This window comes from Pezoporus flaviventris, unplaced genomic scaffold, assembly GCF_033815535.1.
Source record: "Pezoporus flaviventris isolate CSIRO_AGI_PZ_B2104156 unplaced genomic scaffold, CSIRO_AGI_Pfla_v1 ptg000047l, whole genome shotgun sequence".
In the NCBI taxonomy this organism is placed as follows: Eukaryota; Metazoa; Chordata; class Aves; order Psittaciformes; family Psittacidae; genus Pezoporus; species Pezoporus flaviventris.
This window is the reverse complement of record NW_026892595.1, coordinates 7,389,544-7,461,632: the sequence shown is the minus strand read 5'-3', so window position 1 is coordinate 7,461,632 and position 72,089 is coordinate 7,389,544. Positions and strand designations below refer to the sequence as shown.

The 72,089-nt window shown below is 38.5% G+C and overlaps 1 protein-coding gene and 1 long non-coding RNA gene across 10 annotated transcripts in view; both read right to left on the bottom strand.

Moving 5' to 3' along the window:
- The window catches only part of LOC133276879 (uncharacterized), a 7,051-nt gene extending 496 nt beyond the window's left edge, over window positions 1–6,555 (bottom strand). The window contains exons 1-2 of the long non-coding RNA XR_009746045.1: window positions 5,432–6,555; window positions 1–216 (exon numbers count right to left, since the gene is read on the bottom strand). The exon at window positions 1–216 is cut by the window's left edge and continues 496 nt beyond it. This is a non-coding gene — a long non-coding RNA (uncharacterized LOC133276879). The remainder of the gene's footprint in view (window positions 217–5,431) is intronic.
- A 12,350-nt stretch (window positions 6,556–18,905) lies between these two features.
- Window positions 18,906–70,676, bottom strand: ZNF438 (zinc finger protein 438). 9 transcript variants are annotated; one of them, XM_061468092.1, is made up of 6 exons: window positions 70,589–70,676; window positions 67,813–67,866; window positions 39,738–39,794; window positions 29,070–29,174; window positions 22,841–24,704; window positions 18,906–21,188 (listed from the first exon to the last, which is right to left on the bottom strand). In XM_061468092.1, exons 3-6 carry the CDS (start codon window positions 39,763–39,765, stop codon window positions 20,576–20,578), a joined length of 2,610 nt encoding a protein of 869 aa, XP_061324076.1. In that variant the 5' UTR covers window positions 39,766–39,794; window positions 67,813–67,866; window positions 70,589–70,676; the 3' UTR covers window positions 18,906–20,575. The 9 variants fall into 9 exon arrangements, with proteins under 9 accessions (XP_061324076.1, XP_061324075.1, XP_061324080.1 ...); XM_061468091.1 differs by lacking the exons at window positions 67,813–67,866; window positions 70,589–70,676 and adding exons at window positions 36,231–36,430; window positions 45,314–45,380; XM_061468096.1 differs by lacking the exon at window positions 29,070–29,174 and having other exon boundaries at window positions 70,589–70,675.
- Between the last annotated feature and the right edge of the window lie 1,413 nt (window positions 70,677–72,089).

Here is a 72,089-nt window from a genome sequence, read left to right as displayed (position 1 = left end):
ATAGCAGCTTCATTACAGAAACACAAGGGAAAGCATCATTGCCAGATTTGCAGTATTTCCTCTTCTCACAGGCTGTGTATTTTACATAGCTGACAGTACATTTGTTACAACCCACCTGCAGATGCATGCCAGCAGGACACACTGGAAACTGTGCATCCAGACCAGGGGATTTCTAAAACACAGGCCTCTGACATCTGCAGCACACTTGTTGCATGGCTGGAACACAAACAGAGCTTTTAATTTTGCTCTTTGATTCTTGCATTCCTGTTTTTAAATGTTGTTTGTGTAATTTATGCCTTGCAAGCCCACAGAAGTTTGGTTGAAAGGAACCTCTTTATTTGAACTCTCTGAAGTGCAATGTTTCTCTTGGCTTCATCTTTCCCTCCTTCTAAGCTTATGTATTATTATCTGACAAACTGGATCTACTCTATTCCAGCACATTATTTGAACACTTACTTGTAGCTGCTTTTAAGAACAGTAAAGCTTTCAGGTAATTTCGTTGTTATTTTATGTACCAGATGTGGTTTGTTTTCCACAGCTGGAGTACTAGAAAAATGTTGCATAACATCCGTCTAATCTTTTTCAAATAGAAATTAAACCTTACAGATAAAAGATAAGTGAGGAACCCAATACTGCTTTATTTCACTTGTCTCTTTATGCTGAAGTGAGTTCAGGCTTGCAATCATCTCCCTACCAAAATACAAGCTGATTGCTGATCTTCCCTCTCCTTGGGCTTCCCCAGCCAGTCTGCTTCTCTGCATTTCATTGACTGCATTTGACTTAACATGTCCATTGACCAGGATTTGAAGCACCAGAAAAAAACCCTTCTTTATTCAAATCTTCAAAGCAAGTTCTGTAAGCCTTTTGATTACTCTCCGTTGGTTAGTGTCGACCACATTAGCAGATTTACTTTTGATATTTATAGTTTCATTAAAAGGTAAGAAGTGCTCTGAAGTTTATCCACACTCTGTGCAACCTCTTTTTACTTCTTTTCTTTGGGAGTTATAGCATACAGGGGTAGCTGGTGTCTCTAAGCTATCATTAAGTTTCCTGAATCTGGGGGCTGTGGGATAAACCCATGGAAGGAACCCCCTGGCTCAACACAGAGAAATGATAAGTTGCTGGACTCTCTGTCTTCAAAGGAGGTTAAATGCAAACAAACACAATTAGCTCACTGGGGATCGAGCAGGACAGCCAGCATATGCATCCAGCTGAGAGCTCTGTGAGGTCTGGGTGACACTGACTTTCTTCAAAGGAGAAGCCAGAAACAAACTGTTTTCATGAAGCCCATGAAAGCTGCTTTTGCAAATCACAACTAGAGAAATGAAGGTATCGGTCTGGCAGAAAGCTAGATTTACTCCCAAGCACCATGATAACAGCAACTCCTATTTCCTTGAGAATTGCTCATCCGTGTGTATCTGTGTACACCGCTTCAAATGTTCATGAGATGACATTTGTCGTTGTGTGTTCCTGTTGAAAAGCAACCTGCCTCACTGGGGTAGAGCACAGAGCAGAAAGGCTGCCATGGCCCATGTTTCAGTTGAGGCCAAGAGTAAATAGCCCAGTACAACACGCAAAGCCAGGCAGTACATAAGTTACTGATGTGCCAAATCAGCAGAAATCTACAAGGCAATGACCTTAAATCATTCTACGTATTTTAACATTGTAATTAAATATATGTTTTATGCATTCATGCTGTAAGTACTTCATGGTCACTGACTTTGCAGTGTTGGAGACTTAAAACCTCCAAGAGGTACAAAAGTGAGTACCCCACACGTGGGATTAGATGAGGCTTCCTCACGTGGCAGGACTCAATGTCTTTCTGTTTTATTTTTAATCTTATAGATAGAGGAGATCTGGAATTTGCAGACCAAGTCATTATGGCTTCAGAGGGTTTAGATGCCAGCCACTTTGGCATTAGAAAATATGTGAGTATATAAGCACCATTTTCTGGTTTTAGGGTGCCACAAATGTTACTTAACAAGTGAATCCTGCTTGCCTTAGCTAGCAAAATCCCTCTGTCAGTCTTGGACCTTCCTCCAAAAGCCAACAGCAAAGGCCTTTATCATAAGTAGCACTGGGCACAGATCATGTCTTGACTAACGGGATGTGATGCAATAAAAAGCTTTAGAGATAATGAAACCATCTCTTAAGAGTAATGCATCGAGAGGAGGCTGGACTCTGTTACATGTAACACCGTGCCTGTGCTCCCCACAGGCAGGACCTTCTAGGCAGCTCTCTCTTCACCCCACTGCAAACCCATCAGCCAGCACACTGCTGCTCACTGAAAAACTGTGTTGAATGGGCCAAAAGAGGTTTCACCACTCGGGCTCTCACCCCCCAGAGGGCAGGCTAGTATGGGTCTGCAGGGTGGGAGTGGAAAGCCATATGTGTTACTAATTTCATTTACACAGGGATATAAAGGTATGAAGTGTTTCACAGCCCAGTGCCATACGTGGTCCTTCCTCAGGGAATGTGCAAGCCTGGACAGTTCATGGATGCAGCTGTCATGAGAGTGAGTTCTCAGCAGAAAAGGAAAGAGGTGTTTTAACAAAGCAGTTTTAATATATTTTAGCTTGTTTGGGCAATGTTCAAACATTATGGAGCCAAGGTTCCTGGGTTTCTAAACTGTATTTCATCCAGGAATTTGGAGGTAGCCCATAGGGACAACAAAGCAGAGGAATGATGTCTTGAAAAGGAAAGAGAGCTGCAAGTCTCTTTATTCATTGAAGATATTCGTGGTGGCAACGTTACGAAAGTGCCAGAAGGAATGGGCAGCACAAGGATGTGGGTATCACGTAAAAGCAAGAGAGCTCTGACAAGGAGGTTGGAAGGCACAGTCTGTGACTATACAGAACTCAAAAGAGAGGCTGGTAGCTGCAGACTTAGGAAGGTACATGACAAAGAATAGAGGAAAATTGTTTTAGTTTGGGTAAGACAGGATTGGCAGACTCAAGGTGAGGCAGAGAAGAAAGAGGATGCAGAAACAGGTTGCATTAAACTGGATCACTGGTAACATGCCATAGGAAATTATTCTGGTTGTGCATTTCTTTATATCTCCGTTACAGTTCTATGCCAACATGCCATATAAGTAAATCTTAACCTTGCTGGGGGTGAGAGCTTATTTTCCTGGTTATTTCTATTGGCTCTGCATCACTATAGTTAAAGGGTTCTGCTCTTTTCACAGCATGAGCTCAATACCAAGTGCGAATTGTTAAAGACTAACCAATGTGCAAGCACATGCCAGGGAGACCTGACAACTCGTGGTGCAGCTCAGCCACTGGCACCACACCAGCAGTCAGCTGAGCAGCGAGTATGCAAGCCTTTCCTCTGATTATATTAGCTCTTTAAAATAGAAATGTCTCTAGAAGAAAAGCATTAGTGCGGCGCTGACGGGACATTTTTACCCCTGATCTCAAAGCACACCCTACAGGTGATGGCATCTAGTCACACTTGGAACCGGAGGCTGAGAAATTCAAGTGTCTGTGCACCCAGATCTGGATCACTGCAAACTTTTCAGGATTGTTAGCTGGGAAGAGGAGGAGATCACTAATGCTCATAGCATCTGCCAACCAATGTGCTTCTTGCATCAGCCTCCCATTTGAGAAACCACATTATCACCTCAATTCTGCCTCATTGCATTGTGCAAAGCATTTCTAAGATTTAATTTCACACATTATCCAGATTCATATCAGTAACCCGCAGCTGTGCTGGTGAATAAGTTCTTTGGTTCTGATGTTAACTTTCCAATATCCCACTAATTGACTCTCAAGAGAACCAGTTAGTGCTCACTTTAGTGGAGCACTGCAGAACTGCAGCTATTGCAGTCTTTTAAAATCAAGATCACTTTTAAAAATAAAGTGTTTTTAAGGAGCTGAGATAAAGCACAGGATTAAAAGGACAGACGAACAATATTATTATAAGCAGCATCTCTGTTTTCATTCTGACCAGTACTTTCCGATCAAACACGACACCTTGCATGTTAGGACTAACATTTGTTTTAAAGCTCCACTGGGCAGGTAAGAACTACACTGAATTAAAAGGTACCTTTTTGTTTCCTATAAAAATTAAAATGAATAACCTAGGGAAAATAATTGCCTGACTGCTGAGAAATGATACATAAAGCACAGCCATAAACACGCGGTATAATCTGTGTGCGTATTTAAATGTTCCCTAGTTCCCCCTGATTACAGCTTGCCACATCAACAAAACATCTGGTCTGGTATTATTCTTACATTGGAACCTCTTGGCCAAGCAGGAATTTTTATCTTGAAAGCAGCTGAAGCCTTTGTTTACCACCTCATAGGACATGCTGTTAGGCTCTTGTGCTGAAGATCTTCTTTAATGACGTGCTTGATAGGACTGAACGGTGTATGTTCACCAGCTTTCACCTTCACTATTAATAACAGCACAGTTCCTATCTGAAATGTCTTCTCTAACTGTGTAATTACACACCTCATTTATCCAATTGTTAAGCCAAGAGTCTGATTAAATATTAACAACTCCTTGGTTCTCCTAGTGTCATTAGTTGGAAAGCAATCCTGTAATCTCAGGTAACACATGATGGTAATTATCCTTCACAGTCCCCCTTAGCCGAAAACCCAGAGTAATCAGAGCAGATAAGGTTGCCCAGCAGAAAATACATTTCCTCTCTGTTCCTTAATGCTGCCCAAGCCACGCTCCATGTGTGTGGACTATTCACAACAAGAAAAGCAAACAGGTACAGAGTACTGCAGAGGAGGGCACTGGCTGGGTTTGCTCCTCTAATCCCACGCTGCATGTTAAGAAACTGCAGCCTGGCTTCTAAAGTTGCAGGTCAGTTTTTACTTCGAGTAAAAGGTCAGTTTGGTTTTGCCAATCATTCGTTCCCATAGAAAGCAAGGGACAGAGCAGAGCAGCTTGGCTTGCGACCAGCAACATGAGAGCTGAAAACAATGCTCTTGTGTCTGGCCTTGCATCAGAGGGGAGCGTGCTCTGTGAACTTCACAAGTTATTAGGCAACCTTAGCTGAAATGCATAAACCAGGAGCAAGCTGCACTTCTGTTGCACTCTGCATGGGAGTATCACCAGCCTGCTTAAAATAAAATGTTGCAGAAGAGAGCATTGAACTGCCATAAGTGACCCAAAGCGATGGTAAACAGATGTTTTGTTCAGCCTTCTGAGGAGTGCTGTGCGCTGCTGCCCACAGCCCTCACTGAAGACCTTGGGATCCTGAGCTGTCCCTGTCTCAGGGACCAGGACCATGCCAGGGGATGTGTGAACTGGAGTTTCTGAGCCACAGGCGGGGGGATACATAGGGGTGGGCATTGTGGAAACTGATCCAGCGGATGCCCCTTTCCCAGCTGCTGAGGCAGCATTAATAGAGGACTGCCTGGAGCAGCGGGGCTTTTCCCCATTAACATCTTATTACGATGAAAGGAGCAGTTTATACCTCCCAGAGTTATTGCTTCCAGGCTGTCTGTAAACTCAGGTGAAACCGTGCATCTGGTTCAGGTTTTCAGGATTTCCGTTGCAGTGGAGAGGACAGGACCGTAATTTGTGTGTGAAGAAAGAGAGGCTGGAGGTGGCCTGGGACAGGGCCTTGCCACCCGCTGAGCTGGGGCCACCAAGCCTGATGCTGTCTGTGCACAGCTCCTGTCTCCCCTCTTCTACATTGCAGTGCAGCACGGTGCCGCCAGTGCTGGCACTCCAAGGTGCTGGGCACAGCCATGCATGGGGCTACGGGAGGGGAAGGGGTCAGGGTTTGATCCGAGACCTCGCAGAGCATCAGGGTGGGCTGCTCCAGAACAGGGGCTTTGCAGCTGGTGGCACTAGAAAGCCCACAGGAGAGCTCTCCCATCCATAACACACTGCAGTGAAGCTCAGGCTCCCAGCACGGCCCTGGCAGGTGATGAATTTGAAATAAGATTTGCAAGATCAGAGAGAGAAATCAATAAACTCCATCAGCCAGGATCTAGCAGCTGTCTGAAACAAGAGGCTACAGCAGCTGATGAATACTCTAAGGTGGGGGAAATGAATTAAAAATAAGACCAAAATATGATCAGAAAGGATGCTCTCCAGCTGCTACCCGTGTAGGAGAGCAAAACTCAGGAGAAATAACTACATTCAGGTATAACCCTTAAAACACAGGTAGAGCAGCCTCTTCGAGGATGGGTAATACCTTTGTATGGTGGGCAAGTTATGTGACAAGTTACCAAATAGCCCCTTGTTCAAGTTGTAGCTGCCTGGCTTGCAGTTCATAAAACTGAATTATGAATTCCTGTATTCTTTCTGAAATCCACTTTAAACAACCCTCATCCACGCCTCTGCATAAGCTTTCCATGATACTCACGCCAGTTGTGTAAATAACAGCTTCAGTGAAATACTATCGATACTCAGGACTCTCAGCTCCAGCAGGGATTTTTTGAAAGCTGAGTAAATGCTTGGGCTTGCCTCAGCATCATACATCTTGCAGGTGGGACAGGCAAGAGGACATGCTCTGGCCTGGGAAGCATTGGGGAACCCCCACGCTGTCTCTAGCATATCAGCATGTGGCAGAGGCCTCCCTCTCCATCATTTTCCTTTCCAGCCAAAGCCGTAAGAAATGGGATTTAAGCCAAAAGATGTTAAATAAGGGTAAGAAAGTCAGCAGGACACCAACGTGTCTGGGAGGCAGGGGCGGCCACTGAGGCAAGCCTGGGGAAATGGGAGGAGTTTCCCAACTTCAGCACCGCAGCTGGGACACAGCACTGGGACCTGCTGCTGCCAAGCCAGGCTGCGTGGGGAAACCACAGACCTTGCTGTCACTGGAAGCGTTGGCTCAAAGCCTGCGAGGGGGAGACCCAGGAGTCTGTGAGAAGAACTGATTTGTCCTGAACTTGTGCCACCAGCCAGGTACCCGTGTGGCTGCATCCCTCCCCACACTGCCCAGGTCACCCATGGGAAAAGAACCCTGCAGTCACCAGTGGACAGCAAGCCCGGAGCTGCAAACTTGTGTGCTTACCAGTCATAGAGTGAATCAGGGTGTATGAAGCTTTTGTGTCAATGGATGAAAGGCATACGACATGTTACCCAGGACACCTGTTTCCAGCTGTGTTCAACAGCTTTAGTGGGCTCCTAATGAACTAGAAAGATAATCTCAGGGAAGGAGGCACTGACATGACCACTGCTCCTGGAGATGTTTCTGGCTCATTACAGTCTTTGTGCATTACGCTAAATAAACCACCCAAAATGATGTTGTTGCTATTTAAAAGTATTATAACAATTGACCATGAGAAAGGATCTAATAGACCTCTGGTGAAAAGTCTAAGTAAACCTGGATTTCTGCAGCACATCACACTATCTTCTGTATTGTTGCAAGGCATCTCACTGAAAAATAAAACCACCTGAAGGAATAAATCTGTTCAGTTAAGGCTGAATACAAGGCTTTTTCCTTCTGAACAGACATTTTAAAAACAAATCTTTTTTTTGTTTTAATTTTGTTTTACAAAACAGTATCTCCATCCTCACTGATTACTGATACTGATGCTACACGTCAGGAGCCTGCCCGTCCTCCTGGTGATGCAGAGGATCCAAGAACACAATCACTGCTCTGCAGCAAAATTGCCCATTTCCCCAGAAAGAGCCGTTCAGAAAGCCAAAGCAGCACCAGTTCCAGCAACAAGGCGGTCCCAGCAAACGGAGACATATGATCTCAGGGAGCCACCTGCAAAAGCCCACACAAAAGTGCTCCCCAGAAAGCTTCCGGCCTCGTAAACCTCTCACAAGCCCCCAAAGGCCATAAATTCCGCACAGCCTCTCACAACTGTTTCAGAACACTTAATGTTTTCCTTCTGCTCTGCGGTTCCCTGCCCACAGTGGAGATGTCTGCACCCACCTGAAACTGAGCCTGGCCAAGCACTGGTCCATATGCCAAAACTGCCATGGAACTGAGCTGAATTGTCTTTGCTGTTGTCTGTCAAGGTAAAACATTGATGCCCTTCCTTATGACTTGATTCATTTTAAATGAAAAAAGGGGGAAAATACCCAACTGATGTAAGTATTTGAGTCAGATTTTCAATTTCTAATGTCACGCTCTAAGAAATCAGTGAAACAGGTTAGTGACATCAGCTGAACCGAAGAATTCGAGTGTGGGACAAGCACAACATTTCTCATAAAAATGTTATTCAAAAACCAGCATCCCAAACAAGGAGAAAAACCTTGTAAAGAAGATGCCTTATCCTGTCACTGCAGAGAGGGTAGCAGGAGCGAGCACTGAATGAGTTACTTAAAACTGATCAGCAAAGAAAAATTAACTCTTGAAGATATAGGAAGGTATAGGGATGTGGACAAACACAGTTAGACCCTGCAAAAGAAATTAAACAAGAATGTGAATGTAAAACTAGAAGTGCCCTTATCCCACCTGAGAAAGACTGTTGCACAGAAACTAGGAGTGGTGAGCCTGTCTCGCTGCAAAACATCCACCAAACAAAGAGCATCATTAGGTGAGCCTAAAATATATCATGAAGAGGAAACAAAAAGCTATCTCAACAATTGTAACCCTTTTAGTCCACCCTTCACATTGAACTATAACTTGGAAACATTTATGAAGCCAAAAGATAATGAAAGACATGAAGGTCTGTATAGACTCCCCAGATTATCTACTGTCAACCTTATGTCCTACCATTCTTCAGTAAGATGAGCAACCTTTTGCACTGTGGAATGCATTGGGTGTAAGCTACCAGCACCTCAGCAAAGAGGTGCCATGTAGAAACCAGTTATTTAGCAAAGTATTTTTGTCATGGTCAGAAGCTGGCCAAGAGGAAGACGACTGTGGGCTGTGCCAAGATGGGAGCCATCAGGTAAAGATGGGCACCACCATTTTTGAAGGCTCAGCATTTTAAGTTATTTTATTTGTTTTTATTAACCAGGTAAGAGAATCTGAATGAAATCTGTAGATCTGCCAGCAGTTGGTATTGTGAAGGTGATAGCAATTCCAAAATATTATGTATGAGACTTAGATGACTTTGTAGGTTGGAATATTAGAAATGGATTAAATTTGATTGTGCCAACTCCATATCATGCACCTGGAGACACCAAAGTGTAGCTGTAGATTTCACATGGGGACTTATTTGGCTTCCACAGCTGAAGAGCAGGACTATTAGCTCACAAAATGATTCCGAGCTACCAGAGCAATGAGGCAGTAAGGAAGGAGATCAAACTTTATGACCTGAGGAGCTCATTCCTATTGCTCTCACACAGCCTCACCCACAGTCACTCCGGCTTTTTTCCACAAGGCACTGAAACAGCCCCGTTTTTCCCTGCTGCCTGCAGCGCCCATGGGAGCTGCTGTAACTGCCACCATCCCCCCCAGTCCAGCAGAAGCACAGCTCTCAGTGCTGTTTGCAGGGGCCTAATGCAGAGAGACCACAAAACAAAGCCATAAGAGCCTCATGTCTCCGAAGCTTGGCTGAGTCTGGAAGCCATCCTTGCGGCTGAGCAGTGAAAGCGATGTTGCTCTTCCCACCTGCCACCATCTCCAGTATCCTGTCCCCATGAAGGGACAAAGGAGAGGGCTGCATGCTCCCCACTCTCACTCATTGACCAAAGCACTGAGTGTTGAACTATCAAAGCCCATCAAACCAAACTTTACGTTGGTTATTTTAACATGCAGCCTGTACCAGATTTCACCAGCAAAGCGTTTCATAAGGGATAAAAAGTATTCTGTTCCCAGCAACAAGTCCTATCTTTCACTCAGACAGTGATGGAGCCTGTAAACAGCTCCCATGGTGGTAACAACGTGCCTGGAAAGGGAAAGGCTGAAATAATAGTGATAGGGTGTGCTTGAACCTCTCCTCTTCCCTGGACACACGTCTCCCCAGAGGAAAAGGGATTCTAATATGTATTTATGGGGGAGAACGTCAGTCAACTCTCATGCTCAATTTTACCACATAGTAAGACACCGCTCAGGTTTTGTTTGTTTATTTCTAATATTTTTTGGAAGTTTCTTACACATTGAATGCGTAAAAGGGATTTTGCTGGAAAGGCCTGATGCACACACACAGCTAGGGCAACAGAAAATACTGTTTGCCATGGCACACCTGAAAACCAAACTGCTATTACATTTTCATGGCTGCTTTTTACGTTTTCAATAAAACATCGATCAATAACCAAGGCTACAGGCAGGAAAACTCTGGTTGAGGGAGAAAAATCTAAAGCAAACCATGTGCTTTGTAAGTCTACGAGAATCACTCTGTGGCCACCCATGGCCAATCATGCATCAGTCAGTAATTTCTCTTTGTATTGCCACTCTTTGCAGAGACTACCTGCATTTTTTTACAGTTACAGTAAAGAAAATTACAATGAGGGCAAATATTCTTTCCTTTTAATCCCTTGCAGCGACTTTTGCAGCTATATAAAAAAACCCAACAAATCTTTTCAGCTATCTTTATTCACCTTCATTCCTACCAAATCTCCAGCTCTGAAAGTCCTTTTGCATTTCTTCAACTCCTCTCCATCTTTTATTGCTCTGGACCGGTACTTTCTGCAAACTGCAATTTGGCGGGTGACTTTAGGCCAGTTTAATCCAACTTGTATTGTAACTAATAGAGCAATTAACGTCTTTGCAACTAGCTAAGTAAAAATACTCCTTGGTTTTATTCTGTCTCAGTTTACTGTTCTTCACTCCTCATCCATACAAACACTCACAGGATAATAACCTATCAGTGTGTACATTCACTGAGGTCCAAGTAAGGTCCTTGTGCTGAGATTTCTTGTCTTGTTCAGATCACTGTAATCAGCACAAGGAACAGGATTTTTCTTGTTACACACTCAATTTTCTCATTAATTAATTAGAAGAGGTAAGATATGCTGCTTTGTAATTCAAATTAATTCTGCCTTCTTATCATATGCTCGTGAACACTTGCCCAGTGCCACGCTGTTGGATAATGAGCAACTACCACATGCCAGAAGAGGCTGGTTGCCACAGATGTCACATCACGGACATCAGTCCTGCCAAGGTTTGCAATGAGTACTACGAACCGCCACAGAAACACTCAGAGCATCCAAAAATGAAGTCTCTGCAGGATCTGCTCTAGTTGCCTGACAGGCACCTGCAGCAGTGCGTCCCTCCATTGGCAGCTCCTCCTGGAGGGTCCCCTGGCTGGATGCAGCAACCACAGCTTCTGCCGGTCCTGCAACCCAGCACCGTCTAGACAGCAGAGTAAAAGGGGTCCTGAGCAGGTAGAGCGCTCTGTTGTCGGGGACACACAGAGCCTGGCACAGGGGACACAAAGCACAGGACTCGACACTCCTGACTCTGCACTTGGCTTAGCTGGGAGCAGGTGAGCCCAGATGCACGGCAACCTTGGCCCCTCCTGACCGAATCTCGCTCCTGAGACGCATTAGCCTTTTGCGGTCTATGAGAATGTTTCCAATATATAATATTGATATTCCACCAGTTGAAATATGGAGCAGCTCAAAGTTCTCCCACCCAATTACAATTCTGGCCATTAGTACAGCAAGCTATTAAAACCAAGTTAAAGAAGGAAGGTGGCTGCATTTACCATGCTGCTTTATTTCTCAGAGGCTTGGCATTTAGAAATAAACTAATCACTTCCATTTGACAGTGAGCAAAGCACTATTTGCTGTGATGTCTGAAAGCCTTGGGAAGGATTTGGATACATTTAAAGGTTTTATTAGAACAGCGATGGGGTTTGCCTGTACAGAGCAAGAATTCTGACTGGCTGTGCTGAATTGATACTGACGTACATTAAATCTAACAGTGATATAATGAGGGGCAGGAAACTTGAAAGGTGAAAAGGTGAATGGCAAGAGAGTTAAGGCTTCATTATAACGGCTCTTTTCATTATTATTATTTTTTAAACTGGAGTCTGTCACTGAAGATTCAACTGCTTTGCAGACTTAGCAATGATTAAAGTTCCAGCATCTATTCTCCATAGCAAAGCCACTATTATGGCATTACAGCAAAGAAAAAGAATATTGCAAATAAACGCTGCACAGAGAACTGAGCAAGGATTCCAAGTGGCTAACTTTGTACCTGCACCTCTTCCCAACGTCAGGGAGAACTTCTCAGTCCTCCAAAGCTGAATGTTCTGTTATCTTTGGTTCAAAAGTTCTTCTTCATTATATTGCAGTTTCACCAGAGCAGTTGCACACAGAGTTATTCTACCATGAATTCTGTCCAAAAGAAGGTAGTTACACACAGATAGCCTGCACGTGTTGTGGACATATTGTTGGTTTTGTTTCAGGCTTCATTACACTGTGTTTACAGTTCACTCTCTTTTTGCCTTTTCATCTTATTCAGCTTGGTGTATTCCAAAACCACCGCCACATTTTAGGTACTCTGAAGAGACCTTGGCTAACAAACCTCTGAATTTTCTTTTAAGAATGAATCCTAACTAATCCAGAAAGCTTTAAAACAAAGAATGCTTTCCCATGCCTCGCAGCAGCCGTATCTCCTAGAACAAAACCTCATTCAATGCTGAGTAAACATTAATGCACTTCCCCCCCTCTTAAATCTAACTTGTGGATTTATCATCTTACTTTCCTTGGACACAACAGCAAAAGGGGAATTATTTTTCACGGCTGACAGTGGGAATGTGGAGCCCAGGAGGCAGAGAGCCCCGGAGACCTGACAGTCTGCTTGAACTGTGCCTGAAAAATGCAATTCATCTGAACGCTGCAGAGAGAAGGGGTGGGGGGGAAGGATGAGCTTAATTGGTTCTGACTATAAAAGTCAGATCTTGGTTTTCTCTGGAGATGCGCATTGCAGAAAACACTGTCAGTGAACCTGGATCCCTTCTAAAAGGGCTAATTTAATCAAGCGTTACAATAATTTAGGAATGTGACATTTAGGAAAGTGTGAGGAAATTCATATATAATCCTCAACAGTCAAACTTATCAAATGTTTGTCATTAAGCAACACTGAATGAATCGCTCGGAAGAAAGAGGATATGTACCAGCGGTAGCCAAAGGGAGTGGTCTCGCATACAATGAAGTTTCAGCATGGACAATTTGTGGAGCATTCATTCAAAGCCGGATCCTGTCTCTTATGCACAAAATGAAAACGTGAGACAAAACCTTGAAGAATTAAGGATGCCTACCATGAAGATACAGGAACGATTTATTATTAATTGACAGATGAAATGAGTTTGGTGTCAGAACAGCCTCTTGGGCTGCACAGGATGCTAAATGTGAACTCTTGGCAGCAATGAGGAGCTTTTGTGGAGCTGTGTTCCCAGGATGGCTGGCCGTGGTGCTCCCACCATGCTTGAGGCACACAGGTACAGGAACAGCATAAGATTTACCCCGCGTTCCTCTGCCTGCGTGTGGAACTTTCAGATGTATCCTCCTAGGTCTTCGGGCTCCTCATTTTTTTCAATCTCTCACCTTACATAAGCACTTCATTTATCAGAAAGCAAGGAGAAAAAAATCCATTCTGTGCTGAAATAGACTGCCACCTGCATCGCTCCCTAATGTAAGCAAATCCCAGAGGAAAGGTTTAGCACCAGAGTTTTCTGCCAGCCCAATAAATCATTCTCAGAAATATCATTTAAAACCTACATGTGCTGTTAACCAGTAAGAGTAGCACATTTTTCGAAATAAATTCCAACAATTCAACAATTAATCCAATTTCCTGGAAGAACTCAGGCTGGCCACTGTGCATTTCACGGTTCCTATCAGCCACATATATATTAGCAATATAATAATGAAACTGTTACTGCATTTTAACAGAAGTAAGTGGAACACACTGTACAGTGTGACACTAACACACAAGCTAAGAATGTTCCAGAGACTTAATCCTTTTACAATTGTGTATGTGATCGTGCACGCATGCATGTATAAAGACACTAGAAAAGCTGCTCTTGAAAGACACGAGGCTATTAACCTGTGCAGACATCGCAGTTGTCTCCTGGAGTGCCAGGATCCCATCCATTTATCAGCCCAGCTGTCTCACAAGGTAAAAATAAAACAGTGCTTTAACAGGCTGCAATCGACTTAGGAAGCACGGCTGGGCTCTGCTGTGCTGTACTCGGGAGAGCCTGAAAAGTGGATTAGGAATGCAGCACACAAACCAGCACAACACTCCAAATCCTTCCCTGGAAAAGCTCCTCTCCAATTGTTCATAAAAGAGAATAAAAGTAAGTGAGCTTTCAAACAGTCTGTACCACTTCTCTGTTTTATAGCTCGCTGCAATTTCCTTTAATTAACTTGCACAACTTAAATGGCCTGAACTGTAGAGCCAGTTCCCTTTAAAAAATGTCGTCTTGTAAACTTTGATTAGCTCCAGAGAAGAGACGGCAGATGACTTTAAATGGCACAAAGGTGGATTTATTGGCAAGAGTGTCAGGTTTGCACTTAGCAAGGAATTGGCAGATAGTAGAAAATGGCTGCACAGGATTTAAACTCCAAGGACTCAGAGCTGAGAAAGGATTTATTTGAACAGCAAAGTACAGCAGTGTATTTACGCCAGTTAAAATTAATAAAAGCTTTTAACTAAAACCATGAAGAAATTAAACTTCCAGTGGAAAGCGACTCCATTGCTTCAAAGCTACGGTCACAGGGGTATTTATTGCTTTCCTCCCTCACCGTGTCATTTATTGTTTCCAGCAATAGGAAGGTTTATTGATTGGGTGTATGTTCAGAAGTCACATTAAACCTGAAGCTGCGCAAAATTAGTTAGCATGCAGGAAATAAAATGCTTTATTTTTGTCCTAAATCAACTGTAGAAAAAAATATATTCACTGCATGCGAAAGGCACAGAGCCTGAAGTCCCGGAAAAAGCAGAGTAGTCAAAGAAGTGTAAGTTGCTTCCTGTAAGAAGACAAGAGGCTTAGTCGTGGTCTGCAACAACAGAAACAAAAGGGCTTTAAGCCAAAAGAAGTTCTCACTACTGAAGAATCACTGCTTGAAGCCATAACTTGATTTGGGTCAAGGGGGACTTTTCTGTCCCAGGTTTTGTGCTTTCTTTACAAGTATCATAAAATTGCTTATGATGGTGCTTGAGTATCAGCTACCACACTGAAGCCTTGTTTACACTCGTGACTCCACCACTGGCGACAGACCAGTGGGAACAGCAATAGAAGTAGTTTCCACAAAGCCAAATAGTGCTCTGCTCCAGGCTGGGTGCTCAGTCCTTAAGTCCTGCTTCGGGCGGGAGGCTGGCCCAGCTGACACCAGGCGTCCCCAACAATTTAGTGAAACATTCTGCAAAAGGGCATTCACAATTACTTGATCCCAGGCTTTTAGCTTGTAGTGAAGATGCCAGACATGATGCTAACTGTTGAATCACATTTACAAATTGCATTCAGCCACAGCAGTTCATAGAGGGTGCTGAAAAGGTAGGGTGGCCATTTTCTTACTTTTCTAAGTACAGAGGCAGCATTTGATTTCACTTTTATGGACTAAAGCTAAAAGATGCTTTCCTCAGAAAACTGAAAACCACATACTTTTCAAGTCTGACAGCAGGTTCTTTCAGCAGACATCATGTAGCTCACCTAACTACAAGTGTGTAACTGAGACACCGAAGAGGAGGACATTCACAGCGTCAGCTATGCCATCTGGAAAAGCTCATGCACAAGGAAGCTGAAGGAGCTTCAGACTAACATGCCTCAGGTGGGAGCAGACTGGAACCCTGTAACCACAGGGAGTGGGAAAAGTTCAGATTAAGGCTACAGGACACTTCCACATACACATCAAAAGCTAGTCATACTGACCTTATATTCGATGCATTGTGCCCACCTTCATCATCACTACTTCCTTCACGTATTTCTTTCCCTTTCCTTCCCTGAATTATGTTGTAAGTCCTCTAGAAAGTGTCTGAGTATCTACATACCTTGGACCATGATCTAGACTGGCACAACAGTAGAAATATTTAACAAAATTCAAGCAAAAAAGAAGGCATGATCAGTTTTTAACTCTTACTTCCCTTGGTCACTCTAAGTAACTGTGAATAAGAACAAACTAGTAGAAGACCTATGATTTATAAATTTCACCTACAGCAGCGTAATTGCGCACAGAAATCCACACACGGGACAGTTTGCTTATGTATCTCTTTCCAGTAGAATTTCCTTTTCACTGATTTCATCTGCTATACTAGATTAAAATTGGAAATTTCCGCAAAATAACTTCATAATAATGTTTCTGGATTTGTCAGCAGCAGAAATCATAATTCACCCCATCACTGCTAACGCTTACATGGAAAAGTCAATAAAAAGCAAAACAAAAAAAAGAAAAAGCTTCCTTTGTACTCGACAGCACCAGACCTATCATATTTTAGAATGCTACTGGTACTACTACATCAAAAAAAAACAGTCACAAAAAGCACAAGTAGAGAAGCATGCTATTGTCATCTTAGGATTTCTTGAAGGTCTGCCAGTAAGGTATTAAGAGATTCACTGGAGTCTGAAAAGCAAGTTACTTTTACATTTAAATTTGCAGTTTCTACTTTGGAACTGCAGAACCGTCAGCCTCATAAAGTCATACACTGAAGTCCAAATCTTGCACGTTGCCTCACATTGTGCATGTATTTGTATGGCCACCAAGACTATTTTGATTTCATGGACATGTCTGTCTGTACAGAGAAAGGCAGTAAACACATTTTTTCCTCAAATTGCTTGCGGGCTCAGGTCTTCTTCAGTATTCCTAACCAAGAAATATTATGGCAATTTAATAAAACATGAAGAAAATCCTACAATGTGACAGATCAGCTATGAAAGAACACACTGAAATGAGGACAACAGTTAAGCTATCAGAATTTTCTTCATGAGACCAGATTTCTTCTGTGTCATACTTAGCACGCAGAGATTTTCATTTTTCAGAGCTATAAGGAATTTGACAAGTAAACCTACTACAGCTAATAGCATTTTAATCTTTATGCATAATAATCACAAAGTCACATTGTACAGGTTTGATAATAACTGACAGCTGAATTTGAAGTATATATTTCATTCCAAAACAGATGCGCATGTAGGTGGATGTGTTGTAGAAATATAATAAACTACATGGCTGAGCCTAGATAAGCTGCTGATTCTCAAACGTCAGCTTCATCTGCACAAAGTTAGGGTTGAAATCTGCTCCCTTAAATACCTGTTCATCCTTCTTATGACACCATCTCTAAAGAGCTCAGCGAATAGTAGATAAAAGAAGTATCTAATGAGGTATGACAGAAACTCTGATGGAGCTGAACACCAGAGATCTAAATTCTAATAAATAAATGAAGTAAAACATTTACTGCCAGAAACTATGTCAAGTTAGCCATAGGAAACTGTAGCTCTGCAGCTGGAGAAGGGCAATACTCTGCAAGCCAGAGAAGCAATGGAATTCCTCCAGCTTTGATTATTTATGGTGTGATGATGAAGGAACAACTTTCCATGTGAGGAACAGCTTTAAAGTTGAACAGTGAAGCTGGAACACAGATTTAATGAAAAATCAGAGGTGTACAAAACTACAGCTAGAAAAACAATAACATTCATTTCAACAATTTAAAAATAAAATTTATGTGCAAAACCAGATGTTAACTTGTCCAGCTTCAAGGTAAACAGCAAGCTGTATTCATAACAACCCTTCCGCTGAACAGCAAACACGCAGTATTTAATGCTGCTGTAAATAAGGTTCACTTCATACCTCCAAATGTTATCAAAATGAACACAAATGCAAACCCAATACATTTTAAACAAAGAACACATCTGCATTTAATGCAAAGCTATTTTCAAAAATCCCAACCTTTCATAATCCACCATAATCATAATAGCCTGAAACATAAGAATGCTTTCAGGCTCAGAAAAAAGGCTTCTAATTTTAAACATTTACGAGGACACTGAGAAGTGGCTTAGAACCGTGCTTTAAAACATGTTTTCAGGCTTTAAACTGCTGAAAGCTGAGATCCCGTTACCCATTTGGCCTGGACTACAAAAAGGGAGAGAAGTACAGAAATATGATGAAAAGACTGTACGTGAAAATTTCCATTAAAGAAAAAAATGCAACCCACTCCCTTGTGCCAAACCTCCTTCCTCCCCTCATCACCTCACCTTCCCCTCCTTTTACACAAAGTGGGACTGCCTCTTCTTGCCTGAGAACCACCACCAAACAACTCACCTACACCACTGGCTCTGATGCACCACCACCTTTAACAAATACTTCTACAAAGTAATTTCGAAGAACAACTCTGCCATCATTGGTGCTGTTCCTGAACAGGAGGGACTCTGTCTTGGAGCTGCATTCATTGCAGCTCATTTTAAACTATACCAAGGGATGGGGGATTTTGCAAGAGAGGTGATGTGGTGTTGGTTATAAATAATGACCATAACATCAACAAACATTTCTAATGTTTTTTGCCAAACTCTTAAAATGAATGCTTTATGCAAGGAATAAACTTCCCTTTGATGTATTATAACTACGTGAGGAAGGGACTGTTCTCACATTCCTGTTTCAGGGAAAAACACCAAGCTGTTTGATTTTGAAAGTTAAAGGATTAACTCAGAGGGAAAAACCACTTCTACGTGCAAACACACTTTACTAAGTTAAATATAGTCTCAGTTTGATATGAAACACTGACTTTAAAATTAGCTATTCCTTTCCAAATATGCCATGTGCTCTCCTCCATCTCCGCAGTGAAAGAAATACGAATATACTATAGGCATTAAAAGATGGGTGTGTCAAGAATAAGAACAAGTAGTAATTTTAAAGTAGTTCAGCATACAAAAGTAGTATATGAAAGCAAAGAAACAACCACAAATACATATTTATGGCAACAGATAGCAGGAGGTTCGTTCTGAATTTCCACAGGGATTCTTCCACCTTACTAAGCACCTGTGCAGTTCTATAAGCATTTTCCTTTTTTGCTTTCATTTTCCTTGGTTCCAGTCTTAAAGTTCATATCCAGGGCAAAACACCATACAACAAGAAATTACATTCAACACTATTAGCTCATCAAAATTGCCTTTACTGTTTAGAAACAAAACACATACACAAACTATTGCAACAGCTTATGGAACCGCACTCAGAAATCCCAACATTCTAAGATCTCTTCTCATGTTCTCATCGCCACGATTTGCGCAAAACAGTGAGAGGTGAACCAGGACGTTTTAGGGATGGCTCTTTTATCATTGCAATCCCTCAATTACAGTTTGACCACGAGGATAAATGACTACAGTAGTACTGTCTTGACAGTATTGCTGTATTTTTCATTTTGCCCTCTGATGTCCTCTGACTTATGTTGAACAGTGGCATAGTGATTTCTTATGCTGTTTCCACCGTTGCTCCCAAAATAATTCAGATGTACATAAGGCTTTAAATAACAGCAGTTTAAATACCAGTTTAAAACTAGACTCAAGGCTTCACTAATCGTCTCATCAAAGCTCTAGAACTCCATTTCCTCACAGCCTGAACTGCCTTGCCTCCCGGAGATGTGTTGAAATGGTCATTTACCATGCCTGCTCAGTAGCAGGGGGACACAGAATGCACTATTCCTGCACTGTGGGCTGCTACAGCTTTGCATCCTGGTAAGGTAACTGCTACCGGCTCCTGATACTGGAAGGTTAAGGTGCTGCATGCAGTTCCTCTGGTTGCAAATCTGGCAACACAAGTGAAAACCAACTCATTACCTGCACTATAGACTCAGAAGTGAAAGAACAATTTCCCTTTAAAGTACAGACTGGGTCAACTGCACAGGTACAAAAGCTACATGCCAAGAGTGCTAACGCAGAGAGCTAACAGCGTTGGCAACAGTAGGGCTGCTGTCACAGAAGGTATACGAAATATGCTGAAAGTTCACCATGAAACATGCAGTCTATTGCAGAATGTCAAACTTCCCAGGACTAACCAACTCAGCTGACTATTTTTAAAACTTTTATTTTTTTCATAAAGCAGTCAAGCTTTGAGGGTTTCCTCTTCAGAGGTGACAACTAACTTATCTTCAACCCAAACAGCTACAGGCAAAGAAATACATGTAGATTTTTCACTTTAAAGTGAAATCCAAGAGATCTTTGCTATTCCCAGGACAGAATGTAACACCTAAAAGACTTGTCAATAACAAACCTGAAAGCAATGAACATGGCTGATGATACTAAAATCAAAAAACATGAATAAAAAGCTTTTAAATTATAGATTATAAAGCTCTTGAATGCTGGCTGCATGTAGGCACATTCAAATGATCCAGAGAATTGCATGGAAATATTCACATATTTACCATAAAATCTGGAAGCACAGAAATTGCACTTCCAGTCTGATTTGTCATTTCATTCAAGACTGAGATTACTTTATATAAACTGATTTATTTCTGTGTGCATAGTATAATTTAACTGGAAAATATTTTTTCCTTGATGTTAACCATTAGTACCTACTATGAGCTGCTGCTAAGTTCCTTAACCAAGAATTTTAAGTACAGTGCTTCACAAAAGGCTTGCAGTTACCCATCGGGAATGATCCTGGATAAATACATTTTTGATTTAACAAAATAAAGGTTAAAATCCCAACAAACCCACCAAACAAACCTCTGAAGTGATACATCTCTTGAATTAGTTTAGCAACACATCAAGAAACAGTCAACAGTTCGGTAAGGCAGTTGATGTTTTCCTTAGCATTGTAGAATTGAGCTTCAGTATCCACCACTGTTAGAAAGTTCAATAATTCCTTGTTTTGATAACAAACTAAAAATTGCCCATAAAGTGGAAGGGTCTTCACAGTTATGATGACTCTGCCAATGATTACAAAGATCCTCTTTTCTTCCAAATAACTGTTTGCATAAAATGCAGTTATAGCTCACTTTAGAAGAGATTTCTGCTTTTCTGCTAGGTGTACCAAAACCTACATTTTGCATCTCCTTGGCTGCTTCACCACTTCCTGACTGAGTCAGTTCACTTTTAGATGATACATCAACATTATTTTGATGGTGCAAGTAGATCTGTCTTTTCAGTTTTGGAAAAGTATAAACATCCTCCTCATGGGCACTGCATTTTGCTAAATGTCTTCTCTCATTGTGCTGTTTCCAGAAGTGGGTTGCATGTTTAATCAGTTCCCCCTTCACTCCTCTATTTCCTTGCAAACCCCCTTCCTTTACTCTTCCCTGGATCTCTTGTCCATGAGAGCACAGTAAGTGAAACTTCATTTCACCAAAAGACTGCGCAATAAACTGGCATCGACCACATCTGACCTGTAATTTCACTTCTCCTGGGTTATGGAATAAGTCCTCAAAATTGCATTTATTTCCCCTGTTAAAAAAAAAAAGGAAATATGAGCTATTTCAGTATTAGCTATGCACAGAACAGGGATGGCAATGTCTGTCTTCGTAAGTTCCAAGAAGAGATGACATTCATAAAACATTCATTTAATTAAAACCAGGCACTGTGCTATAGCAATTAAATTATTTTGAGAAGAAAAAAAGGAGAAATAATGTAATAATAAGGGTGATTAGGAAAACACTGAAACCAAATGTTATTCAACACTGCTGAGTTTAAGAATAGTCTCCAAAATTAGCCTTGGTATAAATAATCTTTTAGCAACACCAAGATTTTAATAAAAGGTTAAAAATGCTTTTTAAAGTTCCTGATTTAGCGAGGTCAATGCAAATACTTCTAATTCTGAGCTAGAAAAATGAAAATAAGTATTACCTGTAGCGTACTGCTAAGAGATCTAACGTGTTTACACTGCGTGATCTAAGGTCAGCTTAAGGCAAAACCACATACTCCACCTCCTACTTCAAGATGGAAATAATGAAACTTGAAAGCTGCTTTTTTTTTTTTTTCTTCCTAAAAGTCTGTAACACTTTAGTTTAAAAAGTCTGGTTTTAAAACTTTAAATACCTAACTTACAACTGGACAGCCCCTCTCACTGATTTAGGACAACTATGCGGTACGAAGGAAGCAGCTACACACAGAGCTAGTAAATCCCTGGTTTAAGCTAAGCTAATCAAATTAAGATCTCCACAGAAACCAACTCACAATGTCTATGAAAAGGACCACATTATACTGTGTGTTTCTACATATTAGACAGATTATCCAACGAGATAAGTAAACTGAATGATTCATTGTACAATGCTAGTAAGGCTGTAAGAAAAGCACTAGTATTTTGTAGGTTCAATACCTGAAAAATTGCTGATGCCCCACAAAGTGGAGCTATGCAAAGCAAAATGTCTAAAACTGAATGGTAGTGTCATAGTGAGGTATCAGGTTGAAGCCCTGAGCTTAATAAGGCATACCTTCATGAAAGTAAATGCACAATGGAACAAACAAAGAAGCCAACATTTACATTGTGTGAAGAAATTTCACCTCAAAATCGTAAGGCAGAGATAAATGTTCTATTCATCTTAATATGGTAAATGTTAACTTTTCTACTTGGCTAAGTGATTGATAAAGCAGCAGTAATAAGCACAGAGCACAGGTTAGTTCACAGCATTCCAGAGAAGGAAATGGGATAATGTATTTAATATGATAAACAAACTACAAGATAATACTGAAATATGAATTGCTTTTCACTTGTTGCACTTGGTTCTCTCATCTTCTGGGGAAAACCCCAAAACTGGTAGGACACAGAAGAGAGCATAGATAAACAGAAAAAGTGTTAGCTATGAGAAATCAACTGATCAAAATAGCTCAACTGGCAGTATATTGCATAGTACTAGAATATATGCAAAATTACTTTGGTTATTCAAGAGTCAGTAATACTTTATAGTCAATAAATCAGCTAAAATATACCAGATGGTCTAATGGATTGAATAGATTTCGTAACAAAATATTTAAACCTTTAGGAATCTCACTGACTGGAGGAAAAAAGCGACAGTTTTCATAAGGGTGATTATTTATGAATCTCGACTGGCAACTTGAAATCCTGTTTTCATTCACATTTAATTAGTGAAAATACTCACCTCTCTGTTGCTTCTTCCGCCTCTTTTATATTTGTGTCTCTCTTCTTCAAAGCATCTTGCAGCTGTTGCTCACTAGTAGAGGGCTCTGTGCTGATAACAACCCTGTGGACTTCTCTGAGGTGTCCAAAATACACTTTTGCATGGCCAAAAACTTTAGCACAGAATTCACAGCACACGAGCTTTTGGGGTTTGCCTTCATTGTGATGAAGTTTCATATGCGTGCTCAGGCTTCCAGAATGAATATACGCTTTGCGGCAAATTCGACAGCTGTAGGGCCGTTTGTTTGTGTGGGTGTTCATATGGTCCTGAAGATGGTGTTTAAACTGGAAGATGTGGTTACAAACATGACATTTATGCAACTGCTTAGGTACGTCTGAACATGCATTTCTACTTAAATCACTTGATTTAGCTGATGTAGCATCACTATGCTTATAACTTGTATGTTTTTTGGGAAGTGATCTATTTAAAAAAGTTCCTTGGTCTAAGCGGTCAGGAGATGGTGTCTCTACTGTTGCTGCAGAAGTCAGAGGTGCAAAAGTCTGCACAACTAACACTGGTTTTGGTCTAATACTACGGTATTTTTTCACTGCCTCTGCTTTTTTGCCATCAGGTGGCTGAAGATCAACTTTCGCCCTCTCTCTTCCTTCTTTAAACTTATTAATGATGCATTTCCTTCGCTTGGTCTGAAAAGCCAACAGATCATCTGGGGCTCTTCTTTTCCTGCCTCTTCTTTTAGAGGCTGCACTGTTCTTTTTTTTAAGACTGTCAATATCCACTTTATTGGATGGAGAGAAGGTACGTTCTCGAATGGTTTGTTTGGGGACTTGTGTAAATGACACAGCTAACCGCTTATCAGATGCTTTAGCAGGAACATGAAAGGTTTTTGCCAAAGTTGGTGTCTTTTCACATTCAGAACTTGGTGAAGGACCAGATGCATCTGTAACATTAGTATTCTCCTTAGATTTACAGAACACTGAATTTTTTACCCTTGAGTAAGGCAAAATAGGAAGTTTTCCTTTTGGTGCTGATGGAGTCATCTGTATTGTACTGCCAAAAAATGCTGGTGACAGGACAGCAACAGAATTTGCGGAATTTGTGGGTTTTTCCTTTAGTTTCTCAGATGTTATGAATGACTCTCTTGTGGTTTCAGATGCTCTCTTCACAGAGCGTAGACTTGTTTTCTTGGGATTAATTGCACTTGCCAGCTTGGATAGAGAGTCTTTAACTACAGATGGTCCAGAAACATTATTATTGGCACTTTCAGGTTTGTTCTCTAAAAGAGATCCAGATTCCACACAATTGCTTTTATTTACTAATGTGGCAACGGTAATTTCAGCTGAGTCACGGTCTGTTAGCATTGCTTGCTCAGTTGAATCTGAACTAGAATGAGTTTCAGGACAGTCTTCACTTAAAGCAGTCACGAGGGAAGCCTGTGATGAGATCGATGCTTTGGTAGGAACCTTGTTATGTGCACCCAAACCAGAGATCTGTGCCATTTTTTTGTCACTCAGCATTTTATTTCTTACAGATTGGTACCTAGGGATAGGCAGCTTTGGGTTTTTAGAAGGGCCCACATTTGACTGCTGGACTTGCTGTGTTAGGCCAGGGGCAACGTATGGCAAGGCCAACAAGGAGAAAGTTCCCTCATGACCAGGCACCTGCATAAGAGCATAGTTTTGAGTTGGTACCACCAGTGGTTTAGAACCTGCAACTGAAATTGGTGGCTTTTGATCAGGCGAAGATGACTGAAGACAAGAAACCACTGAAGATGTTAAAATTTTTGGTACCAGTTTTGGAGCAATGGTCCTAAACTGATTTTTCTTCTGAAAACTTCGTATTATATCTGAAGGGGATTTGTGTTTATCTGTAATAACAACATAAGAAAGATGCAATATAATACAGTATTTCTTTTTAAAAAAAATACAGTATTGAAAATAAAACTACTTACAACAGATACTATTATACACAAATTTATTAAAAATAATAAGGTATTTAAATGACCACTAAATTAAGTTTAGAATTACACATGTTTCATGGACAAGAATATTCCCTGAAGCAATGTGCTTGAATACAGATATGCAAAAAAAAAACCTCTTAATCTCATCTTAAATGAATGCTTCATTTAGCTTAGAAACTACATGGCATTTCAGAACAAATGCACTTAAAAGCCTCTTCTGCCCTGGAAAAGCTGACTAGCACGTTGGAAATATTCAGCTGGAAGGACAGGATTGAAATCCTATGATGCAGAACTTTTCTGAACACCCGTTCTGATTGTATCTCTCAACCAAAGTCAATGCTATCTTTTAGAGTTTCTGCAGAATTTAGAATTTGTGGGTTTTATCAGCAACAGACCAAAGCTTACCTGATAGAAGTGTTAAAAAAAATTACTGATATAAAACTTGCAAATAGTGTAATGAGAGAAGACGCACCACTGTTAAATACTCAATCACACACGTTGCCTATGTGCCTTTAATACACAGGACTACTGTAGTTAAGTTATTCAAATATTTTCTCGAAAGATGCAATTTATCAAGGTTTTATCACGGTTCCTTCTTATTTCTGCTTGTATTGGTTAGTGTTGCAAACATTTTTAGTAAAGAAGAATGTGTGGATAATTAAATAAATATAAGGAAAAAGGTAAAATGTGGAAGATAATCTGCACTGAGCAGCAGAGATGTATGCTGACCTTTTCAGGCACTCCATACAATAGGATTTGCTGTATAGCTCATTGTACCACTACCATTTCATATAACAGCCCCATTCAACTACTGGTGCTTCCAGTACTTAAAAAAATGGGATAGGTTTCCTGTGGGGAGGAAAAAAAAAAAAAAAAAAAAATTCCCAGCAATCTCAACCACAGAAAATTCAACTACAAAGATCCTAAGCAGGAAGGCAATTTGGGAAGGCAACAATGTAAGAAAAATTTATCTAGAGAGGAATCACGTTTGAATAGAACATGTAATAGTAAATGCTGGGACCTTCAAATATTGCAGTAAGATAATTCCATAGGGATTTTTCCATTCCTTACTATTTTAAAGCCTGGTATTACAAATGCCATACATGGTTATGGACTTATAGAGGTAAGTGTGATTTATTACCAATGCTGGAAAGTCCAGTAAGTTTATCTTAATCCTGGATGTTCTTCTCACACGTGACACACTTAGCAAAGTACACTGTAAGTTACAGATCCATCAAATTTCATGACCAAAACTTCTGGACTGATATATGCACATACTCATGGTATGCACATGTGCAGTAAATCCACTGCCTTCAGGACATGCCAGTTTCACTGAGCAATCACATGTAAATTGTTTGGTTCATACATAGTTAGTCTGATGCTTCTCAAAACCCTTTGACCTACACAAGGTTAGAGAGTAATAACTATGCAGGGAATAAACCTTTGATCCATTTATTGCCATCTGTAGCATCAAACATGAAGTCTATTATGCACCTTCTTGATCCTCCAATTAAGTGAAACTACTGGGCACAACCATAACTTTCTTTCTGCTCAATGTCTGTAGAGATGTCCAGAATTTCTAGATACTCTGTGTGGACTGGACTACTAGATAAGGAAATTTTGTGTAGACTGGACTACTATATACGGAAATCCTGCACAAACAGAGAGATCCCTGGGGTAAGTCCAGACCTACAGAGTTTGTGCAACCTGGAAAAAGCAGAAACATCCTAAATTTAAAGTTCTGTTTCCCTACAGTCCTTTTTACTCTCCGAAAGCAAAAAGCATATACTATTTCTCACTTAAGAACTTAATTTTTGACAATCTACAACCACCAAATACATAGAAACCTTTATGTTTTCAACTACAAAAATTGCTAGTAATACTCAGATTATTTTTTGTTTCCTGCCGGATATCCTCTTGCTGCTGCTTTTAATTTGCATAAACTTTTTAGGAAAACCAGCACTTCAGCAGACTGCTACCTGTGCTACTTTACACTTCAAGTTATAAGGCGCCTGCTCTCTACTAATGGCAACAAATTATTTGAGTTCAGGAAGAGACCGAAGTTTTGCTCCAGACACACTACCCTTACAAAAATGTAGAAATGGCAGCTAATGCACCACAAAAGAAAGGTTAATTTGAGGGTAGAAGGCAGTATTTGTAGAAATTACACTTGACACTACCTTTAAAAGTAAGCATATGCTTCCCAAATACGCTGACTTGCCTACTGCAAAATTAGGCAATAAAATCACTTCTCTTTAACGAAAGAATCTCCACATATTTTCTCAGCATTCCACAAGAAAGTATCCTTCTAGAAGCCAAGACCTTCATAAATATCAACCACAAAATGCTCTTTGAAACAAGGTCCATTTAGACCAATATTCTTCTTATGCAGTTAACACAATACTAAGCATTGATAGAACTGCTTGAGAAGGGATTTTTACACAAACGCTCTTATTCCAGCAAGCGCAATTTTATCATAAATACATCTTCCAGGCAAGCTATGTTTGGAATCAGCCTTCAGTGAAGCTTTTTTTTTTCCTTGCCCCACCCCAATTTTATATTAGAATCTAGTGCAGAAATATTCATTGCAGTGCTTCTGGTAAGCAACAGATACTCAACTCTAATTCCCTCTCATCCAACACAGCTGCTGTAGTTAAGCAGCTTAGCCAGTGTCTAAATATAGAGACAGGCTAGATGCAGACTAGCTGTCTGACGATCCTCCACACTCAGTTAAAGTTTTGCTTATGGACTGGAAAAGCTAATTGGAAGAACTGGTGGAAGATTATGTAGCATCTTGCATGAAGAAAAAGCAGTCAGTCAATTCACAGACTGGAGGTCCTGCTGACCCTACCCAGAACGTGCAAGTATCATCAGTGACCCAAACTATTTTTTCCATTTATACTTGGCAAAAAGCTCCAACAATTTCCTTTGCACACAGAGATCGTTCCAGTAATTTCTGTTCACCACCCTGGCACTGAATGACTCGACTACGTTCTGGCTCTCTGGCTACAATAAGACCATTTGGAAACTTAATATGCACTTCTAGGGACATTCCACTTCTATTCCACACTTTCTGCCAAACTATTTCTCTCTGATTCAAAAGACTCATTCTGACTTGTCAGTTGTGACCTGAGGAAAAGCCTTCAATGCTTTTGGAATGAAGTCTTCCATCTAAGAAAGGGAATTTTCAGTTAAGGTAGGTTCTGCAATGGCATTTTTGAGGATGGCCCTTTGTTTTAGACAACTTTCTTTCTACACATCAGTCTACAGGTTCTTCACTAGAAGCCAAAAATTTTTACACTTCCTCTAAAATTATTAACAATAATGAAGTTAACAAAACCTTAGATTTAATACCTAAATGATGTGATGCCCATTTTTAACTTTCATGTTCTAAGTCTTTCAAATAGGCATAGAACTGGGGCAACAGGTAGACACTTTAATTAAGCACAATGTTAAATCAAATGCAGTTCAATTCATATACTTTAAAAGTCTCTGTTAAAACATTAAGGGTTACCATGCTAGCACCTGCAATATCAAACCACTGAGAAACTTGCAGGATGTCATAAGCTCTTGTCTCACCCATTCTAAATAACCTTAAAATTGTATAGGACCGGATAGTGATACACAAATTTTAAAAAAAATAAACAACAATGCATCAAAGTCTTTGACAATAGCCATGCTGGGAAGAATCCTCTGGAGGAAACAAAGTCTTCCACAGGGCTCCTCTTCATTCATGGTTCCCCTTCCTTCCCAAGTTATTCACGTCTGGTCTACTCCAATCTGTCCTGCCTTCTCTTTGTACCTCCTTCAGTTTGTTCTCTATGTAATGCATGTAACATTGCTAACTCAGACACTGTAGAAAACTTGAGAAGAAATTAAATTTTCCCCACTAATCTGGTCTATTTTGAATATTAGAATAAACCACTAATACACCAGAAACTACTGCATAATAATGTTAATTTTTTTTTAATAATCCTTTTAGGACCACTTCACTTGCATAAGAATGTATTTAAATTGTTATGACTGGAGAAGTGACAGAAAATAACACAAACACAAAAAAGGATTATCTTGTTTTGAAGGGAAATGCAGAACACATATGAAAAAGAATAATGAAATATTTTATTCAATGGGTGTTTGTTGTCTTTTGCTGAATGTGAAAAGAAGAATATCTTTTCTATGGGAAAGAAGAAAATGCACAACTTTCTACCAGATTTTTTTCTGTCAATGATAGTTAATTATTCATTTTGCCAAATCTCCATACACACTAAATACCTGTGGATACTGTCTTTCCAGCACAAGTTTCTTGTTTTTGCTGACCCAGCATACTTTGTTGGACACAATGTTTCACTGCAGGATTAGCATGCAAAAAAACACCACCTGCAAAAGTGCTTCAATCAGTTATAAATAGATCTCAGGACAAAAAACCACCCCAAACCACCCCCAAACCCAATGAAAAACAGAAAAAGACAGTATAAAATGACAACATAAAACATTAACTTCCAGTTAATGCATTAAGAAAGCTACTGCAACTTGCTTTTTGCCATTTTTCTTGCCTCAAAAAATATTTTAAATCTAACCTGTTACATGCCAAATGCAAGGTGATAGCTTAAGAATTGAGTAATGCTGGTTAATGTGGTAAACAGATGGGATGCTTTAGCTTCAATGTCATGTAAGACAGTCAACTGCACCAAAAAAAGAGCTCAGAAAAATGAAGATTCAGTAGCTTTAGTAAGGTTTTTAACCAGGGGGGCTAAATAATATACTACTTTTCACTTCCTGTAATTCCACATAAAACACTGGAACCGCAGATATTCTTGAAAATAGAGTATCTTCCTTCTCTATTCAAAATCGGGATTGCCACATACCTATGCAAAGTACAGCTGGTAGTAAAACTTACAAATCAGGAGTGCCAAACTCTGTATATTACAACAATTGATTTCCAAATGTTTCTATTTGTGCCTAATAATAACTGTTTGGGTGGAATGTCCTGGTCTGGCTGTTTGCCCCAGATAATCTTCTAAAATCAATTTCAACAGAAAATGCCAGCCATACCCAGGTATAAAAAAAAAAAAAAAAAAAAGAAAAAACAAGAAAAGAAAAGAAAAGAATCCAGTATGTGTGCCTTAGACAAAGACCTTGATATTCAACACAGCAATGTCTCTTTTGTCTGTGAAAAGCCGCCCAAATTTGGCAAAGTTGTAAGCTATTGGCATGTGTTCAATAGATACTTTAAGCAGCTAATTCTTCCAGTGCTTGCGATCTATTGAATGTGCTCCTGCTTCAGGCTGGGCTGGATTTTTCCTAAAACTACAGCTTAGGACCAAACACCCACATTGGAACAAGGAAATGGCCTCTCCTAACTGCTAGGCTGACAGCATGGAAGAGGATATTAGGATTTACACAGGGCAAACGGGAAAAGGACAAGAGAACCAGAAATGAGACTTGGAAAGAGTTTAGGCCACAGAGTCAGGACATGGGAATGAAACACAGACTTTAGATGGGTAACAAACATTACTATTAAATGTATAAGAAAAAGCATTTAAACCACATGCATAACCTTGTGTCTTGCTTTTCACCACATGCATAACTTTGTATCTTGCATTTATTACTTTTTAGTACTTTTTTTTTTTGAAGAATAATATGTTTACATGAGTCCTTTTGTGCGATTTAAAATTGATTAGAAAAATCACAGAATCATAGAATAGTTAGGGTTGGAAATGGACCTTAAGATCATCTAGTTCCACCCCTCCTGCTATGGGCAGGGACACCTCACACTAAACCGTGCCACCCAAGGCTCTGTCCAACCTGGCCTTGAACACTGCCAGGGATGGAGCATTCACAACCTCCCTGGGCAACCCATTCCAGTGCCTCACCACCCTTACAGTAAAGAACTTCCTCCTTACATCCAATCTAAACTTCCCCTGTTTAAGTTTTAACCCGTTACCCCTTGTCCTGTCACTACAGTCCCTAATGAAGACTCCCTCTCCAGCACCCTTATAGGCCCCCTTTCAGACACTGGAAGGCTGCTATGAGGTCTCCATGCAGCCTTCTCCAGGATGAACAACCCCAACTTTCTCAGCCTGTTTTCACACAGGAGGTGCTCAAGTCCCCTGATCGTCCTCGTGGCCCTCCTCTGGACTTGTTCCAACAGTTCCATGTTCTTTTTATGTTGAGGACACCAGAACTGCACACAATACTCCAGGTGAGGTCTCACAAGAGCAGAGTAGAGGGGCAGGATCACTTCCTTTGACCTGCTGGTCACGCTCCTTTTGATGCAGCCCAGGATACGGCTGGCTTTCTGGGCTGCAAGCGCACACTGCCAGCTCATGTTAAGTTTCTCGTTGACCAACACCACCAAGTCCTTCTTATATTCTTCTTATATTGCAACAAACAATATAAGTACTCTAATGTAAGACTGGAAAATCATAGGGCATCATTCACAAAAACACAGTGTATAAATACACTTTGAAAACATGCTCTGGTATACCACAGGAGGACAAAATTAAAATAGTTTACTAAAATTGTAAAGGGGAATATTAGACTTTTTAAAGCTACATATAATTAATTCTGATTTGAGCATCAATGTGATTTGCTAGTTGTGCAATAAGCATTTTATCATTTAGAAAAGTCTTCTTTGAAGTCCATGCAAGTTTATTTTATGAGATTAAGATTACAGTGCATTTCAAGAAATTCTGTGAGCAGTGGGAGGCTTCCTGAATTCCTTGAATATTCTCCAAAAGACTTTTCTTAGCAGAAGAAAGCATTAAAACAGCAAAGTTATACAATTAAAATGGTGGGGGTTTATATTAACTGGACTCTATTAAAGCAGATGTTCAAACTTCAAATTTCTAGCAACATTTTTCAGTGCGGGAATAAGTTAAAACTATTTTTTGGCATAAACAGTCATTTTGGAGATATAACTCAAACAGTAATCCAAGATCATGGGCACACAGTTCATATTTAGGGAAGTTCTTCAGTTTCCGGTCTAATTCAGTCTTTTTTTCTCCCCTGAAACATCTTTATTGCACTATGAACCATATAGAGACATATGCCAAAGTTTATAGAGATCTACTTTTCAGAAAATTCATATCTAACACAACTTATATTAAAAAAAATATGTATATAAAAAAGAACAATCTCTATTGTTAAGTAATTCCACTTTCTCAATTTCCAGAATTGCTTTTCTCTGTTGTTTGAGAGTATACATACGAGCTGCTTCATTATCATGCTGCCATTGATGTTGACTTCTGTAAGGCCTTTGACATTGTCCCGCACAACATCCTTCTCTCTAAACTGGATACAGATTTGATAGATGGGCTGTTCGGTGGGTAAGGAATTGACTGACTTATTGCAACCAGACAGTAGTGGTAAACAGCTTAATATCCAGATGGAAGTCAGTGACAAGTAGTGTCCCTCAGGGGTCCCTACTGGTACCACTACTGTTTAGTATCTTCATCAATGACACAGACGGTGGGACTGAGTGCACCCTTAGCTAATTTGCAGATGACACCAAGCTGAGTGGTGCAGTAGACACACCTGAGGGACAGGATGCCATCCAGAGGGACCTGAACAAGTTTAAGAAGTGGGCCTGTATGAACATCAACAAGGCCAAGTGCAAGGTCCTACACGTGGCTGGGGCAGCCCTTGATATCAAACAGGCTAGGGGGACAAAGGGATTGAGAGCAGCCCTGCAGAGAAGGACCTGGGGGTACTGGTGGATGAACACCTCGACATGAGCCAACAATGTGCACCCAACAGTCCAGAAAGCCAACTGTATTCTGAACTGCATCAAAAGAAGGGAGGGAGGTGATTCTGCTGGTCAAAGAAGGTGATTCTGCCCCTCTACTCTGCTCTGCTGAGACCTCATCTGGAGCACTGCACAAAGTTCTGGAGTCCTCAGTACAACAAAGACATGGACCTGTTGGAGTGAGTCCAGACGAGGGCCACAAAAATAATCAGAGGGCTGGAGCACCTCTTCTATGAAAACAAGCTGAGGGTGTTGGGCTTGTTCAGCCTGCAGAGCAGGCTCCAGGGAGACCTTAATACTTTCAAAACTTAAGGGCCTTTCAATACTTAAAGGGGGCCTATAAGAAAAATGTGGGCAGACTTTTTAGCAAGGCCTGTAGCAATAGGTCAAGGCATAATGGTTTTAAACTCAAGTGAGGGTAGATTTGGACTAGATTTAAGGAAGAATTTTTTTATAATGTGGGTTGTGAAGCACTGGCACAGGTTGCTCAGAGAGGTGGAAGATGTCCTATCCCTGGAAACTTTCAAAGCCAAGCTGGATGTGGTTCTGAGCAATCTGATCTAGTTGAAGATATTCCTGCTCATTGCAGAAAGGGTTGAACTAGATGACCTTTGAAGGTCCCTTCCAACACAAACCATTCTATGATTCTAATTAAGGTTTGTTTCTGCAATTAAGGCTTCTTTTTGCCAATACAATCTCACCAGCATCTTGGCTCTAGTGACTCTGTTCTCAGAGAAAAGTGCAACATAAAACAATACCTATGCAAAAGCTGATCAAAAGTTAACGAATCAAGAAATCAATGCATTTTGATACTATATTATCAGCATTAGACCACAATAATAATCTAAGACATCATTTTGGATTTCTCACAGATTTAGATTTCACATACCACTATATTTTCCCAACACAAGTAACTTTTAAAATATGTATGAAATCCTGTTTCTATGGATAATAAATTAACAACAGCTTTGAGGTAACCTGAGTTTTTATATCAAATCTATTAGCCACATGTGGGTAAATCAATATTCAAAAGCAACATCTTACATAAAATATGGGCAACCAAGGCTTAATACAACCTCCTATAAAGAGAAGCCATTTTTGTGCTACTGTATAGAGGAAAAAAGTCTTGGAAGTCTTACCTAAAATTCAGCACATATATCTATATGAGAGATAAGAAGAACGTATATATGGAAGAGATTTTTAAACACTCTTCTGCAATGAATTTAAAATCTATTTATTAGCAGACCCACCTGTTCTCTTAACACCTCTCATGTGGTGTTCTGAACTTTAAAAGCTTCCCATTTTTTGAAGGCACGGCCTTTCAAGTTATGAGTTACTCATTTATATTAATGGTAACGTAATAAATTTTAAGCAGATCAAAATATTTTCACATCAAGCAATGAAAACTGACATAAAGAGAGCGACACATAAAGCATCTGTAATTTTTAATAACTTTTTTCACCTTTACAGTTGAAGAAATCACACAGATTTATGGCATGAAGAGAACTTAGGAATAAGGTTTATGCAGCTAAATCTTTGGGCTCAAGGTGCTGCTTGGCCTCTGCAACCACACAAATCACTACTGAAGATGAAAACACTGGTTCCTGTGTAAGCACGGAACTTCTGTCTGAGAGAGACTGTTAGATGCATCATCAAGGCCTGTGTTTCAGCTTCTATATGCCTCTACCAGCTTCAGCAATCAACCAAATCAATCAAATTTCAGGTGGGCATTATCTAGAAATGCTGCTGCTACAACAGGACTCAACTGAGTAGAATGAAAACTATTTTGGTATCACTACAAATCCAGTGGTTTATCTTTGTTGGTTTTGCCCAGTCACTCTGTTCCATAGAGGGTACCATCCCTGGAGATTTGTGAAGTGAGGCTTCAGTGCCACAGCCACTTGGCGGAACAAATTGTTTAGAAAGTAGCTGATGGGAGGTGATGGAAGCACTGGCCATAAACTCATAATTCATAAACCTTCAATGGCATTACAGATACAAATTAGGTACTTTGGAAGGTGGGGATAAACAAAAAATTCAAAGAAAAGGTTGCAATCAGAATTTTAAAAATGATTTTCTGGGAAAACAGCCAGTTGAAATTTCTTCTAGCAAGCTTCAAGTAAGATATGGACCTAAACAGTAATTCATTCACTGAAAAGTCAGTATCAATGTAAAGTCCTTTTTAAAAGGCCCATCAAGATCAAGTCAACCTGGACAAAATCATGATATGCCTAATATATGTGGGAATTAATATACTTTTTTTCCTTAAGTGCAGGAAACAATAATTATCAAGTCTGCTACAAAAACGAAGGCAGAATTCCTCAGAAACTATGCAGCACAAAAAGGTCAAGTAGAAACATTTTATGAAAAAATAATGAAATATTTTCTGACTAGACTCTTGCTCCCCCTTCAAACAAGCTAAGAATAGAATCTATCTTTGTCTTACTCCGAGTTTAACCCTCCTTCCTGCCCTCTGTGGGACAGCAAACATTCACGTCTGATTGCAGTAAGGCAACTATGCCTCTTGCAAAATTTATTTTTTCAAATACTGATGCGCAAACAGAGCACAACAGAAGATCAAGCTTGTTATTCCTTTTATAAAGTATCACATTTTGGGAAAATTAAAGCACTTCCTTAGAAGAGAGCCTGTGTGCAGGAGAAAACAGTTAATTCACCCCTTTGGCTCAATAGAGCAAATATATTTTACTTAAGGCATTAAAAGCATCTGTATGGTAACTTCTGTGCTACAAACCTCAGAGAGTGTTCCCTCATTAAAGATGAACAGAGGATCAGAAGATTGTCAGTCTTGGCCTGGCCTGTTCTGAATCTTCCAGTATGAACTATACACAGGGTTTATCATTCCTCAAAGAAAGGGCCAGAACACAGAACAGATTGTTAACTTGGATGACAGTTGGAAAGTATTTTCCATAGGACTTTGTAAATAGCTCATTTTCTTTAAAAATTACCTAAGTGATCTAACTTTTGAACAGGGAAACTCTATCCAGGCATTTTATCTGCTCTAGGTGTCCCCCCTTTTTGTTCTTCATGACCCAAATTTCTTCAGAAAAAGACTTTACAGTTCTAGTTGAGATATGCCAAACATCACCACCTGTAATCAATTCCACTACGGAGTAAAACAAAAATAAAGATTAGACGATCTCCTCAGTACTTCAACTAGATACGTATATTTTTTCAAAGACAGACACAGCTCTGTATAGCATAGGAAAACTAAAGCATCTCCAGAAAGGCTACAGTCCTCACTAGGAAGATATTAGTCTTCAGAACATACAAAACTATTACCTGCTGCTGAACCTGAATACAGCTAGATCTTTCTGGCAGCAGGATGTAGCAGAAAACAATTTAAATTACAGTATCTGAATGGTTTTCCTCCCCCTATGCATAATTGCAATTATTTGCAATGCTTATTGGCATTGCTAAGCACACCCATACTAGCCACTGTCTTGTTTAAAGGCAGCACCAGTTCTCAAAAGAAGGTACTGGATGTGCTGTAAAGGAATTGTTTGAATACATCGCTGCTAAGTGATAATATATCACTAAACACTTGTAAAGGGTGCCAGCATGCGAGGGAATGAAAACAGGAATGCAGTCAACAGGAATGTAGGCCAAAGATGATATCCTTAACTTGCCATGTGCTGAACTATCAGTACATTTCTAATTAAACTCACGTGTATCTGGCTGTGCGGGCAGACAAAGGAGCCCCTGAGTGCAGAGTCCAGCAGGGGGAGTCGGGCGGCCGTCACCGTTGCCTCTGGCCACCACCGGAGCCAGGCAAGCCTTGCTGGGGCCGGGAAGGCTGCACAGGGCACTTTCTGTTCCTTCATGTAAGTGCCAGCTCAGTTTAGATCTGCCACTCACGTCAATTACCCTACAGTAATTTTCAAACAACAGAAAAGCTAAACTATTTGTCTAATAACTTTGGAATGCTAAATACAGTTTCTATTGAAAAATCCCCAAAGTCACGAAATCTTCTACAGCACCACGCACAGCCTTTAGAGTTATGTTATTATTCAAAATTATTCTAATTTTGCCAACTTTTCAGTCAATTCAATGTTTTGTATGAACTTGAGAACAGACTGAAGCAAAGCAGTTGAAACTTCCTGTTAAAAGTAATCACTTTTATTAAACTAGTTAGTATCTTCTGTAGCTGCAGTACAATTTTTGTATGAGAGAGTTAAAAATAAAAAAAAAACAAACCTTCACAGATTTTGTGTTAATCTAGCTAATGTCAAAAAACCCACATGCATGTTACTAAAAACATCAGTATTTATAACAGATGTCCTTCTCTTGGTAGACATCTGAAAATGAAGCACTGTTACCAACATATTTTCCTATCCCAAGCAATACCCTGAAATCTTTGTCAAACTTTCTCACTTTCATCATTGCTCAGCTCATCACACAAACCATCTGCATAAACAAAGATGTAAGCATCTGCTGTATGGCAAATGGTCTCAAGGGCAGATGTTTTTATCCTTGCATTCATGTCACTGGCTTGGATACATTATTTGAACAGATGTACACAATCTGAAAGTGTCGTGTCCCACAGCGAAATGTCTCCAACTGCTTTCTATCAAAGTACATAAATGCTATTTGCACCTGCATTTATGTTAATGATATAAAGGCAGCAGGGGTTCCAGCAAAGTGAGAGCTGATTCTAAGAAACACATTTACACAGCTAATGAAGTTTGAGATCTCCCAGCACCAAATGACCCTACTAACATGGACACAAAATGTACTAAACTATACAATGACTTTTTAAAAACTACATGATTTTGTAAAAAAAAATAAAATAAATACACTCAAAACCATGATTTCAGGCTGTGAGCTACTTTTCCAATGTATATTTTAAAGACAAAAAGGTACTAAATAAATTCCTGGGTAAACCAGGACAGCCTTGTATTTTGCATAATAACTGTATAAGATGCATAATTCTTTCATGTTAGAGTGACTTAACAAAAACGTTTTATAAATCTGACAATGCCAAAAGTGTTTCAGTTCTTTAAGGCATGCTGATATTTTATGTCATCATGGAGCACTGTAAAAACACCTGCGCACTTGCTCAATAACAAATATTAACATGAATGTAAATAACAAGATATAATGCTTCAATGATAACTTCATAATTCCTAAAAAATGTTAAAATCTTGGAAATTAAATATTTATCATTATTCAGAAAAGTACATCTGTTTGAACATGGAGTTACATTGTTCAATTGCTTGTTGTGCAAATGATAATCAGCTTTCTTATAAACTATTTTAAATTGAGAAAAATACAGATGCCCTGAAGCAGTACACATCATATTACAGAACTCCTGCTATTACATGACAAATGGTAGAAAGTGATGGGTTTATGCTGTCACTCAAAGAACCTGCACTAACCTTAATCTCCATACTTAACTGAAAAATAACAAGCATTTTTGAAGTACAGAAAGACAGGAAAAATGGTATACTGAATGTAACTGATGGATAGGGTCTACTTCCAATACCGTTTATTTTCAAACCTTTTATCTGTAAGAAATGTACCAATGTTATAGTTGTACATAAATCTTTATAAATTGCTAACAGCATCAACATTTTTGAAGGGCCATAACACATTTACGTAAGAAAAGTGATGCGTGATATAAGGATAAAAAAGAGTGACAGTAAAAGAATACAAAAACAAATATACTGAGACTAGTATGACTAAGCCTAGACCATGACTTCACACTAATACAGCTCCTGGCCAGGATCTGGGTATGATTTCTAACATGAACCCTCACCTTCAAAGCTTACGACATGGCTCCTATAATTCACTCTGGTGCAAGCTGATAACAGGATACTGACTGGAATGGATTTTTGTTTAGGAAAAAAAAAATAAGTAAAAAAAAAAGTCTCAAAAGTGAATGATTAATCAGTTTCAAGTTTGGAAACAGCTTCACAATCTATATTCTCCTCTTGCTATTCAGAATTACTTCAACGTAAAGATAACTCGTTCCATTCAACTATAACAGTGGTCAAATTCCTGTTATTTAAAGGAAGAATTAAATTAAGGCTTTTAAGTATTCAAATTAAGTATTTCACTCTTAAGTATATGGATGAAGAACACACTGCATGGTAGATAGCTTTACACAACAGTAAGTACCATCTCTCTTGAAAGAATAGTCCCATTAGACACAGAACTCGTCAACTAAGATCGATTTGCGTGACATCCTTCTGGAATAGCTTCCTCAGAATAATTACAGTATCATTAAAATACTCAGTCTTCACAAAACAGGTAAAGTATAAACTTAAACGACAGCAAAAGCTCAAGGCTTCAAGTTAAGTAATATATAGTACTTTTCTTAATTAACATAAGTATTAACAATGGAAATTTAACTGACAACCTGCAATGGTTCTGAAAGGTCCATTAGTGCTTATGTCATATCCATCAAACGTTCACTCACATTTAAGAAATATCATTAAAAATGACATTCAAGTTCAAAATCATACTTAAACATTAGCATTGTGACACAGATCAAAAGGGAAAGGAAATTAAAGTTATGGCTACACATTTAGAGGCTTGGGAACACACAGCTGAAGCACAGATATCCTTATTAATAGCAGAGGGAAAAATCCAAGACACCAACCCTACTGAAAAAATAAATTACCAAAAAATGATGTTTGAAGAAACAAAACATAGAAGAAATACAGTTAAGCACAAATAATGTTAGTAAGGGTAGGAATGATTGAGAAATGGCACTTAAAATCTAAAAATCTAAGTTTATATTTAGAAAACATTTTCTTGTTTGTGCTAGTCCTGTAGCACAACTTGCAAATAGATATGACCCCAAATTATATCGGGGTCAAATATGACAACGATTTTCAAATGTATGAGATGAAAAAAACTGTAATAAACCCTGAACACTTAATTCTACTGAATCAAGCAAAAAGTAGATGAATATATTTCAAGCTTCGACTACAGTTTGTAACAGTAATTAGCAATGTCCTACAGAAGAAAACAATTTTAGCTATTGTAATCATTTAAAGTGATAAATTCTGCAGTATAATGGCTTTTTAAAAAACACATATTAGGGTAGAATAGCAGACAGGAGTTATACAGTGACTTATTAATGATGATGACATTTCTTCCACGCTTTGAATCACAAGCATCTAATTTCTAAAAAAAAAAAAAAAATAAATAGGAAATATATACTATACCTGCAGAAAAAGTTAAAGGATTCTGCATTATGCCCTTCAAAAGTTACGACAAAGTTCCTGGAAAGAAGAAATACAGATACTTAGAAGCTGATAATTTTTCAGAAACAAACAAAAAGAATAGGAAAATGGCAATAGTTTTCAAAAACTGTATTCCAGAAAGGATCCCAGTATGCCCATACCTCATGCGAAAACACCACCAGAGTTTTAAACCAAGTGTTTCTCTGGATCACACATACCCTTATACGCACTCTCTGTATTTCAACAGTGGGTACAACTAACTTAGGCTTCTTATAATTGAAAACCCCTTTTAAAGAAAGAAAAGGGGGCACGTCGTGAATTCCAGTGTGACAATGCATTCTGAAGAATCACAGCCAACGTAGGCTTAAACAATCATTTTTCTTCAAACATCTGACTGCATGGATCCCATATAACTGACTGACAAGCAGAATCTTCCATGGATGCTACAATTAATATATTAGCTTGCATTTGTGAAGCAAACATTACACTGCCACCTCTCCTGAATTTAACCACTAAATTTGATACATAATGTTTGACATAAAATAGCATTACATCAAGTAAACCACCCAGTAACTTAACAGCTGGCTATTTCTTCCCAGTGTGGTCAGTGTCGCACAAGCTTCCATCAAGTGACATTCTAAAGTCAAGTAAAAAAACCCTAGTATTATACAAAGACAGTATAATATTGTGTTGTTATCCGCTGAGAGATTTTCTTTAACGTAAAATGGTCTAGCTTTTGGAATGGCTGTGGAATAGTCTGGTTCATGTTAGAAATCAGGGTATAAAACTCTCTCTCTTGTGATGCAGCTGGAGGCTTTGGGAAGGTAACCAGCAAGTATATTGACCTACACAAATTGAACTTTAACTGTTTCAGGGTTTACTTGGATCTAGGCTTTCATACCAGTGCATATCTATAACACTTCCCATGAGCAGAGGAGTTGTGTGGATGTGAAGTTTGCTTACTTTCCTGGCTAATCTAACAGCAAGTAGAATCTTACATAAAGAACATTCCAGACATGCACTCAAGAGCTCCCTTCTGAGCACATGAAGTACCAACGGATTGGTTTGGGGTATATACAAAAATAGTTAGGACAAATTCTGATGCAATTACTAAACACATAAGGAAGTCTTGAATATGTTTCTTTATTGTCATGCAATTGACTTTCAAAAAGCAGTGGTGGGGTTCCAGGAAGGAGATGGTTCTGTGGGCAGCAGTAAAGTATGAAAGAGGCAAAACCAATTCCATTTCCAGGAAGTTCAATACTAAAGCATAAAGGAAAATTAACTGTGTCTGCTGTGACGAGACCTCACACACAGCAAACAGGTGAGGCTCTTTGGTACACATATCTCTTGTGCTGAGCCATATGTAATAAGAAGCTCGTGTACCTAAACCATCACCTCCTGGTAGAGGTTTGCCAATGCGTAACAGCAGATCCCAGGCTGCCTCAAAGAGCCTCTGTCCGTGGTACTTAAGCAGTCAACATCTCATCTGTCAGACCCAGTACACAAACGTATGTCAGCTCATCTAGGGGTAGTTTTACATCGTGGTAACATACAGACAACTCTACTAAACTGCAAGAATGAGCAGACTACACTGATGTAAGTTTAGACTGTACAGCTGCCTATACCTACTCTCAGTGGATTTTTTTTTTTTTTTTTATTTTGACTATAAATCTGGCTTGGCATGACTACTACCCATAAAAACCATGACATTAAAAAAAGAGCCAAATTAAAATTATTACATAAAATTAATCAAAATTATTAAACAAATTTTGTACCTGTTTTAAGCTCTTACGTATAGAACAAATTTTAGGTTGGACACCATTAATAATCCAGGATGTCCCTTTTTTTATTTTTATTGAATACTGAGGAGGCAAACATTCTTACAGTCTTTCTTCGGTATATTTGAGTCCAGTACTGGTTCTTTCCAAATACAGAAGATATGTGGCATCATTATCAATTTTTCTCTGGGAGTCTATCCCAATGATGACATTTTTAAAATTCTGTATAATCTGTCAATCTGTTTTCCTCAGTTTGTAACTCTATCATAGGACAAAAAATAAAATCATTCAAGTCACAGTACTTCAGAACTCAAAATAGTTCTGTCTAAATCTGCTGCTGACTGCTCAAAAATGAAATCTGTTAGAAAAAAAAAGTGGAGTTAGAATTAAAAAGTAAAAATTACCTTAATGCCACAAAATAAGGTCTGTCATGCCTATACTACTCCTTATGTTACTGCAGAATGAAAAGATAAATGAATTTTCAACCAGAAGAAGCAAAAATATCAATAAATGGGAAAAAAGCCTACACTGTAAATTGGTCTTTAACAATCAAAGGAAGCAGAGCATATATACGTAATAATTTAAAAGCAATTTTCACAGAAAGATACCCACAGGTCTTTTACATGAAATTGGTGTCCTGAGAGACAGACTGAGTATCAGGTGAACCCAATTAACCTAATTTGATGCTTATGCATACCAAGACATTTATTTCAGACGTTACACAAAATCCTTTAGGATACTACACAGAAAACGATAAATAGGCTGTAAAGGTTATGACATTAATTTTACTGTCATTCTCATGCTTTAAGCAGACATCAAAACTAAAAATCTCATCCTCTGGGAATGAAGAACTATCTGAAAGTAATTACAGTACTTATTATCATAACAGTATTAAACTAAACCACTATGACCCTAACTGAATTTATTTTTGGTATCTTTTGTTAAAAGAACAAAGCTTCTCAATGATGACTACACCTTCTAATGCAGTGAACATTAGTTCTGGTACTGGAAGAAAGCATTAAATCAAATCTTGTAATTTTATATTAAGCTTAATTATGAATTTTAATTTAAAACTAGGCAGGTAAAGAAGTGTCAGTCAAATATTATTACATAATTTCATTTCAGAAAGAAAACATTCATATTAGAGAAAAACTGAATACTTAGTACAGTTTATAAAAGACATTCTAACAGAGGCCCACAAAATGTCCATTTATATTTCAAAGCAATTTTATTCACTTCCTTTTTCACACCTGTTCTTTCACATACTGTGCCATCTTGTAAGTGACAGTGCCATGCAAACATTATTTCCCAAAAATTTAGAAACTTCTCAATGGAAACCAAGTCCCCAGAAAGCATGAATGAATCATATCAGCATAACTTTCAGGAAAGTTAGCAAAATCTGTTGCTATTTAAAGGCTGAGTCAGACTTGAAAGATTAAAACATTGGAGCTACACAAGAATCCTGAGGAAAGTAAAACTGACAGACATAAAGACTGTGTAATGTAACACACAAAAGCATTTGCTCAAGCAAGTACATTTGCCAAAAGCTTGAAGTGCTTGGCTACTTTATAAAATCAAGCACAAGGCATTAAGGCAATTTCTTTAAAAATAAAGAACTCTCCAAAACCCTTAAGCGCAATCACCAAGCAATAGCTGATACGCATTTCTGAAAACCTGCAGAACTATTCTGCATATCCCTATCCAAATCTTCAGTCACAGAAATCTGATTTATTCTCATACAGATTTTTCTATTTTAAATCATATTTTAACACTAGGACTTCATCCTACATCAGCAGATCCTCACAGATCTATATCCGAAGAGACATGTATGTAGCCACAAACAACAGCTTTCTCACAAGAGAAATTACATACTGCTTCTGTTTCCATACTTAGGTAATTAATCAGGGAGAAATGTGTGTCAGTGGCAGAATTCTTTTGGCTGTGCCCATTAGGTGACTTTAGCAGACAGCCAAAAAGAAACAGAAGCCCCACTGCAACTGGTCCCTTTTCCCAGTACAAACACAGCAGAACCTAAAACCCAGGCTATTTTTAAATTTTTGGTCATCCTATGAGGTGGACCAGTCTGAGTGCATTTCCTGAACTCAAAGCCTTACACTGCACTGAATGCCACAGTGGTAATCCTGGACAAAAATTCTTCCCTTCATACTTTGTTAGGTGAAGATAGAATGGTTGGCTGGCATGCCTACACCATGCCCATCTGTCAGAGTGGAACTGTGCCTACATGACAGGTTCTATGCTGCTTTCAGTAACATGTTGCTGATAATAACAGCTTATGTATGAAACAACACAGGGCAACTTCAACGTCTGGCTTAAAATAAAAAGCAAATGCAAAGTATTTATTTTTCTTGAGGAGATAAATCCTTTGAAATAAACTTCTGAGGTTCTTCAATTGTCTGAATAAATACAGTGTATACACTGCAAGAAATGAAGATGTTCCATGCATTTTTTACTATTGCTGACAGCTAAGCATACGGTCTCAGTAATTCTTATTTTAGAACTATAACTATCTCCAAGACAACAAATTGAAGGACCTGCAAAAGAATTTATAAAAGCTAAGTTTCTCAAAAGGACACCTGGCAGAAGAGAAAGCTAAAGAAAAAGCAACACTGATTCTTTATTTCATGAAATCTATGTGTATTAAATAAATTGCAGTTGAACAGATTTTATGACAGCAAATAACTCCAACTATTTTCCATTTGAGAAAACAACTCCATTCTGAAAAACTGAAAAAGAAGAGCAAGTAGCAGCACAGTTGCTGTTATGCCTAACATTAGACGATTCACAGAATGTCAAAAAATAACTTTTTTTTTTTCAACTTTCCAATTTAAAATGATAGATTGTCATTTTATGTTTTCCTTAGTAAATATCTTCGTAGTAGTGCTGCTTTGAATGCTGTGAACTGGAGTCCTTTATAAGTTCCACATCTCTATACACATCTTTGCTATTATTCTGTATTAAAAGGTCATAGCTTCTGACTTTAAAACACAGTCTTAGATCTTACTGTTGTGAAAGTAACTGTGAAATGATGAATGAATACAGATCGCTATATTTTTTTCTTCATTCTCAGAGCCACTGGAAACAATAGTTCTGGAAAATGCAAACTACTAATTTTATTTTTGTAAGCTATTACATGAAATCTCTGCCGTCAATAGTTCTTCTATTTTAAACTCAAATTAATTCATTTAAAAAAACTCAATCAAACCAACCAAAACAAAACAAAAAACAAACCAAGGCACAGAAACATCTAGTATGCTTATTTGGCAACGGCTAGTCTAGAATTTACTTTAAAATTCAAACTCCACAACTCCTTCTACTCCTGTTCTGCACTCTCCGCCATGTTATCATGGTCCTAAACTAAACATTAATTTATTGCTTGTGTAAAAACTGCTAAGAAATTTTGCCGGGATTCTCAACAATGCAGTTTCATAAAACAGAATATCTACATATCTTACAATTCTGCCAGCAATATGCAATGTCATTCACAGTGGAACTGAAGTACACCATTATGGCTTTCAATTTGCAATACCTGATTAAACTGTGAGACTTTCTGACTTTGTTGTTGTTCATAATTAATGATTGTTTCAGTCTGTTAAAGACAGAATACATAATTTATCCTTCACTATGTATCTGCTGCAGTACATTAGCTTTCTTCTCAGATAAACAATATCACAAATACTAATCAGCGATTTCATTGCACTTACAATCAAACTTCATAGCATTCGACAAACATCTGCAATTGTGTACATGGCTACTCACATCACCATTCAGGTTGGCAGGGACTGCTCTAGGCCATCCCATCCAACTTCCCTACCTAAAGCAGGGTCAACACTGGGATTAGGTCAACACTGGAAAACCTCCAACTTCAAAAACTGCCTTTCAGCAATCAAATTCTATTTGCCACTTGACAACAACAGCCTGAAAAATCACAATAACATTGGGTCAATGCACAAAGGACAGATTGTTCCAGCAACTCCTGTTGCAACGCTTTTGCCACACTTCAGAATTAGCTAAAAATGTACTCAAAAAACCCTTCACATATTTCGTGCTACATTGAAGGATTAAAGAGAATTTGACTAAGCAACAGAGAACAAAGATATTTTATAACAAATTTCCACATATACTTTTTATTTACTTGCTCTTACACTACAGATAAACACGTTATTTCGAAGAGTACAATAAGTTAACGTACACCAGAGGTACCAACCAAAATAATTAAAGATGACTAAAGGAAAGACCAAGAAAACCACATTATCTGGACATTACTTGCTTTTTTCCATTTCCCTCAACTTTTACATTTGATGAATAAGTTATTACTAATAGTCCAATGACAATTTTCCACTGAAAATGAAGTTTTGAGATTCTGTCAATTATCAGTTTAGGCTACAGAAACAACCAGTCAGGATTGCAATGCTGAAAGGAGAGCAAGTGTTCTGTTTTCTTAATTTGGTAGTCCTAACATATTTTAGAGATATTTGATACCTTAGAACTTACACATGGTCAAAACATATTTGAATGTCTCAGGTAACAGACCCCTAAAAATTCCATTAATAATTTAAGGATTAAGACTAGCGCATGACATATTCACCTGCACAATCTGACTAAGTTTGAAACATGGCACTAAAGTCTTCACAATGTCATAGCTAGTCCTAAAATTACTGCTGAACAAGAAACAATCGATCCCTAAACACTTATTCTGGCTATTTTAGGTTATTTGCACACTAATCTGAATCCCTCAGATAAAACTTATTGTGTCATTCAGGAAGGATTTTGTACAGGGTTTTTGTTATTTTAATAAAGTTCAGGCATGTTGTTACTGTTCTACTTAGCAGAAAGTTAACCAACAGCTGACAAAAAGCAGAAAAACAAACTTTTGCACAGTGAACTGCCTTCGGAATTCTGACTCAAATAATGGAATTTCTTTCGATTTTACAGTGCAAACTTGAGCATAGTACTAAATTTTGCCATTTTACTAAATAAATTAAGTAAGCATTGTAGTTTCTGTAAGAATTTTCATTACAGAGTTTCTTAAAAAGTCAACCAGAGAGCTTTCAGTCAGAAAGCTACATTCTGACATTTATAATGTCTGTGCAGCAATATCTTCAGTGCAAAAAATTATACCACATTTTAAAAAGTAATTTCAATTGTATTATTTGCAGACTGAAGTATTCGAGAACTGAAAACAAATAAATAAGAAGCTTACTATTACATGGCATAGAGGACAGAGCGAGAAGGCCAGCCTATGACTGTGACTGATCCAGCTTAATTTCTCTCAGTGAAAAAAGCTCTTAGTACAAATTACACACTGAAATATTTAGCTTGTTACGCTGAAGGAAAAGGCCTATTTTCTTCAGCTAAATTCAAAACTAACCTGCAAATTCTACAAAAGTATTCACTTGAGAATGTGTTAACTGTTGTGAGGCACAGCTGGTGCTTGCAGATTGCCCTGTACTGAAAAATACACCAGAAAAATAGTCGGCTGTACAAAGAACTGTTCAACTGTTCTGGTGCTACACGGATTCTCCCCTCAAACTTTGCCTCTATCATTGCTAGCCTACACTGTGTTTCAGGGCTAAGCACCTTTTTTCTCCTCAAAAGCTGCATGCCCAGTACACTTTAAGAACACACAGACTTTTAAAGCCAGAGATGTAAACATAGTAGCTGGATTTTCTTAATCATGGTGAACATTATAAACATTGCCCAACTATGAATTAAATCCTATGTTTCCCAAACACGATCTTACTCACCAGAAAGGAATATGTTCTTAACAAGACACACTAAAAAAACCTGTAAAAATCTAATGAGTGGCATAAGCAAGTTAAATCCTGTATAGCTTCCACTTTTACTGCCTTCTAAGCATGTAATGAACTGTTCTACACTAGAAGAATCATCAAATTAGTTTACAAATCAGATCATAATCTCACTGAAATGCCCTCATAAAACTCAGGAGTTCTGAGTTTAGTGAAAAAATGAAAAGGTCACATTTTATGTAAGTTCTGTCATAGTAAGCACCTTAAGCATTAAAGAATATTGCATACATTTTACAGTTGCAGATTAAAAGAATTCCCAACACATAACTAATGAAGTCAAAATTATCTTGCAAAATTAAGGGCAGTTCAACTTCCACAGCCAAAGCAACAGAGACAGCTGCAGAACCCTTGTTAACACTGCACCAAGAGAAGCAAGTGGCCAGCTATGTGCTGAGGAGCATCCTCCCTTCCTGCTGCTGTGCCCAAACTATTGCACACAGACCCCAGCAAAGAAATTCAGCTGTTTGCCTGCATTCTTTGGACAGTCACACTACTCTCATTTTCTGGGAAAGGACTGTCACCACTTCAATGGACTTTCCTGCATGGAATACCCCAGTTCTCTGGCTGGGAGAGCCCGGTAGTCTGACCTAACTGACAAAGCAACTGCTGGGCCAAAGTGACTGATACATTGTTTATTTTAAGAACAGCCAGAATACAAAAGAGTATATTCTATAGCCAATCTCATATAAACACATTTCTTAATACAAACTGTAAAATTTAGATAGACAAATATATTCCATAAGCTTATCTTAGATTTGGTGACACTGCTTGACTGATTAGCATCAAGAAGCAACATAAAATAGTGGCTGTTCAAACTGGCACACCATTCACCAAGTAGTACACAGGACATGTGCAAGACAAAAGTGTATATCCATATACTATGATTTACTTAAATTATACCTTTTTTACAGGATTTATTACTGTCTATCAGCACAATGTTACTGATAAATATACCTTGTCATTACAAAAACCTTCACACAGATAAACATACAAAAAAGAATAAAGTCTAACCTGTCCTAGCTCACTGCCTTCACTCATTTATCTTGTGTTGTTTTCATTGGGCAAATAGTCCCTGCCAATATAACTTTCATTTTTGTATCCACCACCCTGTTTGCTGTTTGTAAAATGTTAAAGGTGCAGAGCTTCAAAGACTATCAGCCATACTTAATGAAGTGTCCCCAAAACATGTTCATGGAGAAAAAATGCGAAATAAACATGTCAAAATTATTCCTGGCCACTGTCCAGCAACCAGCTGTGGTGTGCAGACTATGCTAACCCTGGGAACATTCTTCTTTCTCTATGGGCCTCCAGCTTTGCCTTCTGTTCCTAAGGATATTTGTATTCCTAATTCATTCAGTTAAATCTCAAACTAAGCAAGACCAAACTAAATTAGTACTTCAAGAGAAAAACAATTAAGCATGACCAAGCTTTTAACACAACTAGGGTTTTGTGGTTTGACACAGAGTACCTTTTCATTTATTTCCCATAAAAAAACATGCTTTGGGACACCTGTACTGTCAAGTCTTCAGATTCTGACACTGAAGTTCTGCTCAGTTAGGGTAATTAAATAACCAAACACCTATTTTTTTTTTTAAAGAGGCACTAATTCGTACGTTATGGCAAAATTTAAACTTTGGTTGTCATAATCTCAGTCCATAGCAAGGTTATTGAGCAAAGCCTCTCTGAAGCTATTTTCAGCTACGTTAGGGATGAGGAGACTGGGAACAGCCAGCACATATTTATCGAGGGTAAAGCATACCTAACTAACCTAACTATATTCTGTGATGATATGGCTAGTGCTGTGTATAAAATGAGGGCAGTGGGTGCTGTTTATTTTGACTTTGCGAAGGTCTCTGACATGGTCTCCTATAGTATCCCTGCAAGCAAATTGGCAAGATATGTATTGGATGATAAGGTGCATGGAAAACCAGCTGGACCATCAGGCTAAAGGGTGGTGGTGATCAGTGGTATAAAGCTCAACTGGCAATCACTTATACCAGAGGCATGCTTCTGGGCTCAATCTTGAGGCCAACACTGTTTAATATCTTTATTAATGACCTGGATAATGCAATAAAGTGCACTGCTAGCATATGTGCAGTTGATATGAAACTGGGACCTGGAGGGTAGGGCCTCTAATCAAAAGGACCTAGAGAGGCTGGAAGAAAGAGTTACCAGGAATCTGTGAAACTCAGTAAGGGTGAAGTCAAGTGCAAGCACCTTCCCATAGAATAACCCCATGCAGCAATATGAGGTTGTGCCCGACTTGCCCAGTCAGATCAACTTGAATTATGTAATTCCTCTTAAAAATTTTCACTGACGGCATACTACTATGCCTTTTCAAGGCATATACTTTCTAAATTTGACCACATTAGCTTCCCTTTCCCTCCAGCCTTCTAGAATTTCTTCACTGTTCCATGATTTCTTAAAACTCAAAATTAATACTTCATATAGCTTCTAAGCTTTTCTTTTAGTAGCTGTTGGTGCCAATGCAGCATATTTAAAAACATTTAACAGTAACAGTTGCTGGTACAGTGATATGTTCTTTAAATCACTAATGATGGAGGAGGTGAGATGTAAAAACATAATCCAGCCTCTTTCTGAATACAGAACATAATATTTATTGAATATTTATGCCTTTTTCTGCACAGCAGAAATTTACCATCCTTGCCCGTTATAGGACTTCTGTTACTAAGCTTTTATACCCTTCAACAACCTCTGTATTTAAAGAACTCTATTGTACTCTGCTGCCCACAAGTTTTTATTAATATCTTTACCTCCTTAACTAACTGTCTTGAAGCTATGTAGTGCTTGCCATCCTCAGCTCCCCATACTTTAAACTGTATTGCTAACTTCATTCCCCTTCTTACCTTGTTTTAACCAAATAAATTGTGTTTCCTAAAAGAAGAATTGCTCTGGTGTATCTAAATGAGCAAGTAATTGTAAAGTTAGTCAGATTCTTATGCTCAAGTATTCCCTGTTTTTAAAGTTTGCTTCTCTCTTAAAAAGTGACGTAGGAGATATGTGCATGTAGAACTTGTTATTGGCTCTGAACATGTAAAGTTAGGTCACTGTTCCTAACACATCTACACTATTTATTCTACACACATCAGAAGGAACACCTACATAGAATCAACTAGAATAATATGGCTTTTATTTGTTAGAAAACTGATGTATTTTTATGTCTGAACAGGTATTCAAGAAGCTTCTGAAATTGATCAGTGGCCACCCATCAGCACAAACTCCCTGTACATGCAGCAAGCTGAATTGTCCTAATTTTGCTTTATTCAGTACAGAACAAGTTTTAAGGAATTACTCATGTTTCTAGAATATGAATTACATTTATAAAAAACCTCCAATATATTTTTTCAGTTAAAACACTGGCACAGTACCACGTTACTTGTCTTCTGAATTGTGAGAACTGTTCATGTAGGCAACAATATGTTTAATATACAAGACCAGAGAACAATCTGTATGGTTTTGTTGTGACATTTTAGTTTTTACAGAGGTTCTTCAGTAGACACTCATAAAAATGTTTTAACATACAGGTTATTTCAGTCCAGTATCACTTTCATTACAAAGCTGTGATTTGGTCTGGGCTTTTTTTAATTAGTGATTTTGCTTTACCTCTAAAAATTAGCATTAAATACCAGAAATCTACAATCTGACAAATATCCCAGAAGATTTAGATAAGAGTTTTAATACAAAAAGAACATTAGCAAATGCATTTCTGTACAAATAAAAATCAATGCTTCCCTTGCAGCAAAGCAGAAAACTCTGCATATTATCTCTATTACATTAATTTTCTCTCTGTAAAGCCCATTTGCCTTTAGCTAATAATGAAATAACTTAAGGTTAGCTTAAACTTTTTATTTTTTACATATGCGCTGGGTACATGCCAACAACCTGCATCTTCTGCATCAAACATTCATTCCTCCAGTCCAATTTATTTTAGAGCACAGAAGGGGAGAAAAAAAATAATGGTGAAAACTGCTGAAGACATTTCCCACTTTTCTTCCACAGATATTTCTGATCTGTGTGAATTCATTTACTGCATGCAGGCCTCATGATCCATAGCATGTAAATGTCACTGATCATGCTGCAAGTTTGAACTGAATTAATCTTAAAAAAAAAACAACCGTGCAATGGCAATGACAAAGAGTTCCACTTAAACCCACCATCCTTTGATTAATCTAATAAAATAGGTATTTCCATTGGTGACAGTTACCTTTAAAAATACATAGGTAACTCATTTTCTCAATATTTCAGGTTACATACAAACATAATCTGTAAGTATTCGCAAAACTGTCCACTGTGATAGCTGTAACACCTACTGTATTTAAAGATGATGAAAATCCACAGATTGGAAACCAAATGAATTTTATATAGACAGAAGAAAAAGCTTTAAGATTCTGAAATGCATAGTTTTGGATAGGATTTTTAAAAGAAGCCTCCAATATATATACATTTGGCAGATCACATAGAAAGCATAAGACTACTTCAGGCATCAGACCAGATGGCAAGAATAGGGCTTTTTCTACACAGGATAAACATACTTATATTCAAAAAATGTCTTGTACTCCTGTTTCCTAACCTCTTTCAAACTGTAAAGTATCTTTTAAAGTTCTCTATATTCATGACTGTCCATCTAAAACCATGCAATTAAAAAGCCTTAAAAATATAGACTTAGCTTAAAAAAAAAAATAAATCACAGGGGTGGGAGTGGGGGTGGTGGTGTGGGGGGTACTTCACCTCAGATGTTACAAATGTCATGATGCTTCATCTTCTCTTAGCACAAAAAAAAATAAAAAATGCCAGCATGTCTGTTATTACACTTCATCCACTTTTATTTGCCTGCTAAACAGTAGTCTCTAAATGTGGTAAACCAGGCAGTAAAACTAAACATTAGCAAAACCTATCAGGTATCTTTTTTCCCTTTATTTATCTAGGGGGCACAGATGTTTAAACTAGTCAGTAAGGGTAAGGTATTTCCATCACTGACCTTGAATGCTTATTGTAAATGGTCAGAAATAACAGACACCTGGGATCTTGCTTGTTATATTATTGCAAACATCAATAAATTGCAGAGAGAAAGGGTGTTTACAGAGGGTTTTCTCCCTTCAAAAATCATTTTATTTAGTACAAATCCAGTGAATGCATATAGGCTGGATGCATGCTTTGTGAACTCGGAAAAGTGATACTTTCAAAACCACATGAATCAATCAGAAACAAAAATTGGAACTGTTAAATATTAGGTGTAAGTGGGAAAATTATCACTCCAGTACCCCAAACTTTCTGTTTCCCATTCCAGAACAAAACAATGCCACCTGAAATTCAATAACAATTATGTTCACATGCTATGGTTTCAATTATTTCAGATAAACAACAAATTGTTTTTTTCTCAATGGTTATGATACAGAAACCAAGAGTTTCTGTAGATCACCAGGTCCAAGACAACAGTCCACCAACTAACTTATTATAAAGGAAGATATTCTTATCTAAGCTGAAATTACTATCTTCAGTGCCAAGTCTTTAATGCACAGTTGATTTTGTCAGCTGAGTATTATCTAATTTTAAGCTACAGAAATCATGCCCATTTCATTTTTTAAACAAAAGATGGCAGTTTTACCCAGGATGCCTGCTTTTTCTCCTTAAAAAGCAGTGCTCAAACCAAGCAATTCTGAGTGGGCAGTGTAACAGAAGAGAGATTTTTGTCTCAAGTAGCAACTATGCAGTCTGACAAACTGCTCTATTCCTCTTTCCTTCCTCATATACATTTTTGACAAACTAAGAAAACATTTCCATTAATATTTCAAGAACATTTTCAAGCTTTTATGCCAAACATTTTCATTTTCAAGCAACAACAGGCAGAAGAGTATTTCATTCCTCTAACATTTGGGTTGTAAAAACCTTATTTCCTACCAAGAACAGGAAACTGTAGTTGTATTGCCTAACTTTCCAGCATTTGATTCTTCTACATGCTGCAAGCATTTTATAATAAGGCTTAAATGTTTTCAGAAGGAAAATACGGTGATGATTTAACATAGTTTTCAAAAGTGACGGGAAGCGAAAGAAAGAACTGGTCAGGAATGTGAAAGTCAATGGCAGCCTTAGCTGTAGATGGTGAATCTTAAAATCCTGAGAAAAGCAATCAAGACTAGTATCAAAATCACAGTCCTGGACTTAAGGAAACATTTCTGTTTCCTTAAAAGCCTAGCCTGGAACATAAGAGAGCCCTGGAGAACTGGTTGATACTCAAGGTCAGCCTCTTCAAAGTACAAGAACCTATTTTGAAGTCCATGCTGTGGGACTCTTATGTTAGCAGCCCACCAAATCCAGTATCTATTCTAGAATAAAAATCCTGAAACACAGTTGCACAATTAACATGTGCTGTGAGATTCTCCCATGAATTGATATACAGCATCTTTTGAACCAGGACAAATCTAAGAACACTCAATCATTCGTTTTTGCACACCAGTGATAAATAACATAATTCTGTCAAAGTGCTAATCATGTTAGTAGTACTTAATACTTTCTTATATGTAGTTCAAGTCACTCAAGAAAGCCAGGCACATAAAAATTGCCCTTAAAAATCTAGTCAAGAGGTGCTCTAAATCCAGTCAAGAGGCGCTCTGTGACTAAACTTCAGTTTGTGAATGCTGAAAGTGAGAAACCACTGCATTTAAAAAAAAGTGTCTGTAGTTCTACAAAATGTGCTGTTATACCCGATGTGTGTTAAATTTGTTTACGTTACTTTTTATAGCCAGTTTCAAACTGAGGCACTTAATCTTTCCTTAGATAAGTGAAATGAATTAATTACTATCAAATCCTAGACATATTTATGCATTTTGTCATAACAGTAATTTACATGTCTTCTCAAAGAGAGAACTTGTAGAACTCTGAATATAAAACCACAGCTGACTACATTGTCTGAAAGTATAAAAGCTAACCTAATTCAAGTAATTCCTCAATTGTATAGTAGCTTTTTAAAACCAAACAGTTCCTTTCTTTTTACTAAATATACTTAGATTAAATCCTGTTCTCCCTCGCATCAGAGCTACATGCATCACCTTGCTCCCAATACATTAGAGACATCTAAATCCAGAAGTTTTAAGTTAAACCAGCAGAAGATCAACATGTACACAAACACAGGAACAGTACTAGTTTACATCCTTTAATGCCTTCTACACAAAAACCAGAAGGTAATTTGCATAGGACTCTGAAATCACTGTATTTTTCATACAAGAAAATTTTTTTCTTGTATGAAAGGTATGAAGGTAATTTTTTCTTGTATGAAGGGTATTTTCCACTGCAAAGGTGAAATTCATAATGGAGAGTCAGTTCAGTTACATTCTAAGCACTTTACAAAGTAAATTCAAAACAGGTGACCTTTAATTACAACATAAAGTGTAATTCCTCAATGTCTTCATCTGAGCAGGAGTAAAATTAAACAGGAAAACAGAAAGGAAAGATGATCTATACATCGAATTAGACAGAACGCAGGCTTCAGTACAGTTGCACTCACTTTCAACTAACTCTAAATTCATCAGTGTTTTTCTTAATATAAAGACAAAAGTAAACTGTTCTGAGAAAAGCTTTAACTGAAGCACTATCCTGCTGCACTTTATTGCACTGGAAACCTAGAATGTTTGCTATGTGTTTAGCGCATACCCAAGTGAATGCGTTGAGGTCAGCCCTCTTCATATGAAGTTTCCTACAAAATCTCAGGTACCTGGAAATCACATGCAGGCCATGACAAAATGACAAAGGAACACTAACTGCAAGACATCAGCGGTATCTTCTTTCTGTGTAGCTCTACTCACTTGGTGCTTCACATTTTTTTCACAAGACTATTGTATAAATAGCTTATGCAACAGCCAGATTTCTGTGTGTTGAAAAATATCATAACAAAAACCTCTGGGTACAACAACAAAAACAGGCGTATCTGACAGCCATGTTCCCAGTTATATGACAGAGTATGCAATTAAGAATTGAGTAGCATACTGACTGCACTCCAATTATAATTAAGCCATCAAATTCAAGAAGACTTCCTGATAAAAATTAAAAAGACATTTTCATTAAAATGTATTTTTCCTATCCTTCACTAGCACAGCAGCACACTAGCAATATGCACACCAACAATATGCACACCAACAATATGCACACCAACTGCTCTAACTTCTATTTATATAGTAAAGCACAGGCATTGATATGCATGAGAATTAAAATAACAATAGGACTCAAACTGCTACAGTTTATTACCTACATAACATTTTCTTCCAAGTAATAAACACACTGAGCTCACACGCAGCCATGCATTCACAAGACTTCAGTCAGTCGGTCAGTTACTGGGAAGACTTCTGAGCATCTGAGTTGTAAGCACAATACCAAGCTAAACAAAATCGAACTATAGTGCAGCCTGAGAATTTCACAAAGTGGCTAATTAAATGCACAATGTAATAAAAGTAGGATTAGGAGAAAAAAAAACACAACTATCTGTAGCAGGACAATAAGCTAATAAGATCACTCTTGAATGAAGTACCAGAATCTGGGCTTCCTAAACCGATGGTGCGCAAAACCTCCAGCTACTCCCTTTTGACATTACATTGTCAGCAACAAAAAAAAACCTAAACCAAACAACCCACTGCTGTCAGTATATCAGCACATTACAACTCCTCACACCCTAAAAAAAATCCTGCCATCACCATCTTGCATCTTTCTTGGCACTGTGAGAAAACAGCATAAAGGTCATGGAAAGCAAACTTCACTTGCATTCTTACAGGTGGATCCTCTAGATTACAGCTGAAGAGCCGCTGAGCAGTGGCACATAGGACCTTTCAGTGTCTTCACAGAATACAACACTTCAGTTCCCACACTTCTGAAGCCAACATTTTTTAGCAGTATGCAGTCACTTCTATTTAAAAACAAAATAATACCTTGTGTTTACTGCTTATATACCACAAACTGAAAATCAGAAGACATACAGGACGACTGAACTACATGGGAAAGAAGAACTGAGTAATAGCCTCTCCTTTTTTGTCGGAGTCACAGCTACTGCAAAGAATTCAAAAGAAAAAAAAAAAAACAACCTAGCAGCTCAACTAAGTAGTTCTACATTCAAGCAAGCTTTAAATGATTTGCCAATTATACAGTCAAAAGTAAGAAGCTACAGTCAAAATCTGTCTTTTTTATATCATAACCTATTTTCCAAATGTATTAAGAAAAAATAATCTTTAATATGCACTAGCAGTCATTCAACCAAGATTCAGCGAATTCTAAGCCCACACACTTGATTTGTCATCTATTTGGCTGCTAAATCTGACTCTGAAAGAGTGATGTGTTACCTTATTATTATTTTTAAAAAGATTTCTCTTGGGATTGCACAGCAAAGGAATGAGTATGTAGCCTATCTTCCACAGGAAGGAGAGATTTTTATCCTCAAAAACAGGAGGCTCGCCCACATGATCACCTGGGACAAACTTGGCCAGTGTAAGCAGGCTAGAAGGTTATAGGAGCCTGGGAATGTTTAACATCAAGAAAGTAATTACAGCCCAGCAAGATCAGAAGGAATTACACAGGAAATGTGAACAGTAACCCTTTCATGCCAAAAAAATCATGAAAAAGTGAGTTCTTGGCTGCCAAACTATGAGGCTGTGCAAACCGATTGCAAAAAACAGGAATGGAAAAAACACTATATATTACTAGGCTATAAATTCCCAACAACGTGATAAAGCCATACTACCAAGAAAAGAACAAAACCTCTGGTCTTTCTTCTTGCCATGTATCTGCAGTATAATTAAAGCCCAGAAGAAACATGAAAACATTTCAAACACTACTTAAGAATGGTCAGTTGTCTCTTCTGACTTTTTTCTTTCAATTTTGTGCTGACCAAACAGTCTCCTCCCTAGAAGGTGGTCAAACATCTTGTTCTTATTTAGACATGGGAAATTCCCTTCCAAAATAAACAGTGCATTATCTGAGCAAGAATGCTAACTCTCTCAGTTACCTATTCCATAAAAACGATCTCCCAGATTCTGAAATATACCCCATAGCTCAACAGAATAGGCTTAAGCCACCCTATGTATTTGTTGGTGAAACAACTTGTATTCTCTAAGGACATGAGGGAATTTGAATAATCTGCCTATAGTTCAATCTAGTTACAAAGCCTTCAACTGCCATTTCTGGAAAGTGAGCAGTGCTCATACATGCATGCTCTTCATACAGAACTGGGAAACATTTTAATGAAGCAAGAGACTTTTTTTAAGCTCCCTACTAAGGATTATTGCATTCCTTTATATCCACCAACAGATGATGCTGCAAAGTATGTGCATATAACCCTGATCAGACAAGAGATGAGCAATAAAGCAATCAAATACTAGTGTTTTTATTAATTTGTTCATTAAAACAACGATGAATATAGTCTCATTTTAGGAAACAAAAACAGTAAGCTCCTGTAAAATGAGTATTAGTGTACATCTGATCTACCCAAAAATGAAATAGATACTTTTATTATTAAAAAAATCAATAAATTACCTCATTTAAACAACATGCTTCTTTAGTTGTTCTTAAAATTACAAACCACACACTGCATTTGCAGAGCACCTCTATACCAGCATTTCAGCTTCTTTTCTTCCAACTTGTCACTCAGTTATTCCCCTCTATTCATGTGTTCTCTTCTACTTTGTTTCCTTTTCTTGCCTTCACATCTAAGGCCAATCTTTGCCATCTCTAACACCACTTGCTCGAGCCACGTCTGCATGACTGCAGTCTACTCAGCTACCTGCCCAATGGAATTACCAAATAAATAAAATCAAGGGAAAAAAAAAAAAAGAAAATAAAATACAAAAGAAGCACATGAGAATTTTGGGCATGGGCATGCAAACAAGGTAGATACAGTGTAGTAAAGATCTACTAATCAAGAATGCCAAAAAGTCATTGCTAACATTACGGCCTGCACAAGTAACTGTAACTCCTATTCTTCAGGAGATAAAACTGAAATATGAAACAATTATACTTTCTACTGTTTTACTGAGATGGAGGCTGAAGAGACAAGCAATGTGACCTCATTCTGAAAACAAACTGAATGTTCCATTTTCTCCTGCACTAAACTTAATCCCACTTCTAAGGGTTGGTGATTAGCAAAAACAAACTGAACTAACTCTCCCAATCAACACATGTTCTCCTGAGATTAAAGTCACTTCTCCTAAATTTGTCTGTCTCCACAGCAGAATAAATATTCAACAGTATGATATCCATAAAAGATGTTGGCCAAAAACTGCAACATATGATGAGACACTAAATTTTCCATGGCTATAAACTCAACACAAATCTATCCACAGCAAACAACAACATTTGCTGGTCAATCAGAAAAATATCTCCGTATTGTTGCAAGATACTTGTACATGTAAAGCAAAAAGACTTCCAGTGATACCGCTACTGCTTTTTTAGTGACCGGTGATGGTTCAAACATTCGTAAAATCAAAGCCTTTCTTTCAGCAAGGTGAACTGATGGGTCTGAAGTCTGTTAGAAGCCATGAGCCAACTACAAGGACTCTTACCATGCAAATGAAATGATAACAACAGCACTGGGAAGTGCTTCCTGTACCTCTGAAGTGTAGGCAGCATGTCAGAAGGTGAGCATTCCTTTCAAATAAATCAACAACATTTTCCACTTAATAACATCTGCTCTTTACAAAACCTCTTTAGACTTAATATCTGAAAACTGGTAATGCAGCAGTACTAGTAATGTTTTTTAATGGACAGGTTACAGGCACTTATCTTATTTCTAGACAAAAAAAACACAACTTTAAAAATCTTAAAATAAAGAATTTCATAGTCTGGGCCTGTGAATCCCCTTTACAGTGGGCGAAAAAAAAGAAAAAAAAAAAGAATTCCGAAGGTATCAGTTTAGAAATTATTAAGCTTATAAATACAATTATTTGTCATATAATTAGATTTCCACAGAAATTTATAACTTCCTCTGTTGAGAGCATCTACAGTTAGTCAATTCAACACGTGTTAACATTCCCACCCAGTCTCTTCCTAACCGCAAGTATACATGCTAAATATTCTCTCTTTCCCAACATAAAGCAGCTTTCTAAATATAACTGCCAAAGACTGAATTATCAGATAACTACACCATTCACAAATGTGTATTTGAGAGAGAGGCTGCTAAAGAAAATCTGAAACTCTTTTTCATAAATATCCTTCAAGAAAGCATGCATGGTCATTTTGTGCCAACCAGTACTAAAGCAAATTTTGAAGTTTATATATAAACTTTTAATTATTTAAACATTTTTGAAATAGTCTTTCTAGTATTTCATGTACAAAATGTTAAAAAGTGACAATTTAAGCAAACCGTTTTCATTAATTGAACAACACACTCTTTAAAACATAATTCCTTTTAGATAAATAAAGGCTTATACTGCCCAAAATTACTGTTTCTCCCATCATCAAAATTTCCTAGGGTTAAAGAAGACCTGAGATACTTAAGCCTGCCCTAGTTCTCTGACAGGACTGGGCAGTTGCAATAGTATATAGGTACAGTCCATTGTCCAAATGATGATTCTTTTTTTACTTTTTGTTTTCAAGGGGGCAGATGCTTTGCAAATTATTAGACATCACCATAAAGACATCACTGTATCCTTGGCTTGCATCTTTGATATTCCAACTAAATCCCATTACTCCACAACTTCTTTAATCAACTTTTTATAGTTAGTGAATCTTTTGCTTTTTTTTTCCAAAATGAACATCTTCCTGAAAAAGGAGAAAACATACACAGAACAAACCAATTCTATAGTTAGGAGTTTCCATCAACCTATGTAGCAGCATTCTTAAGTCTCAGTTCTCCTGCTTCCCAAAAGTTGACCAGCTAAATCTTCTACAGATATCTGCATTTCTACAAACTCAGTCTGGTTTTAAAATCAAAAAAGTTTGTTCAACTTTAATCTTGAAAATGAAAATAAGCTTTCAGCCTCAAAATTAAAAAAAAAACAACCCAAAAACCACAAAACAAACCAAAACAAAACAGAAAAAACAAACAAACAAACAAAAAAATCATAAAAACCACTGGCCAGTGAATATCAAGAAGAAATTAAGTATAGGGCAGACATAAATAATGCTAATCAAATGCATGAAACTGTTACAGTTTCAGCATCTCAATTTAAGCAGAAGAACATGCCTGAAACCAGTCAGAAATGCAAAATCCTGCACTGGACTGGATTTACTCACTGTCTGAATAACCCTCACAGCAGCTGTTGATCAAACCTGGCTTCCTTTACATTTAGGAAATCAAAAAGGCTTCACTCAATCCTCTTGGAGCAGCTCTAACCACAATTATTTCCAGGCTTGTCACTTTCAAGCTGCTGAAATTAGCTACCGAACCAAGAAACTCAACATGCTACAGCTAACAGATGAGTTGGTTTGCTCTGTTTTCTTTTAGCAGAGCATTTACATTTTTCACCAGCAAAACATATGGGAAGATTTGTTCTCAAATCTAAACAGCATACTACAACCATGACTCTGTACGCTCTGAGGGGAACAGGGCACGTACATTACGTATCTCACACACATGATTCTTTTAACAACTCACCACACTATTACTAATTGCTTTTTTTAAAGAAGTCAGACAACTTCATTAAATTCCAACTAAATACACAATAAGACACATTTCTTCTATTTCAAAGCCCATCTCTCCAGAAAATGGTAAGAGCTATGACAACCATCACTAGAATAGGAAGACTTTAAGCAGGAGGCAACACAGTTTTCTAAATCACTAATACAAGATTAAGGAGCATCATCTCAAGAAAAAGCAGAAGATTTATTACTACCCTCCCCTGTAGATGATTTATTGTATAAGTAACACTTTTTCACTGCAGGGAAAAAAAAATCCTCAGGCTCCACAAAGTCTTAAGTACATCATTAAACATATAAGACAACAGAGAATTGGCACAACTTTCAAATACAGTGACCTGCAATCAAAACTACAGCAAATTACACCTCATTTACTTTTTTATAATCTATACACTACACTGTGGCAGTATATGTTCTTGAAGTGCAGGTAGATGATGAGTGGAAATACAGATGTGAGAAAGATAAACAAGTAATTATTCTACTAACAAATTACACAAGGTGTTTTCAGGAATGGCCTTTTAATCAAGGCAAAGATAAAATACTTCCAGCAGCCACTAACTTTTGAACATTCTGCTCATTGCAAATGGAAAAGAAATAAAACAAAGCATCAGACTTCTCTAGGATCCCACACACATCTGGCACCCACCTGCTTATGCAAAGACTGGCAATGTAGTGATGGCTTTTAAATGCATATTTTCCAAATAGTGACAATCCCAAAACAGCGAAGCTTATTTTTCTGATGTTCCAACCCTGAATAATGTCTACAAGTTGACCATTATTTTAGGCTTATCATCCCTGACCTCTCAGTTATTGAAGTTTTTCTGCCTTGGCAGGGGAATTCCATTTTTAAAATTCATACAGAGAAAATGTTTTGGTATAAATCATGGCTATTCTAAGCCAGGAAAATGTCCTGTAGGTCACTAAGCTACCATCTTTTAGGCAAGTTCTCCATAATTAAGGTATCAATTATAATTTCACAGGCATATTTTATTTTATAAATAAACTCTGTTACCATAATTTGAGCTGTGGGAAAGAACGCCTGCATCAGTGCACCAACCCTTGCAGCACAGCAAGTTTTCAATTGAATGCCAACTCTAAATTTTATAATATGGATTCTAGCAGCGAAAAAAATAGGAGGAAGATTTCCCCTTCACCCCTCAAATTCCCACAAGCCTTCTGAATTTTTTCATTCCTGTCACAGCACCTCCCCGACATCTGCTCTTTGCTGCTCTAGAGCCAAATACAACAAATCTAAGTCAATCTGTTGCTAAACACACCAAAAGTGAAAACTGCAGCCTCCATTAAATAGAGTGAAAAGGACATTTCAGTGGGAATGAGCAACAGCTGATTCCGTAGTCTTTTTCTGCTGAACACTGCTTTTGATGCTTTTATCACAGAGTTCAGTATTTGAGTTTGATAGAGACGGAAAGCAAACACAATTTCTAAGACTTGAACCATGCCAAGAGAGAAGTCTGGCAGAGAGACAAGCATGCTTATTTAATTAAGATACCCCCACTGATATTTTTTATGAATTTTTACATACTTTCTGGAACTTGGCTGGATGACACAGAAGGCCAGCATTAGCTCATCTCACCCTCCCTAAATATTTGATTGCCCTAGGTACAGAATAAACTTACATACCGATTTGGATAAAATTACTACAGGAATACTTACTTAATGCATAAGCTGAGGCAAGAGAAAAATCAAAGCTGAACAAAACAATGCCCCACTAGTGGCGAGTCACAAAACCTGCCCTATATAATTTAAAACAACTACCCTACATGATTTCTTTCCAAGTTGATGAGGACCCCAATGTTACTTCCCAAAACTTCTTCCTCAATGTCCCTACTTACAAGAAAACAATGTAAATCAGTGAATGATCAACAGAATTAGACCTCGTACCTAGTGGTTATTTCACCTAGATATAACCTAACACAGGGAGAGAGAGAAAAAAAAAAAGTGAGATTTTATAACCCTTTCTCCTGTAAACAAACTATGGAGTGATTATATTCTTTCAGGAGTCTGTGTAAATACACATCTGAGTCTGTGTAAATATTCTTGCACTCTAAATTGTCCAATTTCTATTAGAATTTTACTAAATTAAAATTACCCCTAGACTGCTGATCTCCCTGACTTACCAATTTACTAAAAAATATATCCTTTCTCAAGTTTTCTTTCTCAGTTTGCAGGCCTAATTTCACAGACCATCCCTTCCTCTTACATCATGAACCAGCAGAAAAGCTCTCGAATTACTTTTCTCAAACCACTCATCATTCTGTGTACTTGTGTTATACTTCATCATATCCATTGCCTTTCAAAGGCTAAACAGTCTAACTTTTTTTTTTCCAATTCATCTTCATACAAGGAAATTTTGATCCCCACAGACCCCTCTTTTAGCCTTTTCTCTGAATCTCCTTCTCCTCTACACCCTCCTTTTTAGGGGAGGCATCCAGCACCACATACACTCTGATGGCATACTATATGACAGTAAGATACTGATTTTTACCATAGTATTTTATTCCCTATGCTATTCTCCATCACACTTCATTTGCTCTGACTGTAAATACAAACACATAGAAGTTAACAGCGCTCTCAGAAACAATTCTTAATACCCAGCCTCGTACTTAGAATATGTGACACTATAAACATGTGAAGACTTATCATTTTGAGCCAGGTAGTCTTTGATTTTTTGTCCTTCAGTGTAATTTCTGCCTCACATCTCACCCATTACAGTCTACAAATCTTTGTCATATGCCCATTGGGGTATCTTCCCAGAGAGAAAAATCACTGGTTTACAAGAGAACATAAAAGCACACTAAGCAAAGGTAATTGCCCTAAACTGCAGGTATGTGGACTTTTCACTTTCAGGCCTTCAGTGAGGCATAAAGTATGCTTTGGTGCAAGAACAAGTCTGTAATGTAATACAGCAAACCTGCCCTTTGAAAAATTAGGGCTTAAATAGAAAACATAACACATGAGAAGACAAGAACATTCTACATCCACCTACCCTACCAGAACTACGAAAAACACGCAACATCCCTGAATTAACCTACTAAAATATCCTAAAATATGGCAGATATTACATTAACCCTTAAAGGGTACATATCCAGGCAAAACTAGACAAGAGTTCCCAAGAAAAAGGTGCAATTCAAAATCTGAAATCACACCTGCCTATTGTTATTCTTCTCTGGAAGCTAAAAAACCCAAGAGAATCAAAAGTCTAAGGTTTGGGGTTTGTTTTTTTCCCAGTCATGAACAGTATTGTAAAGTTTAACACTGCCATTTAGGGAAAAACATAATAGAGTGACTGACCCAACTCTCTGTCCTTAAACACTCTGATAAAAGAATAAACTATTTGTGAAAATAACAAAAAACAGCTGAAGGCATTTGGGTGGTTTCAATTTCAGTCCTGTAATACGCAACAGTCCCTTCTTTCTAAATCCAACATCAATCTGCTTTTCTTCGTCAGTAAAGCCTCAAAACATGTTGATAACAAAAGCTGAAAAAAACCCACTGAACATTAATATTACCAATCTAGGACATTTTATTAGTATTCTGATAACTTCAAAGCATTTGATTCATCATACACAAAGTACTCTCACATACACAACAGAACGATGCAGGTTTTTAGAGACTGATCCTTTTTTATTCCCTAACAGCATTTTGAGGGTTTGCATACTTTCACCTTTAAGATGGTGGCTATAATTAGCAGTGAATCATGCTAGATATTTAAACTTTGCGGCCTTGCTTCATAAAAACATGTATCCACCTTATTTCTTTACCACCCTGTTTTGAGCCGAGCAAGACCAAGAACTGCCAGAATCTCATGTCTTGGTGTACGTAGCACTACTTGATTGAAACATCAGCCAGATATAAATCTGAGATCCCAGGCACTCACAGAAAACTGGCAGACTATAACTTCACTCTGGGAGGCTAACCAGCCAATGACAGATAAAAACCCAACCAAAATTAAACTTTGTATCATTACTATTGAAAATCTGGCACACAGAAGACTAACGTATATTCAAAACTACATGTCAGTAACAAGAACATCTGTCCTGGGTTCAGCAGTAGCAGTCATTTTTCCCCTTCTTGGTGGCTGGTGCAGTGCCCATCCCTGTTTTCTATGGTTCATACAAAAGAACCACAAACATATATATAAGAAAAGTGAAGTGGTAAAGAAGTATGGGTACAACAGAAGTTACAGTGGTCTAAGCTGTAATTTGTCACTATGCATCATTTTCAGAACACTGTCCCTAGGGAAAGTTCTTAGAAGAGTAGAGTCCCTTGCAACTGTGCCTTACAACAGATGAATAATGCACCAAGAAGTAAGACAAGCCACCTTTAGGGGGTTGTTTGCTTTGATTTTTGTTTTTTGGGACAGGTAAAGCCATTAAATACTTCCTACAGTTAGTTCAACCTGCAGTTACTGATAACAAAGGGCTTCACGTGGTAGACTGAGTACGGAAACTTTGCTCTGACTCATCTGTCAGCCAAACTCAAACAGCAAAAATTCTCCATGAAACTATAACCCAAAAGGCACCTAATATCCCAAACCGATTTCAGTGATAGGTCCTAGTAGGTCTGGCAGGAGTAGTTTCTTTCCCCCACTACTCCTATATCTATCAAATAAATTTTATGTGCTGCCTTTCCACCTCTTTTGCACTTGGATCTTCTAGCAAACTGTAAGAATACTCCTACCTTCCAGCTTCTTCAGTGACTTCCTGTGATGGAGATACTTCAACAGGGCTGGGATAAATCCAGCTTCAAAGCTCATCTCAGCACATGACCTCTTCTTGGCATTAACCATGGTACTTTCTCTAAACCAACAATCCTGGCCTTAGACTTTCTGGGGGAAAAAAAAAAAAAAAATAGCCAAAGAAGAACAATAAAGGGCTAAGCCACAGAACTAAATGACTGGACACATACACAGAAATTAATATCATATAGCAGCCTCTAAAAGTCCCACTTTAATAAATATATAAATATATTAATTACTCAGTACTGCATAATTTTACTCTTTATATGATCCCATGAAAAAAGCCCTCAACATGCTGCAAAAACAAAAAAAGCTTTTTGTTTTTTCTAAAAAACAGCTTAACCACAAATGAATTAACTGCAATGCATTACAAGTCTGAAAGATGCATCAAGCTACCTATTATATTCTTTCTTTTCCATTTAATCAATAGTTGAAAGTATACTGACAGCTCAATACTGAGCCTGTTTGGTATCAGGACACCAGCTATCAGGCTAGCTTCAGGCAAAGCTTTCAGTACTGTATACCCTTCAAAAATACGCAAGAAAGAATCAATGATAACAAGAATAGTTCACAGTTTAGGTGAGGACTAAAGTGGTAAAGTGGTAAAAGACTGAAGTGACAAACCAAAGATAGATTCTCCTTAATTTATGCAGTTTGGCATCCTTGTTTCATACACACAAAGTACAGTTCCACTACAGTTAGGTTCATGGTGTTTTGATTACATTTTTGATATTAACTAGGAAGAATTATCAGATTAAGATGTATGACTCTACAACTGTGATAACATTTCCTACAACATTTAATTACACTATAAATACCCATTAAATCAGTCCTTTAAATAAATAATGCTTGAATACTACCTAAACTAGGTTTAATCAGCTTATTAAGGACAAACCAGTACCTGCAAATATAGCACTATAAGTCAAACACACTTAAGTAGCAAATATGACATGAAGAACAGCATGACTTCTAGCCAGCTCTTCTGTGTGTTTTCATGAAAGGTGACAAGACCAGTAGTAATAGAGAGTCAACACAATACAAAGAAGAAAGCATTCTCCAAATGCCATTTTAAGCTGAGGGTAAGAACCTTTTTGTTACACCAGCAAGAAAAAACATGGAATCAAAAAATTTATCACAACTTTTTGTTTTCAAAGTTAAAAAAAATATCATTAAATGTCTACATACTATTTTTAATCGTTACATTGTGAAGTAGTTTGCATTTCATTCAACTTTGGTAAGAATGTGTAAATACACTTCATGAGAAAGTGCCAAATTATTATTCAAATACTGCTGCTCTCTTATCTGCCAATGTTAGTCTTGTAAAAATGCATCTTTTAAAATGCATGTTTTAAATTTTGTTTAAAAAGATCTTTTTATGTAAAAACATGTTATGGATCTCTGTAAGTGAATTACAATGATAACATGAAGCAATAAGTCTAAGCAAATAAGGACAAAATCTTGACTGCAAATGAGGATGAGCATAAAACATCTCCTACTGCTGCTGAACACTAATATCTTTCTTGGAAATTCTGAAAATACCGTTTCATTGTTTCAACATTCCATTGGAATATACCCCCACTGGAATATACCCTGTATGACTCTACAGAATTTAAAACAAACCAACCAACAATCAGCAACTCAAACATAAAGACAAAAACTCTCTATATAAGGGAAGCACCTAGATGGCAACTGAATCTTTTCCTTCCTTGACTACATTTAACCAGAATCCTGAAAACAGGTTCTGAAACACTGCGGTAATTCCTCGGTCCAGTTTTACAAAAGCAACAGCATACAAACCTTAGGGAAAGAACACATGGAAACATTTCCATTAAAGGATACAAAGTTAAAGCATATCAGATACCTAAGGCTCTCTGCATCTACTAATGTAACCTGCACTGAACATGTAGCAGTTTACCACAATTGAAAGCAAGTAAACTACCTGTATCTACCACTGGGAAGAACCCCAAGCTTATCATATGTAATTTCTTTGTGTTCAGACAAAGAATCAAAAATTAAAACATTCTCTGAAGATATAAACCATATTCTTTCAACATACCCACCTTATGCATCCTGCTGCTGCTATGGCAAAGAAAGTATTTCATCCATCTTAATTCCTATTAAAAGGAGAACAAAAAACAGTTAGTTGCAGTATCTCAGGATATGTATTAAGCAAAAGACTAAAAATCATATTAAACAAAAAGCACAGGCATACATTTTAGAAAATGGTAAATAAAAAAGAATTCTACTAAAACATGTTTACCCTCAGTACAATGACATCTCCTCTGAGGCTCACCATACATTAACAGTACTTGAGATTACAAATTGCAATAATAAATATCTGAATAAATATTGCTAAAATAAATGATAAAGTTCACACATTCCTGATTTTACCACATACTTTTAAAACTCTGTAAGTTTCTATTATTGCAACAGCAGTAATATTTTCAGCCAGTTCCAAATAAATGTACTTTCAGCATTTGACCGAACAACACCTACCTCATTAGGTACAAATAAATACATGAAACCATCACCAGCTTCATACAGACATTTAAAATATTAAACTACTTCCACAAATCAAGTATTACCTCTGCACATAAAAATCCCTGAAACACCACAAGTCACAGATGAAGAACACTGCTTTCGTCTCATGCAGCACCACTGAACCTGTACATCAAGAACATGACATTCACTACATATATCTGAAGTTTCACGTGAGAAAGTCAGAAATACCTCACCATATGGTGTCACTGCCATTGCTAGTTCCGATATTCTCCCAAATGAGAAGTTCAGGATACATAGGAAACTAGTATTTCCTTCATGAATTACTTGAAAAACATTTGAACTACAAAATTTCAGTTACCCCACAATCTATTACTTTAACAGCCTGCCTCAAAGTTAAAAATACCTGAACCATACCATAGTGCTAGTCTTCTTCTGATCCTCCAGTTATCATTACCCAAGCACATTTTTTTAAACACTAAGAACATCATATCAGACCATCACAAAAAAAGTATTTTAAACATACTCAAGTTTTTGACAAACTTTAAGTTTGAAAAAAATCCAATTCTAGCTACTGAAGCAGAAAAAAATATGTATTTGCATAATAATAACTTAAAAATTAACTTAAACTAGTACTAAAAATAACTAACTACAATCTTTGTAGTTAGTTAGTTACAAACGACAGACAAAGAAAAAAAAAAAAGGCAGCTCAATATTTGTGTTGTCAAATGGCCCTGTGAAAAAAAAAAAAAACAACAAAAAACCTGCACATAGAAACTACCATGACCCAAGGGAGATGTGTATTTACCTTATGCTGTCCTCCTCTTTTTATTATGGAATAATAATATGAAAAATACTTTTCAGTGGCGTATTACAGGTTCAAATAAATCTGTACAAGCAAATTCAAGACAATAATTTCTAAACTACATGGCATTTAAGGGCTAAATTGTTGACTGAGACTTCAACACACATTAAAAAGCTTCAATGAAATATCCTTAACCTGGGGAAAAGAAACGAACTGAGCACAAGACAGTATGAAGTGAAATGCAAGACTGACAATAAAAGGTAAGATGTATCACACCCATTTTAGTTCAGGCATAGACCTAGGTAAGGCTTTTATTAAAGCATGACTTTTGGACAAAATAAACCAGCCAACTGCTCGCATTGTTTCAAACCCACCACACTGCAGGCACTACCACAGTCATTCCAAAACTCTCTCAGGCTGCTTTCAAACACTTCCTTTCTTATTTTGCCAATGCCAGCCACATCAGATCACTGAAAACTTGGGATATGTTCTTAATTTCATAATTATCAATATAAAAGGTTCTAATTCACAGGCCAGCAGGTCTCAGCACCAGTTATGCACAATCACTATTCCTATGGCTCCATCTCTGCAGACACAGAACAAATGAAAACCCTTTGGCTCTCGGGTTCCTTCCAAAACCTAAGGAGCCTTAGAAGTGCACATCGTATTTGTACTTTTACAGAAGCAGCAGCGAGGTTTCAGAGGTTTCTCTGTGCACAGCTCTGACTCATGCTGGCAGGGGGGGTTTACACAGGCCACATACTTCCACATTTCGGCATCACAAAACAGGAGGGCATCTGCTGCATCCCTGATAACGTACATTACATGGCCACGTGTACTACAAGAAGTGGAAGCGAACTGTAAAAGAAGTAATTTTGGTGACTTGTAAAAATCAGTAATCAATAGCCTTTCTGTAGACCTTTATTGTCACATCACATTTGACAGACACAGCCACACTCTCTAGCTTCTGCGTTGGCAGAAGCAGGCACCACCTGAACAGGAGGAGCGCCAGGTGTTTGCGTTAGCACCGTAACGTACAGCGTCGGCAGCAGCCTCCACCGAGCCCTGCAGCCAACAGGCAGGCCGCGCAACGCCGCTCTCGGACTCCGGCTGTGGCTGTCGGGACGACCAGGCCCCGCACGCACCTCGTCCCGCACCGTTGCAGGGGGCAACCCACGCTCCACAGGCCGGGGACGCGGCTGACCTGCGGGCTCGGGACCTGCTTTCCCGCGATCGGGGGAGTCAACGGCCTCGGAGCCTCAGCTGCGGCAGGCCCCGAGGGGGACCCACTCGGGCTCGCCGGGGGCCGGGCCGAGGGAGGCGCCCACCTCCGCACGTCGCTCTGGCTGACGGCCGCTGCCCCGCCACCGCCTCCTACGCCTACTCCACGGCCGCCAACGGGGCGGCCTCCCCGGCCCCGCGCCGCCGCCCGAGGGGCGGAAGTAAGCAGAGCGGGTGCAGGCACACCCCGCACCACTGCCTTCACCCACCCCGGGACGCGGCCCCCACCGCCGCGGGGGAAGGGAACTTACGAACGCGCCCTTCTGCGTGCCTGCGTCACGCCTCCAAACGTCACAGGGACGACGCTGCCTGGCGTCACACCCCAAGGGAAGGCCGTGTACGCTGGGAAGCCTGAGCCCCTTCGGGCCTGCGCGCAGGCGCAGTGCCGCCGCTGGGTGTTGGCGGGAAGGTAGCCGGCGATGCTGAAGTGGTTGCACTTACGGCTACGTCCGGGCCTCAGCTCCTGCCGTCCCTGGGACACTGTGCTACATGGGTGACTCTCTGGGCACCCCTGTGCTGGGAGTGAGGCCCTCCCTTCCCAGCTAGTCATCAGCTCCCAGTCGGCCCTAGAAGAGACTAACCATGCTGCGGGTTAGGGGCAGTGTGACTGGGGATTGCAGGCAGGCAGGTAGGTTAGAAAAAGGAGTTTTTGGAAAGTACAGGAGTTCTGGGGCATGGATATGAGTGACCTGCAAGCACTGGGCCAGAGGTGAGCACCGCTGTCTGAACGTGAGCCGGCAGTGTGCCCAGGTGTATGTATGTCTCCTTTCCCAAGTTACAAGTGATAGGACAAGAGGAAATGGCTTCAAATTGCATGTGGGAGGCTTAAGTTGGATATTGGGAACAACTTCTTCCCCAAAAGTGTTGTAAAGTATTGGAACCATCTGCCCAGGGAAGTGATGGAGTCACCATCCCTGGAGGTATTTAAAAGATGTGTTGACGTGCTTAGGGACATGGTTTAGTGGTGGACTTGGCAGTGCTAGGTTATTGGGTGGACTCGATACTAAGGATCTTTTCCAACCTCAGTGATTCTATGAAAGAGGAAAAAATAAAGTGTGATATGGAATAATACAGGTTTTAAGGGAAGGCTGAAGGGCGAAACGAGTTAGGGAGTTGAGAAGGTGCAGAAGAATGAAGGCAAGTGTAAAATACATGAGTAAAAAGAAGGGAAACATAACATTCAGAAAATAAAAAAGCAAGCTCTCTTTTTCTTCTAACCATCTGAGAAGAAATTTTCTTGTGGAGAAGAAAATTACTTTGCCTGCATGACTTCAAGGATTATTGGGCATTGGGGCTGCCTCCTTTTTCAGTGTCATCCTGTGATGCAGGGCTGTCTCCATCTTCAAAACTTTTTTGTGTGTGTGCTCAGCCAGGACACTTATCTCCTGTAAGCCTGCACTTAGCACAGCTGTTATGTTGTGCCATAGCCTTTTGCTGGATAAAGGGGGTATCAGGGACCCTCCAGCCACTGCTGGAACAAAGAATCTGTGAGGCAGCCTTGGCACAGTGCCTGGAAAGTGGGAGCAAGGGAAAGGGGGGAAATGGGGTTTGGCGAAACATTTAATTCTGATGCTTTTTGCTATCGTGCTTACATTCATGAGCCTGCAGTGCTATAATGTCCGCAGGCACCAAAAATGGAAAAAAGGAAAGGGTCAGTGTTGGAGAATGTGCAAGGAATATGTAATTCCTTCCAATATCCACATTTCTCTATATGTACCTTATGCTGAAATTTGAACTGTGTAGGCTTACACA

Excerpts from the sequence above, each read along its gene's own strand:
- ZNF438 (XM_061468091.1), bottom strand. Across the intron at positions 36,431-39,737 it reads TCCTTTAACTTTTTCTGCAG|GGTAATTGACGTGAGTGGCA; the intron begins GTATAGTATATA and ends AAATTACTGTAG. Across the intron at positions 21,189-22,840 it reads GCGGAAGAAGCAACAGAGAG|GGGAAATAAATGCAATTTTG; the intron begins GTGAGTATTTTC and ends TTTTTTTAACAG.